Source organism: Caretta caretta, chromosome 2, assembly GCF_965140235.1.
Source record: "Caretta caretta isolate rCarCar2 chromosome 2, rCarCar1.hap1, whole genome shotgun sequence".
Classification (NCBI taxonomy): Eukaryota; Metazoa; Chordata; order Testudines; family Cheloniidae; genus Caretta; species Caretta caretta.
The window spans coordinates 179,670,164-179,742,252 of NC_134207.1; the positions used below are offsets into that span (position 1 = coordinate 179,670,164).

Here is a 72,089-nt window from a genome sequence, read left to right on the forward strand (position 1 = left end):
AGTAAAGGAGCTAAAATTTCCTGAGGTTCCCTGGTGTTCTGTCATTGCTGTGGGACAAAGTAAGTCTGGGGACTGTCGGGCTGTGCAGACAGGGGGTCTAGCTGGTTGTTTACAGAGCTATTAGGCCGGCGTGGACACTCGTTTTTCCAATGTCCGGGTTGTTTACAGTAATTACAAACACCCCCAAAACCCGAAAATCCAGTTCCACAGCCCCTCCCGTGATCACGTCCCCCTCCCTGGTACTGTTTACCTTGCCCTGAATAATGCTGTATTTGCAGGGCCATTAACTTTTGGGAAGATTGTTCCTCCTTTCCCTTTAGAGTGTGATGGCAGTATTCTGACACTGATTGCAATTTATCCATGGTTTCAGTTTCCCACCCAATACTTATTCGCTTTAGCATACTGCCAATAGCACGTAGGAGGCCATTAATAAACGCATGAGCCAGGGCGCCCTTCCCATTTTCACCCGGTTGCTGTATACCAGAATGTTGCAGAAAAACATCAGTCAGTCGGATGCGATAGTCACCCGGACTTTCTCCCTGACGCTGTTTACAGCAATGTATGGCTGTCCAGTTTGTTTTTGGAGTCCATACTCGAGGAATGGCCTCATGTAGGCTTTTAGCTCGGTCTTTACACTTTTTCTGGTATTCAGCATCAGGACCGGTGTCTGGTAAAGTTGAATGGCGCTCACTGATGGGCCAACTGACTGCTGTGACCCATTTTTCATGCTCGCTAGGGGTTACAAGTAGCTTGCACAGCTGCAGGAGGTCTGCCTCACAGGGTTCATCGGTGTTGCACACTAACAAAAATTCCTCTGCAAATGTGGTAGGATTTTCCAGGGGCTTTGGAAAGCCTTTTACAATTGAAAGGAGCTCTCTACGAGTCCAGGGTTTATAGCTCTAAGTGGGACCCTCTTGTTGGCCCCCAGTATGCAGGATTCGGAGGGGAGCCTGGATAGGTTTAGAGCCAGAGTGTAAGTGTTGGGCCCAATCAGTGTCCAGGCTATCTTCGTATGTATGGGGAAAAACAGAGGAGTCAGGCAGACTGGAGGGTTTCGGGGGAATGGGGGGTTTTTCTTTATGGGTCTGAGTGGTACTGGCGGAATGGACCTGGGCGGTATTGGACGATCCGGACTGGTCTGAACTGGAGACCCCTGGGAGCTCTTGTGACCGCCTATTGATCCGATGCAAGGATGCCAGACCAATTAATGCGTCTTCCTCATCATCATCCCCAGAATTTAACAAGGGGTTTTCTTCGTCCTATGAGATGGGAGTATGAAGGGGGATGGGATCGATCCTGGTTTTCTCGGAGAACGGGATAAAGGGGAGCGCTCGGTCTAGCAGTGGGAGAGGAGGCTTCTAATAAAGCTTTTAACTTATCATTTGAATCTTTGAGAGAGGCAAGTTTTGATTCTGTCCACCTATGATTTGCCTCTTCCCACCACTGCATGAAACAATCAACCTCTCCTTTTGCCAATTTAGTTTTAGGTTGGCTGAGTTTGTCTTTTAAGACATCTACTCAGTCTTTGTCCCAAGATCCTAACAGTGGCCACTGAATTTTGGGATTCTCCTGAGTTAGCCTAGACCATTTTTCCAGAAATTTACAGGAGTCCGGACCCTTCCTAAAATACATAAAATGAGCCGGTGTTCCTTTAGGGAACTGTCCCGACTTAGACATCTGGTTACCCATACAGGAGGACTTTACACACCAATCACACAAGAAGGAAAGTTGGGTTCATCAGAGCGATGCCCGGTGCAACACACAAAAGGAGCCCACAGACTACTGCCTCAATCGCCCTTGCTTTCACACCAAGGGTTTTACCCAAGGCGCGGTGCGGTTGCGATTGTGCAGATTTCACTCACTCAGACCGTGGGGACAGGAACCCTTTGGTCAGCTGATCCCTGGACGGAGATGGCGCCCAGACTCAAACACACCACAGGGAGGACGGGTAGACACAGAGACAAGACAGTCCTCAGTCCGGACAAAACACAGAAATAATTACCTGACCAGATTCCTGATGTCAGATCCCGGGATCCCTACCAGAACAGAGTGGGAACCAATAGGTTTGATGGTGTAGACTTCACTGTGGTCATGCACCCTTCCGTTCTGGTGGAGGACTGCTCGGGCCAAATGCCCAGGTGCCAGCTTGCCACGGCCGTCCTAAGAACGGTCAGGAGTCACACGGCCCCAGTGAAGACGGTTGCCATCTCGGTGGAACCTCCAAATTGTCAAAGTCAGATTCAAGACTCACTGAATTTGTCCGACCACTCTGTTTATTAGCAAAGCACTTTGCCAATGCACCCAGATATGTGAGCCTCCTGCAAAAGCTCAAGCTAACTTATTTAAACAGATAAGGGAAAGCCAATTTAACATGAGAGACAAAAGTACACAGAAACTGACAAATATACATACATATCTTATTTGCATACTAACATTTACCAATCTCCTAGCTCAGTAGGAGCTCTAAGTTAATTAGTTTGAGCACCCATTGTCTCACACTCCTTAATGTTTCTCTTCCTGACAACTATATTTCAACAAACCCTTCAAGCAGCATTTCTTTAATGAATTATAATTTCAATATAATTCATTCTACTTTCACAGGTGCAATGTCACAATTCCCTTTTAAATGATTCCTCCACTGGGACCATGCCCAGCAGGGGTGAGGGGGTGTGGCCTCTTGGGCCCAAAGCAGCTCTTTAACCTTTGCCTTACCAGTGCAGGGTTGTACACCCTGTCACAATGCCATAGAAGCAAAGAAGTGACAACATGTTACTTTAAAATCTTGTACTAAATTGCAAGTCACTTTTTAAACTACTAAACATTCAAATGAGTACAAAATACTTTTAATTAGTAATTACTATAGGGAAGTATTATTATCATTATTTGTATTATTGTAGCACCTGGGGGCCTGAATCATGGACTAGCACCCCATTGTACAGGGTACAAACACAGAACAAAAAGTCCCTGCCCCGAAGAGCTTACAAACTAAGTATAAGATAAGAGACAACAGAAAGGATACAGACAAAGAGACAGATGGGGGAGTGCAAGGAAACAATGAGCTAATGTTGGTCAGCATAACAGGCAATGGTCTCAGCGCACCAGCAGCCTAACTGTTGTCAAGTTTTTGTAGACATCACGGCAAACAGGAATTTTAAAGTGGGCTTTGAAGGAGGATAATGAGGTAGCTCCGTGGGTGTTTATTGTGCGCTCTTCCAAAGTGTGAGGAGGCAACATGGGAAAAAATCATACAATTATAGAATATCAGGGTTGGAAGGGACCTCAGGAGGTCATCTAGTCCAACCCCCTGCTCAAAGCAGGTCCAATCCCCAACTAAATCATCCCAGCCAGGGCTTTGTCAAGACTGACCTTAAAAACCTCAAAGGAAGGAGATTCCACCATCTCCCTAGGTAACGCATTCCAGTGCTTCACTACCCTCCTAGTGAAACAGTTTTTCCTAACATCCAACCTAAACCTCCCCCACTGCAACTTGAGATCATTACTCCTTGTTCTGTCATCTACTACCACTGAGAACAGTTTAGATCCAACCTCTTTGGAACCCCCTTTCAGGTAGTTGAAAGCAGCTATCCAATCCCCCCTCATTCTTCTCTTCTGCAGACAAAATAATCCCAGTTCCCTCAGCCTGTCCTCATAAGTCATGTGCTCCAGCCCCCTAATCATTTTTGTTGCCCTCCACTGGACTCTTTCTACTTTTTCCACATCCTTCTTGTAATGTGGGGTCCAAAAGCATCCTGTATCTTTCTAGAGATAGAAGAATCGGATTCTCCACTGCCTTACCCCTTGTTTTATCAGAGGTACCTGAGTAAATTGAGTACAAAGTGGATTTCATCCTGATTTGGTAGAGCTTTTCAGCTTTACACTCTTGCATAGATGTAAATGACTGCACCAAATGCAAGACAAGAGAATGAGGCCCACATTGTTTAAACTGTAGTATTGACCTGTCTATAGTTCCATGTTCAATTAGCTGTAAACTTTCATATTGAAACACTAGGGGGGAAAAAATTCATGTCAATTGAAAAATGTATGTGTCACCTTTGTCTACCGAGCCACAGAAACTGGGAAGAAGAAAACGAAATAACATCTTCTGGTGATAATGAGGTGGGGGTCTGGAAAAGTGTTACATAACATGCAGAAAGATTCAATTAGTTCAAGTTTTTAGTGAAGCTAGTTTGTCACCTCCCTTGTTAAGATCTTTATTTGTTTTTATGTAGTCTGTTTTGTGGTGTTACAGTTTAGCTGTGTGTTCCAAGCCCCATGCACCTCAGTAGCGGGGTACACGCCACTTTACAAATACAAGAACATTTTTTACTGCATTATTTTATTTCTGAATATGAGTTTTCCTGATGGGAAAGTTCTAGTTTTGCTCCAAAAATACTGAAATATTTGAAAGGGCTTGAAGTTGCTCAGGTGCCATTTTAAATAAATTTCTTAGACCAATTTTTTACTCCAATATGCAGAGTTTATGGAGAGGTCTGGAGAAGCAGATTTTCTTTCCAAGGTCTTTTTCTTACCTGCATACAAATCTAGGCTTTCTGTGAGACTTAATTTATTTAGTACCTATGGGAAAGGAGTAATTTTAAATATAATGGCTAACTTGCACTAAATTATAAGTCAAATACTTGATGCCATTTTACCACAAATTGAAAAAGTACAAGAATCAGTAAAACAAATTGAAAGAATCAGATTTACAGGGAACAAGTCCCTTTAGAAACTAGGATCGTACGTATTAAAATTGATCTACCAAGCTCTAGGACCCTATTCAAAACAGCAATTCAAAATAATCAGGCTATGCATCAGGGGCAGTGGCGTAGATAGGTGGGGCGAACAGGGGCAGTGGACACAAAAAAAGGTGCCACCCGCTTGTACTCACCGGGCGGCGCTCCGGGTCCTTGGCAGCACTGAAGGCCCCCACCCCCAAAGTGCCGCCGAGGAGCCGGAGCGTGTGAAGGCCCCTGCCACCGAAGACCCGGAGTGCCACCGGGTTAGTAAAAATTTAAAAGGGCACCTATAAATTAAAACGGCACCACTTGTGCTCAGAGGGGGAGCAGCCACTCCCTCCGCTCCCCCCCTGGCTACGCTACTGATCAGAGGTTGTAAACACTGGAAATTAAATTCAGGGCTTCCATCCTTCATATATTAGTTTTAAAAGAGGGTGTAGAAAGGTAATCCTCTTCTGGTTTTCTTCCTGTTTTACTAGACAGGATTTTAAATGTGAAATTCAAACCTTTGGTAAACATTGAAAAAGTTTTTCGCCTATGAACATTTAGAAATTCATTGAGGGTATGTCTACACTACGGAATTAGGTCGAATTTATAGAAGTCGGTTTTTTAGAAATCGGTTTTATATATTCGAGTGTGTGTGACCCCACAGAAAATGCTCTAAGTGAATTAAGTGCATTAACTCGGCGGAGTGCTTCCACAGTACCGAGGCTAGAGTTGACTTCCGGAGTGTTGCACTGTGGGTAGCTATCCTACAGTTCCTGCAGTCTCCGCTGCCCATTGGAATTCTGGGTTGAGATCCCAATGCCTGATGGGGCTAAAACATTGCCGCGGGTGGTTCTGGGTACATATCGTCAGGCCCCTGTTCCCTCCCTCCCTCCGTGAAAGCAAGGGCAGACAATCGTTTCATGCCTTTTTTCCTGAGTTATCTGTGCAGATGCCATACCACGGCAAGCATGGAGCCCGCTCAGGTAACTGTCACCGTATGTCTCCTGGGTGCTGGCAGACGCGGTACTGCATTGCTACACAGTAGCAGCAACCCATTGCCTTGTGGCAGCAGACGGTGCAATACGACTGGTAGCCGTCATTGTCATGTCCGAGGTGCTCCTGGCCACGTCGGCTGGGAGCTCCTGGACAGACATGGGCGCAGGGACTAAATTTGGAGTGACTTGACCAGGTCATTCTCTTTAGTCCTGCAGTCAGTCCTATTGAACCGTCTTATGGTGAGTAGGCAGGGATATGGATTGCTAGCAGTCATACTGTACTATCTTCTGCCAGGCAGGCAAGAGATGAGGATGGCCAGCAGTCGTATTGCATCATCTTCTCCCAGGCAGCCATGAGATGTGGATGGCATGCAGTCCTTCTGCACTGTCTGCTGCCAGCCAAAGATGTAAAAGATAGATGGAGTGGATCAAAACAAGAAATAGACTAGATTTGTTTTGTACTCATTTGCTTCCCCCCTTCCCCTGTCTAGGGGACTCATTCCTCTAGGTCACACTGTAGTCACTCACAGGGAAGGTGCAGCGAGGTAAATCTAGCCACGTATCAATCAGAGGCCAGACTAACCTCCTTGTTCCAATAAGAACAATAACTTAGGTGCACCATTTCTTATTGGAACCCTCCGTGAAGTCCTGCCTGAAATACTCCTTGATGTAAAGCCACCCCCTTTGTTGATTTTAGCTCCCTGAAGCCAACCCTGTAAGCTGTGTCGTCAGTTGCCCCTCCCTGCGTCAGAGCAACGGCAAACAATCGTGCATCTGAGTTGAGAGTGCTGTTCAGAGCAGTCACAATGGAGCACTCTGGGATAGCTCCCGGAGGCCAATATCGTCGAATTGTGTCCACAGTACCCCAAATTCGATCCGGCAAGGCCGATTTAAGCGCTAATCCACTTGTCAGGGGTGGAGTAAGGAAATCGATTTTAAGAGCCCTTTAAGTCAAAATAAAGGGCTTCATCGTGTGGACGGGTGCAGGTTTACATCGATTTAACACTGCTAAATTCAACCTAAAGTCCTAGTGTAGACCAGGGCTGAGGCAAATGGGATCAGAGTGGACTCTCCTTACTTTGTTTTATTTAATTGAGCATCCTCATGATGTAATCTGAAATACCCAAATGCTGTTGTTTCCTGACAGCTCATGGAATGACAATTTAGAAGAAAAATCACAGTTCATATTTCCTATTATGCTGTTGTCCTCCCTCCCCATCGTTGTTGGTCATCCTCACATTTCACCATGTTTCAAATTACATTGTAAGATCTTTGGATTACTTATTATTTGTGTTAGAGTAGTGCCTGGAGGCTCCGGTCAGGATCAGGGTGCTAGTGTGCTAGGTGCTCTGCGGATATTTGAGTAAGAGACAGTCTTTTTCCTGAAGAATTTACCGTCTAATTTAAGGTAGCACAACAAGTGGTGTAATGAAGAATTGGAAGGAATAGGGGAAGGGAGGGTGAGGGTAACTTTGATCTAAACACGTGGTTAGATTGACCACCAACAATACATACAGTTAAACGATATGGAGTCAGTTATTTTTTTTAAAATGTATAAAATATAATTAATTAAATCAAAAGGTATAATCCCTACTTGCCATCTGTCCAGTCACCATGATTAAGGCTAAGATTTAGTCATGGGTATTTTTGGTAAAAGTCATGGAATAGGTCACAGGCAATAAATAAAAATTCATGGCCCGTGACCTGTCCATGACTTTTATCAAAAATACCCATGACTAAATCTCTACTTCTGGGAACCCACTCCTCTGGGGAGGCCCCTGATGGGGGGGAGCTGCTCCAGTGCTGGGGGTTGACTGTCCCTCCCCCCCAGCCGCTGCTCCCAGGGACCGCTCTCTGGACGGCCTCTGGGAGCCCCTGAGGCCACTGCTCCAGTCGCCCTGGGACCGCTGCTGCTTGGATGGTCCCCAGGGCACCCCCAGGACCGCTGCTCAGACGCTCCCCAGAGCTGCTCCCAGGACCACTGCTTGGGCAGCCCCCAGGACTAGCTGCAATGGCTGCTGCTCACACGGTCTCCAAGGTAACTTCCAAGAGCCACCTGATTAGCAGCTGGTATGGCTGGCTCTGGGGCGGTCCCCAGGATTGCTGCTCTGGCACTTCCCGGGGCCGCCCCCAGGACTGCTGTTCGGGCAGTCCGCGGGACCAGCCACACCAGCCACTGCTTGGGCAGTCCCTGGAGCCTGCTTCCCAGGGTTGCTTCAGCAGTGGCCGCTGCAGCTGGCCGTGCGGTGCCCAAGCAGCTGCTCAGACAGCCCTGAAATCAGCCGCACCAGCTGCTGCAGAAGTCATGGAAAGTCACGGAAAGTCATGGAATCTGTGACTTCCTTGACCTCAGTGAAAGAATCGCAGCTTTAACTATGATGTATGGTTCTTGTGTTTTATGTTTCTGTAAACCACCTAGCCCACCGTCAGACACTGTAATAAGGTGACTATGTTTAAAAATAGCAACTTCTTTCTCAATAGTGTATTTAGACACTTCACTGTGGACTTAAGTTTAAGAATTGGATTTTTAGTCCTGCTATCCCTGCAGAGTCAACACACCTAAGAGTGACAGAACTGAATTCTGTTCTTCTTTTTGCATCAGATGCCATATTGTTTGTAAAATTCCAAAGCTAGTTGAAGACACTCATGTTACATAGTGACTGGGGACATAATCTGAAGACAGTGTTGTGTGGATGTAATTGTTGAAGGCATAACTTAATTTAGCCCTGCAGGACCATTATTACCAGTGTGACGGGGTGGACCAGCCCCGCACTGGGACTGAGAGGGTTAATCCTTCCCTCCTAGCAGAGGAAGCCATGTCCCTGAGGCTCTGCTGGGCATGCTCCGCCCGGAAGTCAGGTATAAAAGCCTGTAGAGCTGTTCAGTCAGGGCTGGCAGCTGAGGAGGAAGGATGCTCAGCAGAGGCTCCAGCCCAGGAGCCGTTACAGCCCTTACCGGGGAGAGCTGAAGAGCCAGGAACCTGGACCAGAGGCCCACAGCTATCGGAACCCCAGGAAGCATCTGGTGCTGAGAGCCCTGGAGACCCTGATGCCACAGGGACTATGGCGACTGGTAGGAAGAGACCCAGGGAAGGTAAGGAAGGGAGTGGTACCTCCCACCACTATGAGGTCAGCGTGTTTCGGTCGGATTCCCCGCTGACCCAGTAGTGGATCTCTCCGCCCCTGACAGGGCCCTGGATCAGAGCCTGGTGAAGGCGGGTGGGCCTGGGCTCCCCTACTGGGGGTCACTACCCCTCCCCTTTTTTTCTTGAGATGACATAATTCTCTGACCCCTTGCTTGCCTCAGAGGATTTAGAGAGACTCTGGCCATTGGGTCATACTGCTCTAGGAGCACACTATATGGACTCCGGCTGCTGGGCTGCGCTATCCCACTAGGGGGAAAGAGTTTAGGGGGACTCTGACCATTGAGACACACTGTACGGACTATTGGAGGGGTAGTAGAACAGATGTAGGTGCAGAAGGGTGGGGTTACCCCTCCTCTCCCCCCCCCCGCAGATCAAAGGGGTGGATGAAGTACAAAACCTGCCACAACAAGTAATAAAGTAATCTGCTTTGCAGTACAGCTCTCATCTTGGGACAATATGGCCCTACTTCTGGTTGTTAGACTAATATTTAATATTTCTCCAAATTCTTCCACCTCTTGTTTAGAAAAGTCCCAAGGGGTCTCCTGAGGATGTAATGCTTCATTGTACAGAGTTTGTTGCTCCATGACTAAAGGTGAATTTCTCATCACTTGTTGCTGGAATGGTTTTTTGTATGGTCCATAATTTTTTTTTTAGTTTTCACTCCTTCCCACTTGCTGTTCGATCTTTTATCTTCTTCACTTTATTGGAACCACTTAAAATCTTTGGAGAAACATAGGATCAATTTCAGCAGTGGTTTACACCATCGTAAGGTCTCTGGTGGTAAAACTTCTTCGCAGGGGCAGTGAGTTATGGCAATGCAAAGTGGCTGTAGTCCATTTTCAGACGGTTGTATGTTTATGGGAGTGGAGGGAGAGGGGTTCACTGTGACCCACCAAAGTGGGTGATGCTGTCTGAAAATTAACATGCTTGGACTGTGGGAGATTCTCTGCCTCTGTGAGGAAGGATCTGCCTACAGTTTTCCAGTGGAATTGAAAATCTCCTTCCTTCCAGCAGAACACTTGCGGAGGGAAAAAAGCAATGGTAACAGTGCCAGCCCTCCACTGATATAAATCTCTCCTACAATGGCTAGGTCTTTACTTCATTGCATCTAGCTTGGTGCTTATATATATAGTTACTTGCAAATATAGTATCTGGAACATTTAGTTACGCAAGTATTAATTGACAAAATTCCCTGTTCTTGACATACTTTGAAATCTGCTACACAAACCTGTGGTGCTTGCTACTTTTGTCAGCTCAGGGGTTTTCCAGGAATAGCAAAAATACCCTTTGACATTAAAAGAAATGAAACTTATTGGTCCTGATAAAGATTTTTGTTTGAGTTGCACTTAATCACTAACTGCATTGGTTTCACATACTTCTTTGCTCCTACATATCTTTATAAGTGGTGGTTATGGTGATGCATTTTGCATACATTGTATTTCCATTCACCTCCCAGTTGCCACTTTTATCAACACACCCATCATGTATTTAAATGTGACCGCTGCTATCCTGATTAGATTTGGAATGTGGAGATTACACATTTTCTCACACATTTACTTTTTCACACACAAAGATGTGTACTTCACAGCTTGGTTTTGCTTGTGATCTCTCTTACAGAGTTCACTTCCGAATTTCACCTCTCAGATTTTTCATTTGCTGTTATAATTGCTGCTGCCTCACATATATCAATTCCATAGAATTAAAATTTTGCTCATGTAACTTTCTAGCCTCATCGTGTGTAATTCTCCCTCCCCACCACTGCTGTTGTGTTACAAACAGTGCCCTCCCAGAAAGCACATACAAATCTTCAGCCATTCAGATGGCTTACCTGACTGAACATTAGTGCCCTTCACCAAAAGAGGTGTCGTGTTGGGGAGCGTAATGTTTAGCAATCCTGTGACAGCAGTGAACAGGCTGAGAATTCCACTCTCAGGTAGCAATGTACCATCATTTTTCCTTACCTCTTTTTGTGACTGTGTGAGTTTCCACATCACTTATTGTTCAGTCAAATTAAAATGCATGACGTGGTGTAATATCCGGTCAGCCACCCTGAACAGAACTATTGCTGGATGTCAGAATGGTGCTACAGCATTTATGCAATTTTTATTTAGTAAAAGATTGAATATTATGAACATACATCGTGGAATTATACAGACTATTACAAACATTTGGGTTACATTAATTAATCCCACTCTATTGAAATGTATTAGTTGGAGTAAAAAATCAGATATACAAAAGCAAATTATTTCTTGTACAGATCTCCTGGTTATTTCAGGATAATATGAACAATATCATTATATATTATACTTTAGAATATAATTATTATGATGGCAGCTCTGGTCGTGACTTTAGCTGAGGTTGTGTTCCAATTTCCATTTAAAGCAGGAATACCTCCCCTCTGCTAAATAATTAAAATATTGTTGTTTTTCACTAAATTAGGGTCAGTTGTTCTCCATAGACTAAATTTTCATAATTATCTTCTTGATTAATTACTTAAGTTTTTTATACATAAACTCTTTAAAAACACACCTGTTTTGAAATTTGGGCTTGGCTGCCAGGCCAAATGATCTAAAAAAATACAAAACATACTGTTCAAATTTGGCCTGGTAACAAGGCTTGCTTACAACACAGGTACATTTCTTCTAACAAGTCAGAATTCCTTTTCAAGTTATTTCCAATAATTGTCATAACTGTTTTTTATTTTGTGATACTGAATGCCAACAAATAACATACCCTGGAAATGAAGAGATTTTGACTCAACTGCACCCCTTTGGGTGAAGCTAAGGAACTGCAACAAAAGGAGAGAAACCAGTAACTACACGGTGTATGGTGTGGGTGTATTCTCAGAAGAATTACTTAAACTACATATGATTTTTCACAGTGTATGAACAGTATATTTACTTCGTGTCAACATTTTATTTAATGTGTTTACTGTATGTAACTCTATCTGTTCTGAGAATAAAATTTTACAAAATTTTAATATAAAGCAATTTTTATTTAATGTGTATTTGTAGGAAAGACTTGAATGAAAATATGTGCTTGTGAGCCAAACCAACAAATTTATTATTGTTATTATAAAACATTTATATAGTGTTGTAAAGGTAAAAGTTGCTCTATAGACCCTATACAAAGTATATTCTGCACACCACAGATGACATAGGAAAAAAATACAAACACAAATTTATTTTCACCTTCTCTCCCTGGTGTTATAGCCTTTGTTGACAGCTCCAAACTCTTGTTGCACATGAGAATTTCTCAGTTCAGGATACTATAACCTGGTCAGACCTACTGAGCAATAAGGAGGGAGTTCTAAGCATGAGGGAAGAAGGCTCAGAGAGGCGAATGGTAGACATCAACACAAGGGATATTAAGGAGAGCAGCAGTACACTTTGTGTATAGACAATAGACAGTGAAGCAAAAGGAAATGAAAGGTGAGATATATGAAAGGGTGAGGTTGTGCAGTCTTGAGGTGAAAATGTGGGCAGAGCCATGAAAAAGAATTAATCAGATAATTTATCCAGCTAATACTACCAATTTGCCAAATGATTCACTTATTATTCAACTGACTCTAGATGGAAAGTTCGAACTTGATGCAGAAGGCAAAAAGAAATGGAAATAGGAATTAACCATCCACTGTTTTGAGCTACAGATATCAATAATATGTGTTATATATTGGGACATGTACAAGACAGTAGATCTGTGTAAGCTGAAGTATCTTCCACAAAGTGATTTTTTTATGTGCTTGATAATGGGTAATTCTAGGTTTTAAAAAATCCCCACTGCTCACCATGCATCTATAACTGTGAAATATAGCTGGCTGCTCAATCACACCACATATGCTAACCTCATCCCATCCCAGCCAGAGTTTCTATCTTTTTCACTTGCTCAGATAACAAAATTCTGTTGGACTAATTTTATCCCAGGGACATTCTGAGAGGCCAGATTATGGCCTTCAAAACTGGGCAAAAGTATCATAGAAAAGGACATTATTGTTACCTTGGAGACTAAAATAAATGACCTGGAGAAACAACACAACTGCTGTCTGAATAATATTCTAAGTTAAATTATCTGTAGCGTTAACTAAATGAGCTCTTGAAAAAATTGGACAATTCTGTGAAGAAAGAGAAAAAACACTGGCTTTTGATTTGAACTGCCAATGCTGAATATAGTGCCCAGTGGTATGTAATTATTTATGGAGACATTTTTACAGCACAGGAAAGAGATAAATCAGACCTTTCCCTCCCACAATAAAGCTATTTTCAAAAGAGTGAGCTCAGGGGAAAAAATTTAAGAAATACATTTACTGCTTGCTTTTTAGGAGTTGTGTCAGTTGAGCATTGAACTAGAAAGCCACATTGCAGCGTAGGCCCAAAATTCCTCAGTGAAGACCTGCAGAACCACCACATTCTATCACAGATTGTTGTTAATAAATAACATATAAACAGTATACATAACATATACAGATCTAGGAACTTCAAAAGTCTATATATTTTATTATATAAGCCACTATCCATTGACTTTGTGTTTTATTTTTTTCTCTCCATATTCTTTACAAATCATCTTGGGCTATTGCTTCTTTTCCCTCTGAGGCATGGGATTGGAACCTTTGACTCCATTGTGACATAGCACAGTTTCCACTAGTCTGCTAGGTTGGCCCTGTGAACACTGGTAAGTATTTCACCCACTCAAAGAACCTATGTTATTTTGCTGGTACTGTGTTTAAGGCATATAAAATAAATAGATACACATAATTTATAATGCTTTTTGACTTGTCTCCATAAATTATTATTTTAAAAAAATACAGACAAAGCCATATGTTTTCCTCCCACTTAAACACTTTAGTGTGGAAGATGGTCTCTAAAAATGAACAAACCTAACAGCATGCAAGTTTGTCTCGAAGAATAATAATCTTTTGCTTAAAGAAACGGCTTCCGCTTATAACAAATGACAGCAAATCAAGAGTGCTGATGGCAGTTATACTCAGACAGATATCATTGTAAAGTTCTAATTGTTTTTCTTTCATGTGCTGTATGTAATAGAGCCTAAAGAGGTGATACGGAAGGAAACAAATTATTATCACAGATATGAACATCAGACTTTTAATCTGGGCCCAGAATTCTTGATGTGACCAGACAGAGCCTGGAAGCTTTTTCACCACCTTTAGAATGATGAAGACTTGCAAGCCCAAGAGGACACATGTGATGGCAGCTACAGTGGCAATTATGACATAGTTCAGTGCTTTCACACTCTCCATCTTGAGTTCTTGTTGGAACGTAAAACATGTGTTATTTCCATAATCCCCAGACATCCCATACCGAGCACTGAACAACGGCAGCACAATCACAAGGGCCACTATCCACACTGTAGCACTAGCAGCCACAGCGTGCAGCTTCCTGTAGAACTCCACCTTGTCCTTCCATTGAAAGAAAATGAGCCACCGGATAACGAGCGTGATTATGTAGAATAGAAGAGTGAGGTACATGTGGATGTGCATCATAGCACTCACTGCCTTACAAAAGGCCAGCCCAAAAATCCACTTCTGACTGATATAATAATAAAGCCGAAACGGCACAGTCAGGAGAACCAGGCAGTGCAACACCACGAGGTTGACGATCACCGCCGTGGTCACTGACAGAGTGTTCATTTTAACCAGCAAAAATGACATTGCGATGGCTCCAATTGTACCTCCAATAAATGCTACTGTATATATAGTAATCAATATGTAACGCGCAATGTCAGAATGAATGGTACCGGCCTGAGGTATACCGACAGATGCATTCAGCAAGGTTGTAGTCTCTCCAGGCATGGTCCTGTAAATCTCTCTTTTGGACTCTATAAAAGAAGACATTAATGTCATTAAAGATTAAAGTGAGATTTAAAACTGAGAGCTACCATCTGAAAAGCAAACTGAGTCTTCAGCCCGGTTCTGGCTCCAGGGCGTATATATATATATATAATCCTAGAAATGCTTGGATTACTTCATTTCTGATATCAGTTACTGTAAATGATTTTCCCCACTACTGAAATGTCCTCTGTTAGGAAAGGCAGTTCAGAGTTCCTACTAGTTAGGAAAGAATGGCTGCAAAAGTTGAATTTAAAGATGGAAAAAACCCAAGCAGATACATAGGTTAGAGGGAGAAGCTGATGAAGTTATGAAAATGTTACCAGCCATGTACTTAAAAACAGTTATTAATAAATATTTCAAAACAAAGGTAGGCAAAAAAGATCTGCTGCCTGGCCAAATTGAGTATGATCCTTATGGGGAATGACTGCCAAGGAAAGAGTACTGCAGAAAGAGATCGGGGGGAGGGGGGTCATATATGAATCAACAGTGTCACACTGTTGCAAAAAGAGCGAACATCATTCTGGGATGTATTAGCAGAAGTGTTGTAAGCAAGACACGAAAAGTAATTCTTCCGCTCTACTGCATGCTGATTAGGCCTCAACTGGAGTATTGTGTCCAGTTCTGGGTGCCACATTTCAGGAAAGATGTGGACAAATTGGAGAAAGTCCAAAGAAGAGCAATAAAAATTATTAAAGGTCTAGAAAACATGACCTGTGAGGGAAAATTGAAAAAACTAGGTTTGTTTAGTCTGGAAAAGAGAAGACTGAGAGGGGACATGATAACAGTTTTCAAGTATATAAAAGGTGGTTATAAGGAGGAGGGAGAAAAATTGTTCTTCTTAACCTCTGAGGATAGGACAAGAAGCAATGGGCTTAAATTGCAGCAAGGGAGGTTTAAATTGGACATTCAGAAAAACTTCCTGTCAGGGTGGTTAAGCACTGGAATAAATTGCCTAGGGAGGTTGTGGAATCTCCATCATTGGAGATTTTTAAGAGCAGGTTAGACAAACATCTGTCAGAGATGGTCTAGATAATACTTAGTCCTGCCATGAGTGCAGGGGACTGGACTAGATGACCTCTCGAGGTCCCTTCCAGTCCTATGATTCTATGATTTTTATCAGTCCTTTGTGTTAACAGCTCAGATCTTTATTATAGAGGATCTACTTGGTGATCAAAAAGAAGACACAAATCATTAGAATCCTGCTATTTATTCATTAGAGTTAAGGATTTTTAATTTATTTCTGATATAAATATTCTATTTAAGAACCAGATTCTACAGTTAATCACATGCTGCTCCATTGAAGTCACAAATATGAAATGTGACTGAGAGCAGAGTTTTGCTCAGGGATCTGTACATAATGAATTATATAAAATGTGTGTTATAGATATTAAATATTTAATATAAATAATATTTCTTCCCAGGTGCTAAAAGAGAGGGTAAGTATCATTCTGATGCTCTAAAAGGCTCACATTTACCACATATATGTTATGTTGTATTTTCACATTGGGCCAAATTCAGAAGTATTTATGTGCCCTTGAAAGGACCAAAAGCAAAGTGAAAATTGTAGTTCTACTGTGTAGATGGGGACATCTTTGCAGTCCTGGAGGACTATTAAGACATGCAGCAGAAGAGAGAGCCATGGCAGGTCTCTGCAGCTCACTGGAAAGATGAGATCTTGACATGTTGGAAGGTGATGTGGGATGGGCAGACCACAGGACTGCATGACCACATACTGTTGGAGCAAGCAGGTAGATTGAATCCAGTGTTCCTTCATATACCCGACAGTAGCTGGATATGTATGTGTGCCCTGAATTGTGTATCGACCTGGGTTCATCCCTGCCAGCTTCCTCCTGGGTTCTTGTGGGTGAAGCACTTTTATTTGAATTTGACTCATGGATTTTACAATGTAAAACCTGACCTGGTTTTCTTTTAACACCAAAGCAGTGTTAGCTTTGCAGTATGATAAGTAGTTCCTCTATCTATTGTATCACTGATCTTTTAGGTGATTTCCATTTTAAATAATACACATTTTGACAGTCAAAAGACTATTTAACAGTTTCCTCATTTGTGGAAAAGAGGAAATGCCTTTGATATTTCTAACAGCAGGTTTCAGTTGCAATGGGACATTAACAATGTGATATTTCTCAGTGACTTCATTTTTTGATAAAGATTTTAGCTATTAACACGTTTTTAGTATGCCTATCATTCTAGTATCTGAGCTCTCTTTATAGGCTGGCCACTATTTGAAAAGTCAACACTTACTTAAACTGTTACCTCAACATATCCAAAATATCAATTATTTCACGATATCTAGTATCAGCAATAACCAGGGGACCTTAGATATTGTATAGGAATTACTGGTAAATATTGACTCCCTAATGGTTGACTCTGTATTTTAGAGGTTAAAATTATATTTGTAGCTCAAAATGAAGTTCTCTCATTATTTTTCCAGTAAATTATAGCAAGCAAAATGTGTTGCAAAAGAGATTTTTTTCTGTAAGGAACTACAATTTACAGTATATTTCGACTATGCTACTGGAAAGGAAAGAGTACAAGTTCCTTCCTATTCTAGCTGTTGCCTCTTCTATAACATTGCATTTTAGCTTTAAAATGTTCATACCAGAAGGGATTAGCAATAGCTGTTTGTATGTCAATTTTTTAAGTTGTCAAACTGTAATTAGAAAACATGTCACTATAATATTGCATTATCAGACAGTCTCAAATTAGAATGTGTATTTACAGTTTTAAAGTACTACTATACTAAAGACAACTGCTGCAAATCTGGATTGCTATGACAGACATATGATTATCTGCATCATTAACAGTAGTTCTGTGGTTGGAGTTGGATGACCCCTGGTGGTTGCTTCTCAAGTTCAAACAATGAAACCTTTTCAGAATTCACATAGAAGAAACCAAGTAGAAACACCACATTTGGAATTTTTCACACACCTCTGCTATTGAGACAGTGAAAAACTTACCTATGTCCCTCAGTGCATGCCAATGCATTGTAATGCAAGTTTCTACAGCATTATGGAGAATCTACACACCATCCCTGCAATAATTCTGCAGGAAGGCTCATCTTCATTGTGTGTACAAAGCGTTCACCAACAGTGATGTTAAAGCACAGAAAATCAGCTTATCTGGCCACTACTGTTACAGCCATCCAGTTGAAACCTATTTATCTTGAGAATACATAACATAGCATGACACAGCGTAATATGCTTCACATAGAAAATTGCTACCTTCTCATAAGATGCAGTTTCCTACTGTGCAGACACCTGAAGAGCCAGAAAACATTGACCAGAATGGCAAGTGCCAGGTCTTACAGACATAACTTTTAGCAGGAGACACATGGAATGAGAACGTGAAGTCTTTCGTATTGAAAGGTAAATGCTTTATTACATTAGACCATGATCTTGGAACCTGCGTGCAGCCCAAGAAATAGACTCTATATGAGGGTCAAAGGGCAGACAAATAACTGCCACAGGCTGAGAACCACAGAGGAAACCACTCTGTGGCCACTAGTGCTGCCTCAGGGTTGCATTAGCTTCTGAGAGAGATGACTCCCATGTAGTTTCCCCACTCAGATTATGTAGTTGCAGATCTGCTGGCTAAGTCCCACCTCCAAAAGACTCCTCCACACTATGGATTCGCTACAGGATTGTGTTTTGTTGCTGCACAGGGTTCCCTCATTCTGGCCTTCACCTCTGTGTTGCAGAATTACATTAGTTTGCTACGCCCATGAAGATGGAAGGGGATTGGATTGACTCTGTAATATATATGTTCAGAGCTCTTCAGGGAGGGGCTTGCGTTTCCTTCCTTTCCTGATTCCCTCCCACCCAGGCTACATCATGGTCAGTGGTATTATGTGAGATCAGAAGCAAATCTCAAATCCTTCTCTACACTAAATGTCTTGTCATTTGGCTAAACTTTTGGGAGACAGGGGTTTTGAAGAACAGTAGCACAAAGGCACACAGCCACCTCATTTGGATCATATAGAAGCCAAAGAAGCATCTATTGATGTTGGGGACCTTCAGGAAATCATCAAAACATCAGTATTTTGTTTCAGCAGAGGAGGTAGCAGATTGTGCTGGGTAGGAGTCCAGAAACTAGAGTCTTTCATAATAGTGATTGACAAAAAGATTTTTGTGATAAATTTGAGTATTGATGTTCCATAAATTCATAGATTACATTATTAATTATTATTATGTATTATTAATATGGCACAGGCCATAGGACTTCCCTGAAGTCATTCCTGTTTGAACTACAACATATGTTTTAGAAAAAACATCCAATCTTGATTTAGAATTTCCAATGACGGAGAATCCAAAGCAGTAACTCCTCACTTAAAGTCGTCCTGGTTAACGTTGTTTCATTGTTACATTGCTGATCAATTAGAGAACATGCTTGTTTAAAGTTGCACAGTGCTCCCTTATAACATCGTTTGGCAGCCGCCTGCTCTGTTCACTGCTTGCAGGAAGAGCAGCCCGGTGGAGCCAGCTGGTGGGGGCTTGGAACCAGGGTGGACCGGCAGCCCACCATCAGCTCCCCATTCCCCTAAGTTCCCTGTGCGGCAGCCGCCCAGCAGGCTATCAATTGCCCGGCAGTTCAGCTGTCCCTCTCCCCACTGCTGTGTGCTGCTCCTGCCCTCTGCCTTGGAGCTGCTCCCGGGAGCCTCCTGCTTGCTGTGCAGGGGGAGGGGAAGGCTAATGTCAGGGTGTCCCCCTGCTCTTGCACCTCGCTTACCCCTTCTCCTTAGAGCAGGGTGGGGACATGACAGGGCTCAGGACAGAGGGAGCTTCCTGGCAGCAGCTTCTGTCTCAACTTGCTGATCTACTTAAAAAAGCTGTGTACTTAGAGTGCGGTCCTCATACTTAAAGGGGCAATGAGCATCTCTCTCTCTCACACACACACGGTGTATGTCTCTGTCTCTATCTGCCATGCTGTCTCCCCTCCCTCCGTGCTGCCTTGTAGAATGTGAGGCTACATTAACAACAATGGGTTAACCTTTGACAGCTCAGCTGTCATCATTTAGCAGTAAGTAGTACTAGTATTTAGTAGTTCATCATTTAGCAGTAAGTCATTCCCTGGGAAATATCCCACCCTCTGATTCCACCACCTCAACCAAGCTTCACAATCATCATTGCTGTGTACAGCATTAAATTGTTTGTTTAAAATTTATACTCTGTGTGTGTGTGTGTGTGTGTATATATATATTTTTTTCAACAGACAAAAGACTATAATATATATATGGTGAAAAAAAATTCCCTGGAACCTAACCCCTCCTATTTACATTAATTCTTATGGGGAAATTGGATTCATTTAACATCATTTTGCTTAAAGTTGCATTTTTCAGGAACATAACCACAAAGTTAAGCAAAGTTAAGTTTACCCTTGGTAAACGGTTCCAATGGTTAATTACCCTCACTGTTAAAAAATTAGCACCTTATTTCGAGTCTGAGTTTGTCTAACTTCAATTTCCAGCCACAGGATCTTATTATACCTTTGTCTACTAGACTGAAGAGCCCATTATTATCAAATTTCTGTTCCTCATGTAGAGACTGCGATCAAGTTGCCCCTTAACCTTCTCCTTGTTATACTCAAGGAGCTCAATCTATTTAGCATATCACTATACGGCATGTTTTCCAACCCTTTAATCATTCTCGTGGCTCTCTGAACATTCTCCAATTTATCAACATCCTTCCTGAAATATGACCACCAGAACTGGACATAATATTTTAGAACCGGTTGCACCAGCGCCAAATACAGAAGCAATATAACTAGGGCTGTCAATTAAATGCAGTTAACTCACACGATTAACTAAAAAAAAAATAATGATTAATCACAGTTTTAATTGCACAATTAAACAATAGGATATCAATTGAAATTTATTAAATATTTTGGATGTTTTTCTACATTTTCAAATATATTGATTTCAGTTACAACAAATACAAAGTGCACAGTGTTCACTTTATATTATTATTTTTATTACAAATATTTGCACTGTAAAAATGATAAAAGAAACAGTATTTTTCAATTCACCTCATACAAGTACTGTAGTGCAATCTCTTTATCGTGAAATTGCAATTTACAAATGTAGATTTTTTTTATTACATAACTGCACTCAAAAACAAAACAGTGTAAAACTTTAGAACCTACAAGGCCACTCAGTCCAACTTCTTGTTCAGGCAATTGCTCACATTGTTTACATTTACAGGAGATAATGCTGCCCACTTCTTGTGGACAATGTCACCTGAAAGTGAGAACAGGCGTTTACATGGCACTGTTCTAGCTGGCATTGCAAGGTATTTATATGCCAGATATGGTAAACATTCGTATGCCCTTTCATGCTTCGGCCACCATTCTAGGGGACATGCTTCCATGCTGATGACGCTCATTTAAAGAGAAATGCATTAATTAAATTTGAGATTGAACTCCCTGTAGGAGAATTGTAGGTCTCCTGCTCTGTGTTTTACCAGCATTCTGCAATACATTTCATGTTATAGCAGTCTCGGATGATGACCTAGCACATGTTGTTCGATTTGAGAACACTTTCACTGCAAATCTGACAAAACACAAAGAAGGTACCAATGTGAGTTTTCTAAATATAATGTGACAGGGTCAGGCCAGATGGCTACAGGAGAGTGATAGAAGGCAGATATATTAGCCCCAGGTTAAGTAAGTCCCTTTTCCCTGGATAAGGTAACAGGGAAGGTTCCAGAACAATCAGGAACTTTCTGGAAACAATTAAGGCAGATGGGCTGATTAGAACACCTGCAGCCAATCAAGAAACTGCCAGAATCAATTAAGACAGGCAGGCTAATCAGGGCACCTGGGTTTGAAAAGGAGCTCACTTCAGTTTGTGGTGTGTGTGCGAGGAGCTGGGAGCAAGAGGCACAAAACCTGAGAGTGAAAAGGCATACTATTGGAAGACTGAGAAGTACAAGCATTATTAGTCATCAGGAGGAAGGTTTTGTGGTGAGAATAAAGAAGGTGTTGGGAGGAGACCATGGGGAAGTAGCCCAGGGAGTTGTAGCTGTCACACAGCTGTTACAGGAGCCACTGTAGACAGCTGCAATCCACAGGGCCCTGGGCTGGAACCCGGAGTAGAGGGCGGGCCCACGTTCCCCCTATCCCTCCATCCCCCCCAACTCCCTACTTGATACCAGAGGAGTTGACCTGGACTGTGGATTCACGAAAATGGCCAAACTGAGGGCTGCCGTGAATCTCCGAGGCGAGCAAATCCACCAATAAGCACAACACCCACCAAGGTAGAAGGGAAACTTTGTCACAATAGCTACAGCACTTGACCCAAGGTTTAAAAATCTGGAGTGCCTTCCAAAATCTGAGAGGGATGAGGTGTGGAGCATGCTTTCAGAAGTCTTAAAAGAGCAACACTCTGATGCGGAAACTACAGAACCCGAACCCCAAAAAAGAAAATGAACCTTCTGCTGGAACATCTGACTCAGATGATGAAAATGAACATGCATCAGTCCACTCTGCTTTAGACAGTTATGGAGCAGAACCTGTCATCAGCATGGAAGCGTGTCCTCTGGAATGGTGTTTGAAGCCTGAAGGGACATATGAATCTTTAGTGCATCTGGCATGTAAATATCTTGCAACGCCAGCTACAACAGTGCCATGAGAACACCTGCTCTCACTTTCAGGTGACATTGTAAAAAAGAAGTGCATTATCTCCTGCAAATGTAAACAAACTTGTTTGTCTGAGGGACTGGCTGAACAAGAAGTAGGACTGAGGGGACTTGTAGGCTCTAAAGTTTTACATTGTTTTATTTTTGAATGCAGGTTTCTTCGTACATAATTCTACATTTGTAAGTTCAACTTTTGTGATAAAGCGATTGCACTACAGTACTTGTATTAGGTGAACTGAAAAATACTATTTCTTTTGTACAGAGCACTGTACACTTTGTATTCTGTGTTATAATTGAAATCAGCATATTTGACAATGTAGAAAATATCCCAAATATTTAAATAAATGGTATTGTATTATTGTTTAACAGCTTGAATAATCGCGATTAATTTTTTTAATTGCTTGACAGCCCTAAATATAACTTCCCTGTTCCAACTTGCTATTCCTTTGTTTATACATCCAAGGAGCACATTAACCCTTTTGGTCATATGACTGCAATGGGAGTTTATGTTCAGCTATTATTTACCATGACTCCTAAGTCCGTTTCAGAGTCACTGCTTCTCAGAATAGAGTCCCCCATCCCGTATGTATTTTTTGGATTCTTTTTCGCTAGATGTATGGCTTTATATCATACCATACACATAATAATACACACATTGTGTGCTTGTGCCCAGATCCAGAATACTCTGTATCAGTGACTAGTCCTTTTCCATATCTTTGTGCTATCTGTAAACTTTATTATTAATAATTTTATATGTTCTCCCAGCTCATTGATAAAAATATTAAATAGCTTAGGACCAAGAACGAATCCCAGTGGGACCCCTCTAGAAACACATGATGATTAATGATGATTCCCCGTGTACAATTACATTTTGAGAAGTATCAGCCAGTTTTTAATCCATGTAAGATATGCCATGCTGATTATGTATTGTTCTAGTTTCGTAATAAAAATGTCATGTGGTACCAAGCCAAGTGTCTTACAGAAGTCTAAATTTATTACATCAATACTATTACCTTTATCAAGCAAATTTGTAATCTCATTTTTAAAAAATCAAGTTTGACAAAATCTCTAAAACGTATTATAATCTGTGCTGACGAATGAATTAAGCGGTCTCTCTCTTTCTCTCTCTCTCTCTCTCTCGCAAGTGTCTTTGCAAAATTTATCCTGTGATAAAGATCTGTATCAGGACTGTCAGAATTGCCCTCCGTAATCATGTAGATTTTCATGTAATCCAAAGGTTGGACTCCGTGGAAGAGGCATTTATATTCTTTGTACAGCTGACTGGGACCTGTTTTCCCCTCTCAAAATTTCAATGAGAACGAAAATTTTCCTTTTGTGTTGAAGTTTTTAGTGGAAATTGTTTTGGTTTTCATAACAGCTGAAAACCCTAAACCAAAATTTTACAAATTATCGACAACCAAAAACCAAAAATTTTCATTTTTTTTTACAAAAACCTGGAAAATTTTAAAAATAATTTTTTTCACAAAGATTTTCATTTAGTCAAAAAGCTATTTTATGTTAAAAAAGTATGACAGTTTTTGACTCACTCTAATTATTTTTGACTAATTCTAATTGAGTATGCTTATAAAATTTGCAGATGACACCACGCTGCGAGGGGTTGCAAAAACATGGGAGACAGGATTAGAATTCAAAACGACCTTGACAAATTGGAGAATTGGGCTGAAATTAACAAAAATGAAATTAAATAAAGACAAGTGCAAAGTGCTTCACCTAGGGAGGAAAAATTGAATGCACAACTCTTAAATGGGGAAATAACTGGCTAGGTGATGGTACTGCTGAAAAGGATCCGAAGGTTATAGCAGATCACAAATTGAATACAAGTCAACAATGTGATGCAGGGGTGAGAAAGACTAATATCATTCTGGAGTGTACTAACAGCAGTGTCATATGTAAGACACAGGAGGTAATTGTCCTGCTCTACTTAACACTGGTGAGGCCTCAGCTAGAGGACTGTGTCTAATTCTGGGCACCACACATTAAGACAGTTGTGCAAAAGAGGAGGGAAGAACCTACAAAAATGATAAAAAGTTTAGAAAACCTGACTGCTGAGGAAAGGTAAAAATAATCTTGAGAAAAGAAGACTGAGGGGGACCTGATAACAGTCTTCAACCATGTTAAGGGCTGTTATAAAGAGGATGGTGATCGATGGTCCTCCATGTCAACTGAACATAGGACAAGAAGTAATGGGCTTAACCTACAGCAAGGGAGGTTTAGTTTAGATATTAGGAAATCTAGCCCTGTTTCTATGATTCTTCATGGTGTAGATTGCAGTGACTGCAATATCCACACTCCAACAAACAAACAGACCCCTATGAAACTTGTAAAATAAATTTCTGCTTAGAGAAAACTGAAGTAATTAAATATATCAGATAGGAGAGTACACATTTACTATACATACCTATGATTTTTCCAAACAATTTTTAGAGATCTCTGTCACTTTTTCTGTAGTTCATTTACTGGATGTGAGCCGGTGGTCCCTCTGTGTGTGCCGCCATCTGACTGAAACTTTGCAGTAGAAATCCAGTCTATTGATGTAGATGTAGACAAAGGACATATAACTTGTCACTGGAATGATGGAAAACAAAGGAGACTTCCAAAAATGCTGTATTCTTAGTTCTGGTTTTTTGAAAATAAATAAATAAAAATGGGGGGGTTACACAATAGAACTTTCCTTACAATCTTCTTTACCCTCCTAGCTGCCATGGGCATGTCATCTGACTTACCAGATGCAGCATCAGAGAAAAAAGAGAGAACAAACCCAAAATTTATGCACAAAAGAGGGAGGAGGAAGGGGAGGAAAAGTGACCTCCGTATACCGGAAACCCAAAAGAGTATGTGTTAGGAAAATAATACCACAAAAAAGCAATGAAGAAATGTTTCTTCCCATACCAGAACAGCATAAATAAGTAACAGTTATGAAAAATGGCTGTACAGAAAAGCTCTTAGATTTATTTAAAATAAGAAAGAAAAAGCCAGTTGGATGCATTTTTTTAATTACAAACTTTGCTTTCAAACCAGTTACAAATTGAATCACAGAACAGATTCTGCTTTTCCAGACACATACACCTTGTTTCTAATCAGGGTTTGTCCTCCACACTTTGAAGCTCATTGATTTGTATCTTCATTTTGTGCAATCTAAAATAATAAAGATCCAGATTCCCAAAGGTATTTAAGTGCTCAGCTCTCACTGAAATCAATGAAAATTAAGTACCTGAATACCTTTGGGGATCTGAGCCTAAATAAATGGTTTTCAATTAAAAAAAATGTCATTATGTTACTTTCTCCTTTGGACCCTGTCGAAAGCGGTGACCCTGATCCTCAACTGCATTAGGGCAGCTTTGTGCCTAAAGCTTTTTTACCTAGTCCCTGGGTTTCCCTTGCATAAGGGGATGCTGAAGTGGTTTAGAGCCTCAGTAACAACTTTTATATCTTTTCTGCCTCCCTGGAGTCAGTTCAGAGGATATGGGCAGGGGAAAGGACACTGGCATGCCCTGATACCTTAGTAATCTCTACCCCAATGACCCTTTGGCAGTACTGGATTTACCATGGCACGACTGGCGCCAGGCCCACGGTCCAAAGGGGCCCCAGCCTGGCCTGCTCTTCTCCATCCCCTGTTCTCTCCTGCGGGGGCAGAAGCTTGGTGCTCCCAGCTCCTGGGGCTCCTGCTGCAGCAGGGCAGGCTCCACCAGCAGCCAAGCTCTTCTCACGCCTCTTCTCCCAGTGTGCCACGTTCCCACCCCTCCCTCTCCCAGCCGGCAAATAGCTGTTTGCCAGCGCAAGGGAGGGGGAGGAGTGGAGCCGCAGTGTGCTCGCCACTCAGGGGAGGAGGCGGAAATGAGGCAGGGGCAGGGCCTTGGGGAAGGGGGTGGAATCGGGGCATGCCCCCTCCAGCCCCCTGCTGTGAGCGGCTCAGGGCAGGAGGCTGGGAGCACCCCCACGACCCCAGCCCACAACCCCACAATGCCAGCCCTTACTCCTGCACCCGCCACACATACCCAGCCCTCCCATGAACCCAGACCTGACTCCTGCATCCCCCACACATACCCAGTCCCCCCACACCCGATGCCCTTACTCCTGCACTCCCAACATCTCCACCCCCACCACCAAACGGGAGCTCCTGCACCCCCCCCCCCCACAATTCCCACCTGCACCTCTCGCACCAAATGGGAGCTGCCCCAGGTAAGTGCTCCACACCCCAACCTCCTGCCCCAACCCTGAGCCCCCTCCCTCACCCTAACTCCTGGCCAGACCCTGCACCCCAACCTGCTCCTGCACCCTAACTCCCTCCCAGACCCTGCACCTCCAGCCCTGTGCCCAGTGCTCAGTGCACTCCCACCCTCAGCTCAGTGCAGAGAGAGATGAAGAGAATGGGCTAAAACCAGGGAGAAGGTAGGTACCTGCTCTATGTGGGCAGGGGCAGGGGGGGGATCCTGTTTACCCCCTCCCCAGCCCTGCTGCGCTTGAAGTTTACCCCCAGCCCCTCCCTTGCTCCAGGGACCAACCCTAGCTCCCGCCCCACTGTGCTTTTGCCCCAGGCCCCTGCCTTGCTCCAGTCAACAGGGACTAATCCTCCCCCCATTCCCTAATGTGCTTATCTTGCCCCTGGCCCCTGCCTCGCTCCAGCTGGGGACCAATCCTTCGCCCCCTCTGTCACGAGTCCCGGGGCGATGCTCTGGAACTGCTCCCTATGAAGCCAGTCAGGACTCTGGGGAAGTCTCCTTTCTGTGAGCAGCCTGTCTTCAGGACACAAAGCTCACACAGCTTCCACCTTCCTGAGTCTGACCTCGGAGCATTCAGCATCCTCTGCCCCTCCGTGCACTTCCCACAGCAAGTCCACTCAGGCGGGGCTCCTGGGGAAGCCAGAGGGTCCTGCACCCCAACTTCGCAGTCAGACGTGACTCTCAGCCAGCCAGTAAAACAGAAGGTTTATTAGACGACAGGAACATGGTCTAAAACAGAGCTTGCAGGTGCAGAGAACGGGACCCCTCAGCTGGGTCCAGTTTGGGGGGCAGTGAGCCAGACAACCACGTCTGCACTTCACTCCATATCCCAGCCAGCCCCAAACTGAAACTCCCTCCAGCCCCTCCTCCTCTGGGCTTTGTCCCTTTCTCGGGCCAGGAGGTCACCTGATTCCTTTGTTCTCCAACCCTTTAGCTCTCACCTTGCAGGGGGGAAGGGCCAGGCCATCAGTTGCCAGGAAACAGGGTTTTGGCCATTCTCTGTGTCCAGACCCCTGCACACACCTGCCCTCTAGGGCTCTGCAACGATCATACACCCTTATCCCACCCCCTACATACTTAAGAACTGCCTAGGGGAAACTGAGGCACCCCCACACTATTCAGAGGAAACATGAAGAACAGGCCTGCTTCGTCACATCCCCCCATACCCTGCTGTCAGGGTGGATACAAATCAATGATTTTTTTAAAAAAATTTAAAAATCGGATTTTTTTAACTTAAATTGGATTTGTGAGGGGGAAAAACCTATCTAAAGATAGTTTTAATTAAGATACATTATATCTTATCATGGAATAGGGATTATAAATTCTAATTCTATAGTATGAGGCAATATATTGATGTAATGTTTAAGAAAAGTTTTGTAAATGAGTTCTAATAGTTCATGGATTAGAGACCCAATTTTATGGGGTTCCACGGGCTTCTGTATAGATTATTTAGGTTAATCTTTCTATCTACCCAATGGGACGCAGTGCTCAGTCTAGAAGACACCATCAGGGATGCTTAATTTTGCAGTTCTCAGACTGTGGGTTTGTGTCTCTAGCGGTAACATGCTTGTTAACAGCAAAACTGTTTTTAAATAAATAAATAAATAATATATAGAGGTGAGAAATAACAGACCTCAACTCTATTGTCCCTCTGCAAATTTGTGTACACAGAGTCAATCCTTTATCTCTCTCTAAAAGTGAAAAGTTTCAAAAAGTTCAATGAATAGAAGATTGTTGGGGGCAGATCTGGACAAGGAGAAGAAGTCTGGAGATAAATGTGAGAAGCAAGGGACATATGCTTTTTTGTTAAAATATTATGTTTGCTGTTGAAGAAAAAAATCCAGAATACTTAACGTTGTTGTATTAGTTAAATAAAACAATTTAAATGTCTGTCTGGTGATGTTCTCCTAATACAGCATGGCAAAAAAATCCTCCAAATATTAATGATTAACCTGTTCAATTGGAGATAGTTCACCTCCCAATGACTTCATAAGTATCTGCTTCAATTATCTTTGGTAAATGCAATAACCAAACAATCATTAATTTTCTGATATAGCTGTAAAACTCATCTGAAAAGTTTTCAAAATAAATCACTGTTTAAAAAAGTATAGTGTGTACCTTCTAAAAATGAACCCTACATCTATCTCTGAGTTTTGAAGAATATGTATTAAGGTTATAACAACCAACAAGAACTCACTTTTATGTAGAAAACCATGATTAAATCGAGTCTTCCTGACTCGTGATTTAACTCATGATTTAAATCAAATCCACCCTGCCCGCTGTGCTCTTGCCCCTGACCCCTTCATTCCCCAGGGGGGCCCACAAATATGTTTGGTGCCGGGCCCACAAAAAGTTAATCCGGCCCTGCCCTTTGGTGTAACGGCATTCAGCACAATTTAGAGTAAACCGCAAGTTCCTTTAAATTATGCTAGAAAACTGAAGGAGAAATCAAACGAGGCTTGAAAACAGCAAGAAAAAATTGCAAGAAGAACCATAATAAAATCTTATAATAAGATTCTTTGTCACTCATTCTCAGTCTAGAAATTTTAGAGATGCTTCCCCTACCCCATTCATCAGTCAGACTTCTGAAGCTTGACCTATTAGTCTTCACTCCCAGGGAGCCTCTTAGCTAACTACAGTACTAACCCCTTCTGTCCATTCCTCAGATGACCCTTGGATTTCATTTCCACTCTAAGCAAAGGATCCAACCTTACTACCCAACTGGCTTTTCTTTTTCCTCTGGAGAACTTTTAAAATCGGCATGCTATGGGTTTCCGTAGCAACTGGTATTCAGTCAGCATAATGTTTTCTATCATATGCCCTTTGTATGCCACAATGGATTCTCAGATTTAAAATCCGAACAATACTCTTTTTCCTTCTGTGGCTCCCAAGACACCTGGTCTTTTATTCTGTGATCTTTATGTCCCAGAATCCTTTGTGATCCATATCCCAGAATCCTTTGTGTTCTATATCTCAGAATCCTTTGTGCTGTTTCAGGGGGAAAAATGCTGTACAAAATAATGTTTTGCTTTAAAGCCATTATGCACATTATGCCAAAAGGACATATTTACTCTGAAGTCAACAGGGTTTCTCATGTGAATGAGGTCTACCCATGTGAGTAGCGGTTTGCATGTTGGAGCCCTCAATCCATATAATTTTGATATAGTTACAATCATCAAAAATATAAAAGTATCATTTATACATTGTTACAGAAAATTCCGTAAATTATACATTCCCCAATGCTGAAGCGATTGAGGCGTATGTGTGTGAGAGATAGAGCAGTGAGAGAAGCCAGCAAACCACAATTAAGGCTGTGATTCTGTCACAGAAGTTGCGGATGTCACAGATTCCATGACTTTCCGCGACCTCCGTGACTTTCGCAGCTGCAATGGCCAGTGCGTCTGATCCCTAGGGCCAGCTTCTCGGGCACCCTGCAGCCAGCCGCACCAAGCGCTGCTGGAGTGGCCCCGGGGCCAGCCGCACCGGCCGCTGCTTAGGTAGTCCCAGGGTGACTGGCTCCAGGGAGCACCTGAGCAGTGGTCCCAGGGGCTGGCCCAGGGCCAGCCACTTGGTCGCTGCTTGGGCAGCTGGCCCAGCGGAAACACCCAAGCAGCAGTCCCAGAGCAGCTGGCCCCAGGATAGTGGTTCCAGGGGCAGCCCTGAGGAGTGCCGAGCAGCCGTCCCAGGGGCTGCCTTGGGGCCAGCTGCCTGAGTACCTGAGCAGCAGTCCCGGGGCAGCCCCAGGGAGCACTTGAGCAGCGGTCCCCGGTGCCTCGGAGCAGGGATGGCTGGGGGCAGTCAGCCCCTGTGGCCAGTGCAGGGGCTAGCTGTTGGCCCTCTGGCCCCCACTGCCTGGTGTCCTAACAGCAGTGCCAGCGGCCCCAGGTGCTGCTAAGTTTTAGTCAGGGGTATTTATATAGTAAAATTCATGGACAGGTCACGGGCCGTGAATTTTTGTTTATTGCCTGTGACTTGTCCATGACTTTTACTAAAAATACCTGTGACAAAATCTTAGCCTTAACCATGCTTCACTGGCTGGGGAAGCTACAGTGAGAAGTGAGATTCTCAACCAGCAATCCACGGATATGTGGCTGGTTGAGGCTGCTTGGACAGTAGTGGACCTTGGAGCTACAGTCCTCTTAGCTTCTTAATTAGCAGCTGCCCACTCTTCATCCTCCTCCAGACAAAGGACTTTGCTGGGGTTAGAGAGAGGAGATCAGAGCTCTGAGATCTACTGCTGCCCAAACAGTTATCGTTGGTGCCCTCTCGATGGATCACGGGCTGACACTCTGAAGAGCCACACCTGGCTTTCCAAACTGAGACTGCCTGAGAGATTATTTCTTGGGATCTGGGAGGGCATTTGTAGGAAGGGCTTTGAGAAGGTTTTCATGAGCTCCGTCTTTTGTGCTGCCTCGCGGCATGGACCTGCATTTATCCCCCACACATCCTTCTCCTCTACCTCCACCTCCATCATTATTAAAGTCATCCCTCCAATTTCTCTTGCGTTGGGTGTCTCACTCCCACATGTATGTCCCGTGTATGTAGCTTCTCCACCCCCTCTGCCTCTCTGGCAACGATGAAGGTTTTTGTCAAACAGAGGCCACCTCAGGGGTGAAGCTCTCAGTTCTGCTCTGTGGGAGTTGACACTCTTCCCTTCTTCCTGTTCTGTCTCTGCTGCTTGATCAGCTGAAAAGAGTGAAGGTAGCTCACACTACCACACAAAGACCTGTAACATGACCTCACTGTGATTAGCCCATGTTGTGTGCAGTTATATGTGCAGTGCCTCAGGCCTGGTCTATGCTAAAAAGTTTTACCAGTAAAACTTGCCTTATTTCTGCACGTCCTTGTGTGAGTCCATACTCAGTTTTGAGTCCTGTCAGTAAAACCCTGACTTTCTGTCAGTCAAGTTAAACCACCTCCTGAATGATTTAATCCCTCTAGCAGCACCATTCCACAGGTACAGTACCTGTGTATCACCTGTACCAGTAAAACTGTGCACCAGCAACAGTTCCCCAATGCCCCATGACAGGGACTGCTCTGGTCACAATGTTGAACTCTGCTGCATAGAGGTCACATTGACCGTAAACCTACCCCCCACCTCCTTTAAAATGCCCAGGATGTTCTGGACATGCCTCTCCTCCTGCTACACCCCCTTTGTGAGGTCACAGGATATGGCATCCTATAAAGCTGCAAGGAGCCTTGTGCTGCTGCCCAGTCCTGGCTTTCCTTGGCTTGGTGAGAAGGAGCAGCCCAGCGTGGAATTCCACAGAAATAAAAACATTTTTGCAGATGTTTCAAAGGAGCTGCCGAAGCTGGGGCAGCAACAAGCAGCAATGTCAGGCCACGGGGAAGGAACTACAACAGTACTATCAAAAAGCAAGGGAGGCCAACAGAAAAGCAAGGCATCCTCCCCTGCCCCATGCCACTATTACGTGGAGCATAGTAAATGTGTCATATCCAGTGCGTGTACAGAAATATGAGGTTTTGCAATAGAGCCTGGGCTATGTCAGTGTGTTATGTGCACCCTCTCGCTGGAGGGTGGAGGTTCAGAGCCTGTCAGTGACAATAGAAAGTGTAATAATGCATGTGTGTTAAGAGGTGTGGCTCAGCTTTGGATTTCCTTACTTATATGGGTTTGTTACGAGTGGGTTTTGCCCGTAAGGAGCCTTTTGCAGGTTTCTAATGCAGTTGTTGTTTGTTAGAATATAGAATACTGGATTTGAAAGCAAGCATGCAAAGCTTTCACCATTTAGATACCATCTTACATTATTACATCCGTTGTTTCACAGTAAGTTAGCACACAGGATGTAATGTAGTTCTGTGGTATTATACAATGAGACACTAAGCAGTGGCATTAAAGGTTTTTTGGATTACATAGTCCTAGTAATTTCGGTAATGGGTAATGACTATAGAGATGTTCAGGTATCAGATAATAGTAATAAAAAAAAATCCCTAGCTCTTTTTCAGCAGTAGATCTCAAAGCACTTTACATGGGAGGTTAGTATCATTATCTCCATTTTAGAGATGGAGAAACTGAGGCACAGGGATGAGAAGTGATTTGCCCGAGGTCACCCCGCAGGCCAATCGTAGAGATGCAAATAGAACCCAAGTCTCTTCAGTCCCAGTTGAGTGCTCTATGCGGTTAGGCCACTCTGCCTTGTCTTCTGCATTGGGTGGCTCTAGAATGTTTGTGTATCCAGGGATCAGAGTATGGATGGGGGAAATAGTCATGGTATTCTCAAGATCAGCACATAAACCCACATAGCTGACTGTTTTTTATGAAAATTATGCAACAACGTTGACATTTTCAATTGTGTTCATTAGGCTTCAGGGTTAATGTGCCACTATGCTTAATGGGAGCAGTCCATACCTTTGAATATCTGCAGACTCAGATAATGCTATATCCACAAGGTTATGGGGAGTAAACTTTGTTTTAAGCGAGTGCATAAATTCTACAGAAAATGGTGAGGGCATAGGAGAAATAGTTTAATTTTTGTTGTTGGAGGTTGCAGTTGATGGTCTGTGATATACAGGAGGACAGACTAGATGAGCTACTGGTCACTTATCTCTAGGATTCTGTGAGAACAGAGACACTCAGCCCAGCCCTTAACAAGCCTATGTAATATTGCTTTGGTTGGTATTAGAGCTGGTGGAAATTTTCTCTGATTTTCAGTAGAAAATGCAACTTCTGCACAATCAAAATTTTCCATGGGAATGTTGCAATTTTGCTAAAAAAATAGATTTTCCATGTACGAAAATAAAAACAAAATGTTTGCTGTTGGACTCAAGCAATGTGAATTAAAACATTTTGGTTTGTTGAACTGAAACGAAACATTTTGTTTCAAACCAGTTAGACACTGAACAGCATCTGGCTAAGGTGCCTCATGGGAACTGGTTGCATCATGCCCCCATCATTCCTTATGGGCTGCGCTCCTTGGCTGGATTACATTACCGTGTTTCAAAATTTCTACACTGAAATTCTTCAGAAATTTCCGTTCTGCTAAAAATTTTGATATTTAACTTTTCATTCGGATTTTGGATTAAAACATATGTTGATACCCTGGAATTTGGTACAGAAAATCTGATTTTTACGAGCCCTAACTGATGTCTAGTTTCAAGCCCTAGGTAGGAAAGGAAGATTTGGGTACACCTCGCTGAAATTCAGTCATGCTCACTCAACTAATGGCCAAGATTTTGCTACAGTATATATCTATATTTTTCTTTGGACATTAAAAAAACCCCAAAGTGTTACATACCACCTTGCACAGAATAGTTTATTGGAGGGAAAGTTTACATTTCCATCAGCAACATACGGAGCAGCAAACAGAATGTGATTATTTTAGCAAAGCTATACTACACAACTCCAGCTGTGTTATAATGCAGGGGTTAGAAAGTTACATTATTTTAAACTTGTGACTAACAGGGAAGTGCCTTAATAAAATGCCAAATAAAACAAATGCAAATAGGTAGTAGGTTACAGAATCACTATTTCTGTTCTTTGGGCATCTGGGTCAGATACTCAGTTGGTATAAATCAGTATTTCTTCATTGACTCCAATAGACTACACTAATTTACACCAGTTGAGGATCCGACCCAGATTACTAAATCTTCATGGCCTGACTTCTCTGTTGCAGTAAGGCCCCTTTCCACTGTTTGAATGGTGTAAAATGAGAAGCAGGCCCTTTATGTTCAAGCATAATACATGCTGTATTGTTAGTGATTACTTCTGTTGGGGACACTGGGGCATGGCCACTGGGTAACTTGAGGGGATGGAAGACCACAAGTGTCGATGAAGCCCCCTCGCACTAGGCCCAAGTGTCCTTGGCCTCCCCTCCCGCCTGGAGGCACTCGCAGCAGCTCTGCGTACTGGGCCCAAGTGTCCTTGGCCCCCCCGCCTGGAGGCACACACAGCAGTTATGCTGAGAATCTGCAACAATATGCTGCAGAGTCAGACTGCCTGAAACTAAGCAAGGCCAAACAAGGCAGATACGGAAGAACAATGCTGAATAAAGCAGCTTTATGTATGGTTTAAGAAACGATACAGAGAACAAGGGCACTAGCTGGAAACTGGATTGGCTGGCTATATGGATACTTAGGGCAGCTTGCTATTGCATAAGTATGCTGGGAAAAAGGATGTATAAAAGCCTGTGTAACTTCCTGCTCTGTGTGCAGGATTTGAGATTTTATTCTCCCTGTACCTTTTTGCAGCTGCAAATAAACTTTTCTGCTTCTCTACCCCGTTGTGATTACTGGGTGTAGCACACCGGGTAACGAACCAACTCCAGCTGTTGGTTAGCCTCTCAGCACTGGGTGCCGGCAACAGCTTTTGGCGTCACTGGGTGGGCTAACGAGGCTGCAATTGAGCCTTTCCCGGACCCCTCCTGGAGGTCGAGGATTGTGGCGAGAACCGACACCCAGTGCGCACCGGTGAGTTCACCGGGGCCTCGGAGGAGATGCGATTTGATCGACCCCGGAGGGCACAATGGTGCAATGCACTCATATAGTGGAGAAGCAGTTGTGGTGGACGACCATGAAGAACCGGTCCCTTGGACATAGGGGAGGAGCAGTTGTGGACGACGGTGAAGAACCGGTCCCTTGGATAAGGTAGGAACCTTTTGAAATCCAGATTGTATGCTCTGTTGGAACCTGGGGACGCCCAGAGTTACCCTGTAGGTATGGGACAGGGACAGAGCTCGGGGGTTAGGGCACGGTGTACGCCCCTAGAATGCATTCTAGCAAACTGGAAGGTATTTGGTGCGGATCCGATGACTAAGAGCCAATTAAAACGATTCTGTACAGTTGACTGGCCTCAATATCAACTAGAGGACCAGGAGTGGTGGCCACCAGGAGGGTCAATTAATTACAACACGATCCTTCAGTTACTCCTGTTCTGTCAGAGAACAAGGAAATGGAATGAACATATGTATGCGCAGTTGTTTCTGACTTTATGTACTCGACCAGATATTTTACAGCACTGTAATCTGACTCCGACGGGTTCGGTAGTAGCTAATGTTAGTCCCCAGACCTCCACCCGCACTGTAATGGCAGAGCCGGTGTCCCCTTTGGCCCCCACACCCCCACCTTATAAGGGTAGGATGCCTCAGGTTACAGAGATTGCCCCCTCGGTGGGACTCTATCCTTTGCTTACCGAGACTGTTGTGGCTTGCCCAGGGGTAGAGGGACGTCAGGCTACCACTATGCAAGTTTACACCCATGTGCCATTCAATCCAATAGTCTTAGCAGCTTTTAAAACACAGGCTGGGGAATTCTCAACAAACCCAAGCAGGTTTATATCAGTCTTTGAGGGGTGCCTCAGTAGTCACAAGCCGGATTGAGACGACTGTAATATTGTCCTAATAACTCTGTTGTCTGAGGTAAAGGAATCAGGTTACAGCTAAGGCAAGGGGAGCGTCAGCGTTCAAGCGAAAAAAAAAAAAAGGAAAGGAAGCTATCTGTCAAGTTCCTACCCCAAGCAATCGTAAGCAGCTCAGGGCATTTCTGGGTATGGCAGGCTTTTGCAGGATATGGATCCCAGAGTTTGGACTGTGGGCTAAACCCCTGTACGACTGTGTAAAAGGAGCAGATTATGACCCCTTCTATTGGACCCCAGAGGCTGACAGGGCATTTAAAATCCTTAAAAGAAAATTGATGGAAGCCCCGGCACTGGGCCTGCCGGATCTCTCTAAGCCGTTTCAGTTGTATGTACATGAACGAAGGGGGGTGGCCCTAGGAATGCTCACACAGCTGTAAGGAGCATGGAGACGTCCCATGGCTTATTTTTCTAAGCAACCGGATCAGGTTGCAAAGGGTTGGTCGGCATGCTTACGGGCGGTCGCAGCTACTGCCCTAGTGCTGGAGGAAGCTGAGAAGCTAACAGTGGGAGGGGTTATGGAAACCTATACTCCCCATATGGTCCGAGCCTTATTGGAAGCAAAGGGAGGGCTTTGGCTCACCCAGGCTCGGATTGCTCGGTACCAGGCTAAACTGTTAGAGAACTCTGAAGTCACCTTACAGCCTAGCCCCTCCCTTAACCCAGCCACCATAGAATCATAGAATCATAGAATCATAGAATATAAGGGTTGGAAGGGACCCCAGAAGGTCATCTAGTCCAACCCCCTGCTCAAAGCAGGACCAATTCCCAGTTAAATCATCCCAGCCAGGGCTTTGTCAAGCCTGACCTTAAAAACCTCTAAGGAAGGAGATTCTACCACCTCCCTAGGTAACGCATTCCAGTGTTTCACCACCCTCATAGTGAAAAAGTTTTTCCTAATATCCAATCTAAACCTCCCCCACTGCAGCTTGAGACCATTACTCCTCGTTCTGTCATCTGATACCATTGAGAACAGTCTAGAGCCATCCTCTTTGGAACCCCCTTTCAGGTAGTTGAAAACAGCTATCAAATCCCCCCTCATTCTTCTCTTCTGCAGGCTAAACAATCCCAGCTCCCTCAGCCTCTCCTCATAACTCATGTGTTCCAGACCCCTAATCATTTTTGTTGCCCTTCGCTGGACTCTCTCCAATTTATCCACATCCTTCTTGAAGTGTGGGGCCCAAAACTGGACACAGTACTCCAGATGAGGCCTCACCAATGTCGAATAGAGGGGAACGATCACGTCCCTCGATCTGCTCGCTATGCCCCTACTTATACATCCCAAAATGCCATTGGCCTTCTTGGCAACAAGGGCACACTGCTGACTCATATCCAGCTTCTCGTCCACTGTCACCCCTAGGTCCTTTTCCGCAGAACTGCTGCCTAGCCATTCGGTCCCTAGTCTGTAGCTGTGCATTGGGTTCTTCCGTCCTAAGTGCAGGACCCTGCACTTATCCTTATTGAACCTCATCAGATTTCTTTTGGCCCAATCCTCCAATTTGTCTAGGTCCTTCTGTATCCTATCCCTCCCCTCCAGCGTATCTACCACTCCTCCCAGTTTAGTATCATCCGCAAATTTGCTGAGAGTGCAATCCACACCATCCTCCAGATCATTTATGAAGATATTGAACAAAACCGGCCCCAGGACCGACCCTTGGGGCACTCCACTTGATACCGGCTGCCAACTAGACATGGAGCCATTGATCACTACCCGTTGAGCCCGACAATCTAGCCAGCTTTCTACCCACCTTGTAGTGCATTCATCCAGCCCATACTTCCTTAACTTGCTGACAAGAATACTGTGGGAGACCGTGTCAAAAGCTTTGCTAAAGTCAAGAAACAATACATCCACTGCTTTCCCTTCATCCACAGAACCAGTAATCTCATCATAGAAGGCGATTAGATTAGTCAGGCATGACCTTCCCTTGGTGAATCCATGCTGGCTGTTCCTGATCACTTTCCTCTCATGCAAGTGCTTCAGGATTGATTCTTTGAGGACCTGCTCCATGATTTTTCCAGGGACTGAAGTGAGGCTGACTGGCCTGTAGTTCCCAGGATCCTCCTTCTTCCCTTTTTTAAAGATTGGCACTACATTAGCCTTTTTCCAGTCATCCGGGACTTCCCCGGTTCGCCACGAGTTTTCAAAGATAATGGCCAATGGCTCTGCAATCACAGCCGCCAGTTCCTTCAGCACTCTCGGATGCAACTCGTCCGGCCCCATGGACTTGTGCACGTCCAGCTTTTCTAAAAAGTCCCTAACCACCTCTATCTCCACAGAGGGCTGGCCATCTCTTCCCCATTTTGTGATGCCCAGCGTAGCAGTCTGGGAGCTGACCTTGTTAGTGAAAACAGAGGCAAAAAAAGCATTGAGTACATTAGCTTTTTCCACATCCTCTGTCACTAGTTTGCCTCCCTCATTCAGTAAGGGGCCCACACATTCCTTGGCTTTCTTCTTGTTGCCAACATACCTGAAGAAACCCTTCTTGTTACTCTTGACATCTCTGGCTAGCTGCAGCTCCAGGTGCGATTTGGCCCTCCTGATAACATTCCTACATGCCCTAGCAATATTTTTATACTCTTCCCTGGTCATATGTCCAACCTTCCACTTCTTGTAAGCTTCTTTTTTATGTTTAAGATCCGCTAAGATTTCACCATTAAGCCAAGCTGGTCGCCTGCCATATTTACTATTCTTTCGACTCATCGGGATGGTTTGTCCCTGTAACCTCAACAGGGATTCCTTGAAATACAGCCAGCTCTCCTGGACTCCTTTCCCCTTCAAGTTAGTCCCCCAGGGGATCCTGGCCATCCGTTCCCTCTTGCCACCCTCTTGCCAGAAACAGAGGAACAAAAACATGACTGTTTAGAGGTCATAGATGTCCACTAGTCCAGCCGTCTGGATTTAAAGGATGTACCCCTCCCAAATGCAGATTATGAGTGGTACACTGATGGTAGCAGTACTGTAATAGATGGGCAAAGGAGGGCGGGTTATGCTGTTGTGACCCTCCATGACATTGTGGAAGCTGAAGGTTTGCCTGCTGGGACCTCTGCCCAGCTTGCCGAACTAATAGCCCTGGCCCGTGCACTTGAACTGTCAAAAGGAAAGCGGGTCAACATTTTTACTGATTCAAAGTATGCTTTTGGTGTGCTGCATGCTCATGCTGGCCTATGGAAGCAAAGGGGAATGCTGACAGCCCAAGGCTCCCCAGTCAAGTATGGGACCCAAATCCTCCGGCTCCTAGAAGCCATACAACTTCCCTCAGAAGTGGCGGTGGTACACTGTAAAGCCCATCAAAGGGAGGATCAAGATGTGGCCAGAAGTAACGCCCAGGCAGATAGAGAGGCTAAGCATGCTGCGACCCTGCCATCCCCTCAGACTGAGAACACCCATAAGCATGCCCTTATCCCATCAGTAGGGGAGCTTCCAACCCCTCAGTACTCTGGGAAGGAGAGACAGCTAACTGACAAACTCGGTCTCTGGGAAAAGGAGGGATGGCTCCATTCCCCAGAAGGGAAGGTCCTCTTACCAAAGGGCCTGATCTGGCCAGTGCTGCAGAAACTACATCAAACCACTCATGCTGGCAGGGAAGCACTTATCCAGCTAATGGGAAAATACTTTATCACTTCCGGACTCTGACCCCTGGCTGCCCAGGTACAAGCGGACTGCTTAGTCTGCCAAAAGAATAACCCCCGACCGGGACATCCTGTGCCACCAGCTGCCCTAGAACCCACTCCGGGCCCCGGACAAGTGTGGCAAATAGACTTTACTGAGTTTCCCTGGACCCAAGGGTTCAAATATCTCCTTGTCATAGTGGATCGGTTCAGCGGATGGCCAGAGCCTTCCCATGCCGTAACTGCACTGCCAGAACAGTGGCCCTCAAGTTTGTTAAGGAGATCATTCCTCGCTTTGGACTTCCCCTGTGGATGGAATCTGACAACGGGACGCATTTCACGTCAAAAATCATTCAAAGCATCTCACATGCCTTACAGATCCCCTGGAAACTCTATACGCCCTGGAGACCGCAAGCCAGTGGTGTAGTGGAGCGTACCAATCAGACCCTTAAACGGCATCTCTCAAAAGTGTGCCAAGAAGCATCACTGCGATGGCCTGATGCTTTGCCCCTCGTCCTACTCCGTATCCGCGTTCTCCCTAAGGGTAGATTAGGGCTTAGTCCCTTTGAAATTATGTTTGGAAGGGCATGGCCTATGAATGGCACCCCGGTTCTGTCAGGGGAATGGGAGTTGGGTAATGTTTTTTTGTCACAGTATATGTGTCCCCTGTCTGCTGTTCTTTTGTCTCTTCACAGGTATACCAAGGATTCCCAGCCTCTCCCCTTGGACTCTCCCGTTCACTCCTTACAGTCCAGTGACTCTGTGCTTGTTCGTACCTGGAAAGACGAGCCTCTCCAGGAAAAGTGGAAAGGATCCTATACTGTCCTGCTGATCTCCCATACAACGGCAAAGATCGAGGGACACAAGAACTGGATCCATCACTCTCGTCTGAAGGCAGTACCCACCCCCTCGTCAGCAGGACAGTGGGCCGTCCAACCTGCTGACTCCTCATCTAGTGACGATCTCGGGCTAAAGCTACTGTTTAAAAGACACAAATAGCGGGCACCTTAATGCTAAAATGGGCCCACCCAGGTACTGGAGACCCTGGGTTAAAAAGACTCTGGTGATAATTAATTGGGTAACATTGGTATTCTCTGTGTTAGTATTTCCAAACTGTGCATATCGGGAGCATAACTCCTTTGTTTCGCTTGCGCACCACGTTGCTATTTTAACAAACCAGACTGATTGCTAGGTATGTGCTCCAACTCCACTGTCCCCCAAAATGGGAATGCCCCTTGACACGCTGCCCCTGACCCTAGCAGAATTAGCCTCCACCAAAGAGCAGGAAAGAGCGGACTCGCCGTTCTGGAATAAGACCTCTTTACAGCAAGCCACCTATCAGGACCAGGAATATTCAGTTGCAATACTCACTGAGGGAATGTTATGTTTTACCCGAAACCAGTCTGATCACTATGGGCTTCCTGTGGGAAAGAGCTCCTGTGTTATTACACAGTGGGCTGATGGGCATTGGATAAAGACCGAAAGGGGAGGCCAACAGTGTGGGTGTAATGGTTCCTCCCCTTTTAGGGAAACTCTTACAAATACTCTTACCACAAAAGAGGGGTTTGGAAATATAACTTGCCATCCAGTTAATATCTCCAATTTAGCAAGCCAATGGTGGGTTTGTAGTGGTCCCTATGGCAAGTGTAATTTGAAAGGCACAATTAGAAACGCCCCCACTTGTACCCAATCAGGAGGATGGGATGCCCCCTTAGGGGCATATGAAATGTTTGGAAAAGCAGCCAAAGCAGCCTTAAGTATCCCAGGAATCCCCTTAAGAAACAGTCCTTACCGGGCCCTATAGGGTCACTATTTTGTATGTGGCCGAAAGGCTTACAAGGTGCTGCCAGCCAACTGGACAGGTAGCTGTTATATAGCTCATGGAGTTCCTCATCTTTCCATAACTGCCACACTGCCCAAAGGAAAGATTAGAAATGCCCGAGACTCTTCTGTTGAGTCACGAGAAAAGACCCTGTGGCGACTGACTACAGCATTGGAGGGCAATGTGAAGAATTCCCTCACAACCGAGAAGCTTGTAGGGTGCTCTGTACTGGGAATAGCTCCACTGTTTACCGGGCCAGCCATGGCATGCATAGGCTGCTATACTGTAAGGCTGCAAATGGTACTTGAGAAAGTTGCCTTAGAGTTAGAGGACTCGGTTAGTGATTTAGGATCAGCAGTAAAAACATTAAATAAAGAGGTACAGCAGCTCAGGACGTTTTCCCTCCAAAACAGGCTGGCTTTGGACTATCTCTTGGCATCCCAAGGAGGGGTTTGTGCCCTCGTCGGGCCCCGATGTTGTGTATATGTAAATGATAGCAGTTATGAAATCTATGAAAAGGTGGTACAGGCTGAGGCCCATGCCCGAGCCAGAGCAGAGGTTGCCTATACTGCCCCAGAGAGCGATTGGTTGCAAACCTTGTTTTCAGGCTGGGGTTTGTCGTTTTGGCTTGGTGGTTTATTTAGCCTGCTATTGAAACTTCTCTTTCCTGTATTGCTTGTATTACTGGTATTATGCTGTGCAGTATCATGTGTTAGGGCCCTTTTGCAGAAGTTAATAAGTCATTCTCTTCAGGGCTATCACAAAGTGCTTATGGAAAGTCCTATTGTAAAGAAATAAGTAGCCCAAGTGAGAAAACTCAGAGCCAAGGATGTTGAGTGTTCTCAAAGGAGGGAGTTGTTGGGGACACTGGGGCATGGCCACTGGGTAACTCGAGGGGATGGAAGACCAGGAGTGTCAAGGAAGCCCCCTCGCACTAGGCCCAAGTGTTCTTGGCCTCCCCTCCCGCCTGGAGGCACTCGCAGCAGCTCTGCGTACTGGGCCCAAGTGTCCTTGGCCCCCCCGCCTGGAGGCACACACAGCAGTTATGCTGAGAATCTGCAACAATAGCTGCAGAGTCAGACTGCCTGAAACTAAGCAAGGCCAAACAGGGCAGATATGGAAGAACAATGCTGAATAAAGCAGCTTTATGTATGGTTTAAGAAATGATACAGAGAACAAGGGCACTAGCTGGGAACTGGATTGGCTGGCTATATGGATACTTGGGGCAGCTTGCTATTGCATAAGTATGCTGGGAAAAAGGATGTATAAAAGCCTGTGTAACTTCCTGCTCTGTGTGCAGGATTTGAGATTTTATTCTCCCTGTACCTTTTTGCAGCTGCAAATAAACTTTTCTGCTTCTCCACCCTGTTGTGATTATTGGGTGTAGCACACCGGGTAGCGAACCAACTCCAGCTGTTGGTTAGCCTCTCGGCACTGGGTGCCGGCAACACTTCTAATTAGGTCTGTCAATTAATCGCAATTAACTCATGCGATTAACTCACAAAAATTAATCGCGATTCATCGCCGTTTCAATTGCATGTTCATTGTTTCTGTTAAACAATAGAATACCAATTGAAATTTTTGGATGTTTTTCTATATTTTCAAACATATCGATTTCAATTAAAACACAGAATACAAAATGCACAGTGCTTACTGTTAGGATATAGATATTCAGGCCTGTCTGTAAAGGCCTACACTCTAAGAATTTAGGTGTATTCTTATCACTTGGCTAGTTAGAGGTATAAAAGAAAGAATAAAAATCACTGTCTTCCAGTGTAAGGTCCTTCTCTTACTGTGACAGTCTGAGGCCCTGTTCTTAGGCTAAGGCCTTTGGCTAAACAGCAGAGGCAGCCATAAGCTGGGAAGCGACCGGTCACATCCTCACATTCCAAACTAGTCACATTGAAATAAGGTGCTATTGGGCTGTTAGGAATACAATCCTGTCCTGATAGTGCCTATTGCCTCCAGAGAAAAGGAAGTGCCTAGAGGATGTAAAAGGAAACTTAGTTTGATAGCATCCTTTCTGGCAAGAACTCACTTATCAATAACTGGGATGTGAAATCCTCATTTCTGTGTTTGTTCTATCATTGTAGTCCCCATTTCCCCATTGTTTGTCTGTATAATCTCTGTCTGGTTCTGTGATTGTTTCTGTCTGCTGTATAATTAATTTTGCTGGGTGTAAACTAATTAAGGTGGTGGGATATAATTGGTTAAATAATCATGTTACAATATGTTAGGATTGGTTAGTTAAATTTCAGGAAAATGATTGGTTAAGGTATAGCAAAGCAGAACTCAAGTTTTACTATATAGTCTGCAGTCAATCAGGAAATGTGTGTGTGTGGGGGGGAAAATGGGAACAGGGAATGGGGGTGGGGAAATTGGAATCGTGTTTAGCTAAAGGGGGAAGTGGGAACAGGGACACAGGTAAGCCTCTGTAGTGTCAGAGCTGGGAAGGGAACACTAAGGAAGGAAACTGGAATCATGCTTGCTGGAAGTTCACCCCAGTAAACATCGAATTGTTTGCACCTTTGGATTTTGGGTATTGTTGCTCTCTGTTCATGTGAGAAGGACCAGGGAAGTAAGTGGGTGAAGGAATAAGCCCCCTAACACTCACTTTATATTATTTTTATTACAAAGATTTGCACTGTAAAAATGATAAACGAAAGAAATTGTATTTTTCAATTTACCTCATACAAATACTGTAGTGCGATCTCTATCATGAAAGTGCAGGTTACCTATGTACATTTTTTTGTTACATAACTGCACTCAAAAACAAAACAATGTAAAACTTTAGACCCTACAAGTCCACTCAGTCCATTTCTTGTTCAGCCAATTGTTCAAACAAGTTTGTTGACATAATGTTGTCCGCTTCTTATTTACATTGCCACCTGAAAGTGAGAACAGGCATTGGCATGGCACTTTTGTAGCTGGCACTGAAAGGGATTTACGTGCCAGCTATGCTAAACATTTGTATGCCCCTTCACGCTTCAGCCACCATTCCAGAGAACATGCTTCTATGCTGATGGCACCCATTAAAAAAATAATACATTAATTACATTTGTGACTGAACTCCCTGGGGGAGAATTATATGTCTCCTGCTCTGTTTTACCCGCATTCTGCCATATATTTCATGTTATAGCAATCTCAGCTGATGACTCAGACATGTTATTCATTTTAAGAACACTTTCTCTGTAGATTTGACAAAACACAAATGTGAGATTTTTAAAGATAGATACAGTATTTGACCCAGGGTTTAAGAATCTGAAGTGTGTTCCAAAATCTGAGAGGGACGAGGTGTGGAACATGCTTTCAGAAGTCTTAAAAGAGCAACACTCCGATGCAGAAACTACAGAATCCAAACCACCTAGGGTCCCCCCCATCAGATTCCCACACTTCAGCCCCATGACCCCTTTTGCTCCTTTCTGCTCCCCCCTCCTCACTGTGGCCCCAAGACAGGAGAATCTCTGTCCCCGTGCCACGGCACCCAGGGGAGTGAGAGCTCCTCCAGTCCAACGGCCGCAGCAGGGGTCCGGGTGCTGGAGCTTCCCCCACCACCCCTCGCGCTTTTGCGGGAGACCAGGGTCAGGGCACTGGGGCATCTCCTGCCCTGTGTGCCCAGCGCTTCTGCCAGAGAGTGGGGTCGGGCGCGGGGGCTTCCCCCACTGCCTGCGGCTTCTTCCGGGGACACGTAGGTGGTGCTGAGGCTACCCCTGCCTAGGAGCTTGTGATGGGGAAGGGGTTGGGGGCCGCTGGAGGGGGCTTCCTCCGTCCTGCGGCTCCTGCCAGGGACAGGTCAGAGGGTGCCAGGGAAGGGTTCCCCCACCCTGCCCGCCCTGCGCTGCTGCTGCAGAGTGGAGTTGGGATGCGGGGGCTTCCCGCGACCCACCCCACTCAGCAGCCAGGGCTCCAGCTGTGGGTTTTTTCCAGAGCCCCCCAGTTGGCTGGAGCCCAGGATACGGGCCCTGTGGGCCCAGTGGCTAATCCGTTTCAGACTGGCCTCTCATTTCATGTTAGACACAGGGCTTGTCTACACAGTGAACTACTGCACAACCATCCGCAATGATACAGTGCTTTTATGGCACTTTCATTGTGTGTTGTAGCACCCAGGTTTACTGCAGTGTAATTCGCCATGTAGACAAACCCACAATAATAACTCATGATCATGATTCTGCTCTCCTCTACCATGGCTTTACACCAGCATACATCTTATCATAGCAAGTGTTCAAATTCTGGCTGATGTCACATATGAACTAAATTTGGTGGTCTCATGCTAGTTCCCTTTTCCTACTTCACAAAACCATGAGACAATTCATCATGATTGGCTGTCTCTGTTCAGGAGGCCCAAGACAGAAATGCCTAGGGTATTGCAGATCAAGAGTGAGGAGAATAGGTAGGATTATTTGGAGAAAGTTTATATGGTAGCCAGCAGCGATACGTCTGGGCCAAACCAGTGTTGGTAATGCCTCACTTACACAAGCACGAAAGTCACTCATAATTTTTTGTTAAAGAATAAAGTACCAAAAACACCCACATAAAGTTTCATGGTAGCTGTTCCCTATACCAGAACTTTCATAAAGGCAATACTGTAGATGGTTACCCACTAAAACACATCACAATCCATTGTGCTTCTCCTTTCCAATGAACAATGACATTTTTTAAATTCACAAATCTATAAAAATAACAGCTCTGACTCTAACAACCACCCTAACGTTTCCTGTCTCTATTGACATTCTCTACTGACATTCTGCTTTGCCCTCAGTCACTTATTACTGAGAGCATTTGAAGCATCCAGAACAATTTACACAAAATGCCAACTCAAACACCAATCTAGATGCTGATATTTTCAGAAAGGCTGTTATTTATTTTTAATAATGGCGCACTTCCAGCAATATATCACCTGCTTAATTTTATCTCTTCCTGCAGGTTTTTGCTGGTTCACATCTGTCACATACCACTAGATTTTCAATAGACGTGCTGTTCATCAAAAATCCAGTATAGCCATTCACTTGTTATCAGAACTTGTTCACAGCAGCATGATAAAAATCCTTGAGGGAAGAGTGATTGACAGGGAAGGACACTTGCTCCCATCTTAAAGATGAGATTAGATTGCAGAGAATAGATTCACTTCTATCTTACAAGCCATTTCAAGAAAATAAAGCACTTGTGTTTTCAGAAAGATGGTATCTACCCTAACATTTGTTACAAATACATGTGGGTTCATCATTACCTGCATGCCACAGCAGGTATCATATTTTGAAGAAGTTTCTTTCAAAAGAGAAAAAGTTCTATCAAAATAGCAAGTCTCACACTATTGTCTATCAAAACTGTTATTGAAACCACTGCTCTCATGCTTATTCCCACATTTTTTTCCTTTGCTGTCTGTTTAGAGAGGTGAATACAATGGCTATAAGATGGGCAGCAAATTTTAATTTTAGAAGTAAACATCTCTTTCATGCTGCAAAAACATAATATATATGAAGCATAATATAATAAAGTCTGCTGTATCAATCCCCCGATCTATCTCCATTACACTCAAGTATCAGTATTAAAAATACCATGGGAATACCCTTGGTGAAATACCATTGGTAAACAGAATAGATACGGAAGATTCTTTCCTACTTCAACATTAATAAATATTAAATACATTATTATATCACTACAGCATTTGGGATAAACAGGGGCATGGATGAAAGGTTTCCTCCCTGTACCTCTTTCAGGGGAGTTACAGCACAGGAATAGCTCTGTGTTGTATTTTAAAAGTACAGTGGTGTGCAGTAGCCTTTCCTAATTAGAGAAGCTAAAGAATGCATAATTAAACAAGGCACTGTAAGTATCTGACTGCTCCATTACAGACAAATTGTTTGGCCTGACCCGGTGTGTGTTGCAGGAAAATGATAAACTCTGAGATTTCTATTCCAGGCTAATGGTAAGTATCTGTGTGTGCATGTTACATTAAGCACCTTAATGTGAGCATTTGCAAAACTGTGAAACTAATTGCATTAACAATAATCTCATTACCAGCCTTTCTTAGAAATCCGTGTGCATTTTTGCGGCAGCAGGAACATTTTAGGAACTGAAGCCTGGATTCTCTACATGTCCTTCCTTTTTTTTCAGCCTTCACCCTGGGGATCTTACAAGTGGACCAGTCCAGGAGGGTGTTAATTCCCCAGCCTCCTCACGCTGAAGCTGGATTGGCAGCATACTGTGTCTGATATGAGAAGCACTACATTTAAGACCTTAGTAGCAGGCACTACATTCATGAAACCCAGCCTAGGGGGTTGCTAAATGAGAGCCTCACTCTCTGCACCACTGTGCTACCTCAGTTCTGGGTACTGCAGCTAACATCCCACCACCGGAGACTACCGCTGCAACTCAGCAGGGTCAGGTGACCAGCAGCAGACTGCTGATTTGATATCATCGGGCATAAAGCTTTATGTTCCTGTCTGAGCACCTAGTTGCTAAGGGTTGTTGCTTATAGGTGACAGCTAGGGAGGGCATGCGGGCTCAAGTACACCTCCAGATATCTGCTTGGCCTGCTGGGAGAGGGAGAGGGACTCTGTCCTTCGCCTGCTGCGCCTGCCCGCCAGCATGCTTGGCCCCTGTCCCTGGCAGGGAGTGGACGGGGTGGGACCAGCCCCATCTCATGCCAGCCGCTCCAGGTCGCTGCTCCGTGCAGTGCTGCAGCTGCCTGCGAGAACCTGGCTGGGAAGGAGGCAGCAGCCCGCCCCCTCCACTCAGGCCTGGCTGCCAGGGACAGAGGCCGAGCGAGCCAGCGCTCCCTCTCACCCTCAGGACGTTTCCGGCTTGCTTGGCCCCTGTCCCTGGCAGCCAGGCCTGGGCGGAGAGCAGAAAGGGTGGGCCACTGCTGCCACCCCGGCTGGGCTCTCTCTCAAGGAGCTGCTGCGCTGCACAGAGACAATGACCCAGAGCAGCCACCTTCAGCCGAGGTGAGATGTGCCTCACTCCCACTCCCCTACTGGGCCCGGCTGCCAGGGAGAGGGACCGAATATGCCAGTGGAGTGGTGCAGCGAGAGAAGGACAAAGCAGGGCCGGTGCAACCACTAGGCAAACTAGGTGGGTGCCTAGGGCACCAAAATTTGGGGGCACCAAAAAGCGGTGCCCTGCCCCCTGGGCTGGTCCCGGCCTCTCTGCCCCTGTCCGGGGTGCCAAGTGGCCCCTGCTGCACCGGGGCATCCCAGGCGGCCAGCCCCACTACCCGGCTCAGCAAGAAAAAGCTGGCTTCCAAAGGCACCAAAAAACCGAAGCCTTGTGCTTGAGGCGGGGGCAAGCCCCAGCCATAAAAAAGCCAGCACGGGGCTCCTGCAGCAAATGCATCGTGGGCCCCGGCCCCTGTGCGCCGCCGGCTCTTCCCTCGCCTCCCTCGGGCTCTGCGGCTCCTGGGCGTGTAAGCCGCCGCCGCTGCCCCTTCCAAAGCAGGCTCGGGGCCTCGCGCCGTGGCTGGGAAATGCTCGGTCTCTAAGGGCAGCCCGCTTCCGCCGCACCTGGCCGCTCGCCATGGGCAAAAACCAAAAGCTAATGCTGGCGGTAAAGGCAAAAAACGTCGGCGTGGTGCAAAAGCTGCTGCAGCGGCCCAAGCCGGGCAAAGCCAGTAAGTAAACTCAGGGTGAGGGGCCACCGGAGTTGGGTGGGGTGGAAAGGGCTCGCAGGGGGGCTGTGCACCCTCCAGGAAAACTCAGGGGGCGGGAAGGTGGAAACCTGGTCTGGGAAGCAGCCCTGGGCATGGCTGACCCCTGGAGTCTATAAAGGCTCGTTAAAATTTGCCCCACAATAAAACAATGTGCGGGGGGCGCAAGGTAAAAGTTTAGTCTAGGTCGTAAAATATCCTTGCACCGGCCCGGGGACAGAGCCCTTCCCCTGCAGGTAACTCTGGTGGGATTGGGAGAGCGTGGCAGCCCCAGGCTGGGCACAGGGTGGGGGCTCGCTAGGGAAGGCACTGGGAGCAGGTTCCCTGGTCTCTGCTCAGCTGGAGGTAGGGGCATTGCCTGCACCTCCCCTTCTGAGGTGTCTGTGAGCTCTGAGGAGGCACTAATGCTGTGAGTCTCCCCAAGCTGGGACTAGCCCCAGCCTAGCCCAGAAGCACATGCTCCTTGGTCCTGTGGCCCCAGCCCCTGAGGGAGCCGGCGAGATTATCTCAAACCCAGATTTTTTTTCTTAATTTGCTTCGGTGCGGCGGGGGGGAGAGATTTCATTGTCTATATTAAACTCAGGGGGCAGGAAGGGGGAAACCTGGTCTGGGAAGCAGCTCTGGGAAGGGCTGACCCCTGGAGTCTATAAAGGCTCATTAAAATTTGCCCCACAATAAAACAATGTGCGGGGGGCGCAAGGTAAAAGTTTTGTCTAGGGCGTAAAATATCTTTGCACCGGCCCTGCCTACATCGTTCCTTATCCAGCACTTAACATGATGGGAAATCATTTCCATCTTGAATTCATGTTTGAACTGTGGGAGCTCTACTGGGTGTTAAACAACTTGATGAAATCATGTTATTTGCATCCGGTGACAGTGTCAACTGTTACGCCCTTTCAGGAACTTTCACATTATTTTGTAGGTAAGATTGCTCTGATTCAGACTTAGCTGTCTGCATCTGTCGTTGCAAAGTTGTGTCTGAGGCAGGGCTGGCTCCAGGCACCAGCATTCCAAGCAGGTGCTTGGGGCGGCACTGTGAAAGGGGCAGCAGTCCGTGTGCCATCAGGGCGGTGTCTCGTCTTTCCGTGGCAGCGGCAATTCGGCGGCAGCTTCTTTCCTCAGGCTGCCGCGGTGGCAATTCAGCGGCAGCTTTACTCTGCAGGCTGCCACGGCGGCAATTCGGCAGCAGCTTCTGTCTGCCTGGGGCAGTAAAAACGGTAGAGCCGGCCCTGGTCTGAGGCTAGGGGTGGAGCACTGGAACATCTTCTCTGCTTCATCTTCAGCTAGTAGCACTGACAGAATGAGATGTTCATGCTTCCGCATGAGTTAAATCCCTGCTGTTCATGGCAGTTGATGGCTAGCAGAGAGAATACAATACTTCCCTACAGAAGGGCATAATGCCAGCTTTTCTTAAAGAAGTGATTTTTCAGATCCATGCTCAAGAAACCATCTCTTGACAATGTCAGTCTCTTCATTCCCTCCCAATTAATTCCCTGTCTCAGATATTCCTTATGAAGAATGACGATTGCAACACTGACACCCCTCCTACAGCCCCAAAATAGTCTTAGCTGCTGAGCTAAAATCCAACAATGGATTGATTTTTTTTTTTTTGTTTTCCCCAAGGAAGACTTGTTTCCAGCAAGGTCCTCATTCTTAATTAATATTTTCTTTTATTCTATATGACTTTATTGATGGCAAATGAAAGAACAAGAAGTTTCCCAGACTGAGTAACCGATGTCTCTTTAGAATTCCAAGTATTTCATCTGTTTAAATTTTTCTTTCTGACAAGAGGCACTTTTATGAGAGTCTCTGACAATTTATTTTAAAATATAGTAATTCAGTTGTGACCCTAAGAATGCCTCAATGCCAGCTGGCAAAAGGCCTGTTCAGTAACAGCAACTTCTACCAGACCTGACAAATTCACTACACGTAACACATTGCTGTGATAGTATTTATGTATAAAGAATTTCATGTGAGATCTTAAATGAAAGCCAGGATTATGATGGTCATTTACACTGTTGTGAAATGTATGTACTGATTATATTTTAAAAGTTATGTCTATATGCTGAAAATATGTCCTTATAGTTTGTATCAAGGTGTTATTCCCCAGCAGAGGTGAAAATCTGGTTTTGACAGACAAAGGATTGTATATTCATACATCTGCCTAGGTTCATATGTAGATTAAATATTTTAAGCCAGACACAACTGGAGCTACATTTTCATTTCAAGTCAACATGTGGATATGAAGACATCTTGGAAGAGCACACCAGGAAGGGAAACACAGGACGTCATGCTGTCACTGGGGTCAAAGCAATGAGTTTGGGGAAATATAAAGAGGAACAAAAGTCCATTTTGATATCCATTTACTGAGGAAACACCCTTGAAGGGCATAGGGTATTCACGAAAACTTGGATCCTGGTCTGACTGGAAACCAGCATCTCTGGCAAAGACTGAATCCTTGGGAGAAAATCTGCTTTATTAAATAGGAAAGGTAGCCATTAATAAGTGTGGACCTAGGATTGTGGTTTAGGTTTTGTTTTGTGTGTAACCATTCTGTTTCCAATATGTTTACTCAATACTTATCTGAATCTTTGAATCTCTGTTCTTTGTTAATAAACTTATCTTTGTTTTTATTATAAATGCATCTCAATGCTATGGTATTGAGCCAAGTATGAATCCTCAGTTGAACCAAATAAGCTGATGTGTATACTGTTCCCTTTGGGGACAGTGAAGCTGGTTATTTCTGTGTGTCCAGTGACGGGGGCTGGACCCTGCAAGGGACACTGCCAGAGGGACTTTGGGATGGGGTATACCTTGTGCTCCCTTCCAGGCAAAGGAAGGGCTGGCAGAGTTCTGCGGAGAATGCTTGAGCCGCAGTGAGGCTGATTGTCGTAGGATGCTGCCTCACAGCAACCACAAGAAAGTCCCCTTCATGCTGGTAGGCAGGGGGTAACAAGGTGACTCACAGTACTAAGTACTCCAAGAAAGCATCACGTCAGTATAACAAAATAAACAGCCCCCCTGCAGCACATGATCATACTAAATAACTGTGCAGCAAGACAAAGCAAAATAAACAGCCACTTCCCTACACGTTCCCACTTCTCTACACGTTAATCGTGAACAACATGTGCATCTTCAGCAGCCCTCTTAAAAAGATGTGCCTTGGAGCATGCCCTGAACATCAGCAGATCCGGGCTATTTTGCACCAAGGGGCAGCTGTGTATTTCAAAGGAAAGGAGCCCTCATTGAGAATATCCTCTTTGTTCCCTGGCTTTTTATGAGGGCGCTCTGGCTCAAGTGCCTCTGCAGATCTTAATTGTGGCAAAATATCCCAGGGAAAGAGACAGTCTCTCAGGTAGAAAGGTGTTGAGCCATTTGGGGCTTTAAATTTCAGAACCAACACCTTTAAACTATCCACAAACTACTGGCAGCCAGTACAGAACATTGAGCACTGCTTAAATATGCTTGTGGCAAGAATCGTCTCTTAGCAAGGAGACTGGCATATTCTTCACTAGCTTTAAGGGGTAGTCCTAAATACAAAAGTCTGGTTTTGAGGTGACAAAGGCCTGAATTATACTGGTGAGGTTCACAACAGAAAGAAAGCTACAACCTTCTACCTTGAAATGAAATGAAAACAAGCCAGCTTGGCTACTGTTGAAAGACAGTCATACAATAATATTTGAGAATCTAGCTAGACTCCTTAGTTTCAGAAACATAAGTAATTTATCAGCAAAGACATGACTACAGTCAGTGGCGGGGGAATAGTGGGGGCAATATAGGCAGTTTGCCCCGGGCCCCCTGTTTGAGAGTTCCCCTAAACTAAGTGACAGTATGATGTGGCATATGGGGTGACAGTGGCACTCAGGTTTTGGGTAGTTGGATATTTGCTCTTCATCCATCGTTAGGATGAGACCAGTTACCAGCTCCACTCATAATGTTAATGTTTCTGTTTTGCATTCTCTTTCCAGAAATGTGTATTAAATGCTAGAAAGGATTTCTCAGGTGTAGATGTGACGCTCCCCCGGGGTACCTAGGGTTGTGAGTCATCTCACCACTATCTGCCCTTAGCATGAAGGAGTATTATCTGTGCTTGCTGTGGGTCAGCTCCCTGAAACCAACAGTCTCTGGCAAAACAAGCACTGTCTCCCAGGCCTCTGCAGGCCTCACGCATTCTATGTAGGTAGCGAGAGGCACACATCAACCCCTGAATACTCTGAGCCTTCCATGCAAATCCAGCCCCCTATCTACTGAACACTCCCAGAATTACCAGGTCTGCTATTCCCAAGGGAACAGCACACACCAGATTGCAAGATTCAATTTAGGACTAGCACTTTGCTTAACTCTACAGCACTCAGATATATTTATGGTGAAAACAAGAACATATTTATGATCAGAGATTCAAGGAACCGTGAGAAAGAATATTGGAAACAAATGGCTACATGTAAAACAAAATAAGAACACACAACACTCTATTCGACATTGGTGAGGCCTCATCTGGAGTACTGTGTCCAGTTTTGGGCCCCACACTTCAAGAAGGATGTGGATAAATTGGAGAGAGTCCAGCGAAGGGCAACAAAAATGGTTAGGGGACTGGAACACATGAGTTATGAGGAGAGGCTGAGGGAGCTGGGATTGTTTAGCCTGCAGAAGAGAAGAATGAGGGGGGATTTGATAGCTGCTTTCAACTACCTGAAAGGGGGTTCCAAAGAGGATGGCTCTAGACTGTTCTCAATGGTAGCAGATGACAGAACGAGGAGTAATGGTCTCAAGTTGCAGTGGGTGAGGTTTAGATTGGATATTAGGAAAAACTTTTTCACTAAGAGGGTGGTGAAACACTGGAATGCGTTACCTAGGGAGGTGGTAGAATCTCCTTCATTAGAGGTTTTTAAGGTCAGGCTTGACAGAGCCCTGGCTGGGATGATTTAACTGGGAATTAGTCCTGCTTTGAGCAGGGGGTTGGACTAGATGACCTTCTGGGGTCCCTTCCAACCCTGATATTCTATGATTCTATGATTCTATGATTCTAGAGACTAAACTAATGTTAACCTCATGTCTAAAGAAGTTTTCTGTCACCTAAAGTTCTCTTCAGCATTTTCAGCCAAGACAGAATGAGACCCCCACCTTCATGAATGCAAAAGCCCTTGTTTTCTTCCTTGGCGAAGGGCGCCTGGGTGTCTTCCTTGCCTTCTAGAAATAACCCCAAAGCGCCCATTGTCTTTACTCATAAACAGGATAACCCCCCATGGTTTGCTTTTTCCTGTGTGTTCTTTTCATGTTGATTTCACATCTCTTCATTAACATTTGACTTCATATGTAAATAAACATCCATTGTGTTAGCTTACAATGCTTAATTTACATCCTGACAGAGAGAAAAACATTTTTTGTCTAAGAGAAAACCTGTTTTTTACCTTTGCTGGTGCCTAATACCTTGATACAGACTCTAAGGACATGTTTTCCATACATATACATAGCTCCTTACATAGTGTCTGTACATACATTTCACATTGGTATGGATGACTAGTGTGACACCAGCTTTTAATTTAAGACCTTGCATGATATTCTTTGTTGAACCGGAATGTATACATCGGAATCAGGATATTCCTGTAACCGCCTTGCCAATTGGCATTAAGAGGTTTTGGTGGTCACAGCACAGGTGCTGGAACCAGGGGTGCTGGGAGTACAGCAGCAGCCTGTGGCGTGAAGCGGTTTCCATCATATACAGGGTTTACAGTTTGGTTCAATGGCTCTGAGCACCCCTACCATACACATTGTTCCAGCACCCTTTGGGTCACAGTAGACGCTATGATACAAGCAGGTCAGCGTTCCTGTACATGCATCCCTGACCACTAAGTAAACACTTTTAACATTATTGTACTTATCTTACATAAACTTCACAGAGCACAATATTCACCTCAGTTACTGCAGCCTAAGTAAAAATGTGACTCTTTCTAAGCTTTATCCTAAAGATTTTCCTGATAGCTTTTTTTTTTTACATTTTTATCTCCTGGCAGGATCTAGTAAATTCAGTTCAAAGCTGAAGTGTTCTCTTTTGAGTCTAAGAGGTCAGCTCAGTTGCTCTGTGTTCTTGTTCCTGAGAACGAGATCCTAACTTCAGTATCACTGTTAAATACAATTAAAAGTGCTTACCTCACATTCATTATGAAGAAGAATGCAGATATTTATCAGGATAATCACAGAGTTTATTGGGAATTCAGCACTGTACAAACAGCTACTACTGAAGAACTGAGACCAAATGTTTATGGTTCCTGAAACGTCACGAACAACCACTAAACCACAAACGGATGTCTGACAAACTCACTCTGTGCCTGATCCAGCGATCTGATGTAAAATTTCTAAGTGTCTTATTATATTTTAACATACATTAAATATTTCCAATTATTATAAAAGACAACTGTTTGAAAACAGTTGCACCTGCATAAAAAGGAATTCAAAGTAATTGAAAGGGGAAAAAATTGTGTATGAAAGTATGCATGTGAGAGAGTGAACAAGTTCTGATCTGTCGCTTGGGGTGCAAGCCAGCATTCAAAATTTGATTCAGTGCTTGAGTGAGATCTGAGCTTAGTGTATCTCTTGTGGCTGTTCTTCATTCTGTGGTCCTGGTTAAACAGCCCATCAGGACTCCTGTTGGTCTTTGGTTTTTGTCAGAGTCAATATGCGTAAAGCGGTGTAAAGTTGAATTTGCTTTTTTTTATCATCTGTGTCTGATTTGAATGGGACTGCTGCCATAAGTAAATTAAGGGGGATTTGAAGTCAGTGGAATTTAAATTCTGTGTTATTACTCATATGAGTATGGTAAGGAGAATTTGGGGATTTGGCTCATTCTGTTGCTTCAGGCTCGTACAAGTAAAACTTATCAAAGGAATCCTTTTGTAAAATATTTTCAATTGCCACACATAGTCTCATATACATAAGATTATATAGAAAGAAAACATTTTTGTAATTAGAATTAGAGTCCACACATCCCAGAGGTTGTGCGGTTACCAATAAGCATGGTGTATACAAGTCACTCGGGGATCTAACTGACCTGTGCAAGGTCTTTTGCAAAACTTAAACCCTGCAGTGCCTTTTCTCTGGTGAGTGCCTCTCTCTCTTTGAGTCCTCATGTGTGCCTCCCTCTCTTCTACTGGAGAATCCACCAGAACCCTGAGTGCCAGTATATAAATGTAGCTAGGCCTTGAATGTTTAGACATAGTTAATAAACACAGTTATTTGGAACCCATCTATGTCCATGCAGTTTCCTCTTATTCTTATTGTTGTATAGAGACGCAACAGAATGCCTTCACATCCCTGTGTATTGCAGAGTGCTAAAGGAGCCTCTGTCATGATGGGGACTTCTGGGGGTGAGCTAGAGAGTTGTTATAATTCTCCAAGAACTCTCCAATATTTGTATAAAATGTGCTTTTTCTGTGAATCCTCCTGCCAGTAAACCCATTTGCTAGAATAGCCACAGGAAGTGCCCACAGGAAGGGCATGAACACAGTCAAGTTTGTCCAGTTCTTACGGTGAGCACATGTTAGTCTAACAGCCTTTTTGTATAGTTTAGGGTTAGCTATTGTAATCTGGCAAGAAATATAGAAATATTACTCCACTTCCTCTGCTTGTTTAAAGTATGTTGCTTCACTGCACATGGTAACATTTGAAATATATAATTTTACATTATGGCTATCATTATTTCACTTATGTTAACTGCCCCATAGGTCAGTTCAGCAGATGCAACCATGTGATTATTCTTAAATATTTTAACTCTTCGGACTATATTATCCATATTATATTCTTTAGTATAGTGTTTAATTTAATATACAGACAGACATGTTCTTATTACAGCTCATTATCCAGTTACTAAACAGAGCAAAAGAGCAACACTTGAATTATCCCTGTTTCTATGGTATCTTATGGCAGTTTATTTTATAATATTAGACCAGGTTGAAGAAGTTGAATCCTTCACATTTTCTTTAACCAGTTTACAAGGAAGAGAGAGAAGGAGTAGCATTAAGAGTGAATGCCATAGAATGGTTTCAGATGACTTGTTCTGTTCCCTACTATACCACAAAAGACTGTATCACTATGGGACGATCACTTAGCTTTTCCCTTATTTTACACATATGTAGAATAGGTAAAATACCTATCTGTTGTAAAGTACTTTTAGAGTTGCAGATAAGTGCTATCTATACCCAAAAGTAGTAAGTAATATGAATAATAAAAGGTGATGATATTTTCAAAGGCATATGCAAAACAAGAATATTCATTTTCCACAAAATTATGAGGATATATATTTTTTAAAACTAGAGAAACCAGAAAGGTCACTTAATTCTTTGTTCTAGTCCAGTGTAAAGATCATATAAGATAAAGAGCAATAATGACAAAAATTATGAATGCTCCTATGATGGCTAGACAGTTGGTTTTTTTTTAAATTTAATAAGAAAATTATTCCTCCAATTACTGGTAGGTTTTGGTTCTAAAACCTTTTCTATAAAATTGTAATCATCCTGGATTTAAAACTTACAATCACTTTAATCCTCAAATGGCACAATCATACTCTCCAAACGATAACAATAATACTTTATTATTTTGCTTACATCTCCTGATATCCATCTGAGGAGCTAAAGTTCTTTGAAAGCACAGATGAATTCCTCTTATTAACTCTGTGATGTACTATTATCCCCATTTTACAGATAAGGAAACTCAGACACAGTGCATTTAGAGGATTTGTTCAGCGTTACACAGCAAATGTGGAAAAAAAGCCAGGATTAGAACTCTGGTCGCCTGATTCCCATTCTTTTGCCATAACCAGTCACAATATTAAACTTCTCATCTGAACTTGTGAAAGCTAATGACCTCACTAAATATTTACTTAAAGTTGAAAATACATAAACTGTCTCTGAATGTATATTGAATATTAAACACTTTGGCTGCTTGGAGAAGTAAAGGAAGGAGAGCTGAGAGAGAGGGGCCTTGGAATCAGACTTCTCTGACTTGGAACTGTTTGCAATATTCTTGACTGTGATGTCAGCAATGTTCTACATTACTTTTATGGCAAATTCTGAATGTTTGCTCTCACTAGAAGCAGAAGTATCTGCACACTGGTTAAAATGTCACATGTTATAATAGATTGCAACCTGTGTATCATCAGTTAAAGTTAAGAGCCACAGAACTATTTAAAGAGCACAGCCCCAACCACAACATTTGTATCAAAAGCTATCTTTAAAACAGAATTGTTTACCAGTATACCCTTCAGCTATCATGTTCTTGTTCTGTATTTCCTGTCCTGTCTGTGTGAAACTACAGGAGAGCAGGACAATGAAGATGAACTGATAAGTGTGTGTGCAAAAGTTTTAGTTTCCTTATTTTTTTTTAAAAAGAAAAGTTTTTTTCTACTGTAAGCAGGGTCTGAATGAGCTCTCCCCTGACATCTAGGAATGCATGGAGGGGAAAAGACTACAGAAGCAGATTATGTTTCCTTAGATATGTCTACTTTGCCTGAGTGATCAGCATGATGGAGCTGCTTTGCCAAAATGATCAATGTTGGCTGGTTTGAATTACAAATCACTCCAGTATGTCAATGCAGGGGTAATGAAATGTTGTTATCCTTATTGTATGAGTGAAAGGTGTTAACGCCCCTGTAGTCTGAAGACAAAAAGAGGGTTAGTTGGCAACAACAATCTTTAACCCACTAACCTCCCTTTTTGACCATGGGAGTGTTTACTGGTCGTGCCTTGAATACATGTCCCTTTAGAATATGTGCTGACTACTTGGACTGAACTATCTGTTCCGTCTTGTAGTTAGCAGTGAAACACTGAGGACCTGTCCCAGGCCTGAGGAAGAGCTCTGGGTAGCTTGCAAGCTTGTCTCTCTCCCCAACAAAAGTTGGCCCAACAAAAGAGATTATCTCACCCACGTTGTTCCTCTTATTTTGTTGTACACAGACTCAGTACTTGCGAGAGGGGAAGTATTGCTTCTTAGGCCTTGTCTACACTACCAAGTTTTGTCACCAAAAACTGCCTTTTGGCGACAAACCAGCAAGAGCGTACACCCTACAATGGGACTTTTGTCGCGAAAAACGCCCAGTTTTGGCGACAAAAAACTTCCACCCCACGAGAGACTTTTGTCTTTTCCCCTCTCTTTATTGTCGACAAAGAGCCAATGTAGACACTGTTGATTGTTTTGTCGATGAAGTGAGCTGTAACTCACGAAAGCTCATGCTCAAATAAATTGGTTAGTCTCTAAGGTGCCACAAGTACTCCTTTTCTTTTTGCGAATACAAACTAACACGGCTGTTACTCTGAAACCTGTCTTCCACCAGTATCCCACAATGCCCTGCCCTGATTGCTCTGCTGAGTGTTTTGATCTCTGCTGCCCTGCAGGCATGTGCCCCTCCCCTTTCAAAGCAGGAAGTATCTGTGTGCTGCTCCATTTGGGGAACAAACAAAGAGCAAATCATTGGCATGCTCCTGTTCTGCCCAGCACTAGGAACACAGCAGCTGCTGCAGGGGGAGGGGGCCAAACTGCTGCGCTGTTTTGCCATTCCTCAGCACGGAGAGCTCACAGAGTTACTCATAATGCTGCTCTCAGCAGCTGAGGGGGCTGTGGGAGAACTCGGAGAGAATCCCAAGATGCACAGCGATCAGCTCTTCCTTCCCACAACACTGCACTGTGGGATACATACCCACGGTGCATTGCTCACCCTGTTGATGATGGTGTCCCCAATGTGGACATGATTTCTTGACAGAGAGAGCAAGTGTGAACAACCCTTGGCGATGTTTATTTTGTCGACTTTTGGGTGTCGACGTAAGTTTTGTCAACAAAACGTGGTAGTGAGAGACAAGCCCATAGAGGCTCCCAGGGGTGGTGTTTAGTTTTCTCAGATTACTGGTTGGTGGCTCAAGACGATTCTGTTTTCTGTTGTTAAGAGGAACCCCTAAAATAGATATTGAACCCGGCCTTTGTTGCTGCTGACTCTACCTGGCAAAAGGGTTATACTTCTATTGTTTTTTTAAAATTAGAAATAGAATCTGATGCTTTCTTTTTTGACTCCAAAACCCTGGCAACCTTTGGAGGACCAAAAACATACCATCACAGGACGCTGAAACATTAGTGGCATCTCTTCCAGACACCAACTGCTTAGAAAGGGATTGTTGTTCCTATACGGTGCACCATCCAGATTTTTACTTGTGGATCTCTCTGTATGGAACACACGCTAGTCTCTTAAGTAAATATGGGTAAGAGTGATTTTTTAACTCACGCATTTCAGATAAACTCTATCCTATGTTTCTATCCTAAACGCTATCCTGTTTTTCCGGTTTATAAATTTGAGTGTAGCTTTTAACTCACACCTATCATTCCGTAGGTATATTGATTCAGTTGACAAAGATACTTATTAAAAATAAAATTCAGCCACTTTGACTGAGAACACTTTCTCTCTTGTTCTCATGTGTTTCATCTTGGTGTTTGTTAGTTGCAGTGTCCTGTAGGAGCACAGCAGTCTTTGTGGATTGCAGATGGAGATTCAATTGCAGATGTAGCTAGGTCCTGAATTGTTGGTGGCTTTGATGCTCACTACTGAGGCCTCTAACCAGCGGTAGGAATCAATGGAGGAATCTGAGAACTGTGGCATTGTGTTCATAGTAGTCTGTCCTATTGAGGATACAGGTACCCTCATTCTGCACAAGTAAGAGCTTCTGCATTGCTTTCATCTTTAGTAATAGCTAGTTACAGTAATCCAGTTGAGGAGGTGAATGCATGAATCACTTTGGGTAGATCATCCAAGAAAAAAAAGAGTGAAGTTTCCTATCTACCTGACAGCAGAAGGTGGCTTTTTTGCTATCCATACTACTTGATAACCTGTGCTTAGTGCTAAGTTGAACAGAACCTAGAGGTTTCTCAACCCTTTGTTAAAATGGGGCAGAGTTCTTCAATGGAAAGGGAGGTTGGCGTCTTGCTAGTTTTTCAAAGCAGCCCTTCCAACCAGCATCACTTTGGTCTTGCATGGGTTGAGTTTGAGCCAGCTGGTTTTCCTCTAGGTGCTGCTCTCCTGTAGGCATTGTGACATCCTTGTGGTGGCCATGACTGCATCTGTTGAAAATGATACACAAATGAATGTCCTTGGCATGTTGTTGGCAGCAGAGTTCATGGCATCTCCCCACAAACTCGAAATAGTTTGATGTATATTGAAGAGAAAGGAGGAATGTCATAATTCTTCAGGAGATTCCATTATTGGGGGCTCCCTGAGGTGAGCAGAAATTGTCCACTGTCACTGTGTTCTGTTAGAGGAGAAGTTGGAGCCTCTGCAGTACTGTACCATTCCAGGTATGCTGTGCAGGTGGGTCAACAGCACTCTGTGGTCCAACTCCTCAAAGGCAACAGAGATGTTGAGTAGTATAAGCATTAAGATATGGCCTCTGTTGCCATGGGGAGGTCATTCGTTAGTGCTAGTAGGTCTGTGTCTCTGTGCTGTCTCCTGGTCTGAGACATTCAGTAAGTTGGTACGTATCCCATGTTCTTAGAGCTTAGTTTTCACTAAAAAACATTTTCCAGTTGTTTTAAAAGAATCATAGAAATGTAGGGCTAGGAGGGAGATTATCTAGTCCAGCCCCCTGTGCTAAGGCAGCTTTGAGCATGCCTAGACCATCCCTGACAGATGTTTGTCTAACCTGTTCTTAAAAACCTCCAATGATGGAGATTCCACAACCTCTGTTGGAAGCCTATTTCAGTATTTAACTATCTGTACAGTGAGAAAGTTTTTCCTAATATCTAGCCTAGGTCTCCCTTGCTGCAGATTAAGCCCATGACTTCTTATCCTGCTTTCAGTGGATATGGCAAACAATTGATCACCCTCCTCTTTATAACCTATAACCTTTTACCTAATTAAAAACTGTTATCATGTACCCCTTTAGTCTTTTCTCTAGACTAAAGATGCCCAGTTCTTTCAGCCTTTCCTCATAGGTCACGTTTTCTAAACGTTATATCATTTTTGTTGTTCTCCTCTGGACTCTCTCCAATTTGTTCACATCTTTCTTAAAGTGCGGGGCCTAAAACTGGATATAGGACTCCAGCTGAGGCCCCCTCATTGCTGAGTAGAGCAGAACTACCTCCTGTGTCTTACATATGACAGTCCCATTGCTACATCAGAATGACATTTGCCTTTTCCCTAGCAGTATCACACTGTTGACTCATATTCAGTTTGTGATCTGCTATAACCCCCAGATCCCTTTCTCCAGTACTGCTGCCTAGCCAATTATTCCCCACTGTGTATTTGTGTGATTTCTAAAAAGAAAAGGAGTACTTGTGGCACCTTAGAGACTAACCAATTTATTTGAGCATAAGCTCACAAAATTGATTAGTCTCTAAGGTGCCACAAGCACTCCTCTTCTTTTTGCGAATAGACTAACACGGCTGCTACTCTGAAACCTGTGTGATTTCTGTGATTTTTCCTTCTGAAGGACAATACTTGCAGTTGTCTTTATTGAATTTCACTGTATTGATTTCAGACCACTCCAGGAATTCTGCTAGGAATGGCAGATGAGAGACAGGGTGATAATTTAGAGAATGTTTATGCATCAAATGTTTACACATCAAACCAGATAATTGGGGGCAAGTGGTGGTGTTGTTTTTTGAAAAGGCTGCAGGTTTACTTTTCCGAGGATGTTGTTGATCATTTCCATTAGCAGATGACACAGTTGCTCTTTGGTAGCCTACACCAGCCAGAAGGAACACTGAATTTTCTACTGCATCCATCTGAGGAAATGAGCTGTAGCTCACGAAAGCTTATGCTCAAATACATTTGTTAGTCTTTAAGGTGCCACAAGTACTCCTTTTCTTTTTGCGGATACAGACTAACACGGCTGCTACTCTGAAACCTGAAGGAACAAATGTTTCTCAAGTCTCCACTGTGCATGAGTGTGCTAAACACCATTGCAATGGTGGAGCAGAGAGCAGTTACAGGCACCCAGTCTGGTTCTGAGTATTCTGCCTCACTGAGTTTCTCGTGCAGCTGTTTGATCTTTTCTGCAGAATATAATGAGAGTTCCTCGCAGCAGCTGATGCTTGGGTCTAATGTTTGAATAATGCAGCTAGTTGACTTTGTGGTGTGGTTTTGTAGCCGCACTGGCAGTGTCCAGTCTTCATGCTGGAGGCTAGATTTGAGCAGATGTTGTACCACCTACATTCTATTTTCTGCCTGAGTGGGTCTTCTGACGTTGTTCATTGGTGAACCATGCTGATATTGTTGGTCAGTGTGGGAAGGTGGGGCAGCTTAGAGTCAACTGTGAGCATCAGAGGATTAGACTATTTTAGTAACTCTTCAGCTCTAACTTTGGGTGGCATACTTTTGTAAGGTAAGCTGGAAACATAACTGATTCAAGTTTGCTTGATTCAAAAGTTTTCCACAGTTGAACCAACTTTGTTGGTTCATTCCCCTGTAAATTGCTCGGCAGTTAGCAGAAGGTGACTTCTCCCTCAGCACCCGTTAGCCCTAAGCAAACAGTCAATATCCTCAGGTGTTAGGGCTCAGATGAAAAGATTTATCCAAGGCTGACATAAAAATATCCTTATTCAGACTGCTCAGATTCAGGCAAGTGCTTGTCATGGTTGCTGAGTTTAGCTTAAAACAAGGAATAATAAATTAATTCAAATAATGAGCAGGACAACAGAATAGAACTTTTAAAATAAACAATATCTACTAAAACCAAGATTCAGGCATTGGCTAGCTGTATGAGCAAGTAACAGAAATAGAAAACTTAAGTAATGTTATAGTCTGATAAACTATAAACCAGTCTGATAAACAATCAAACTGCAAGTTCAAAATCTCCTCCAAATTAATGAAAGGCACAGAGCAGTGCTGAAATCGGTGAGCTGCTTCTCATAAGCAGCACAAACTCTTTTGGTAACCTGAAGAGATCATACATTTTAGCTATTCTAATGCTATGTTCAGATGACAGGTGTACCATATAACACTCAAGCATTACTGCATACATTGTTTAGATGACCCACCCAGGCCATGGAGTATATCAACTCCACCAGCTCTACCAGCAGGTTGAGGGCAATGTGAGAAGGAATAACTGTTCTATTCCCCATGTTTATTCCCCCCTCCCCACTGTTCCTCACAAGTTCTTGTCAACTGCTGGAAATGGCCCACCTTGATTATCACTACAAAAGGTTTTTTTTCTCTTCTGCTGGTAATAGCTCACCTTACCTGATCACTCTCGTTACAGTGTGTATGGTAACACCCATTGTTTCATGTTCTCTGTGTATATAAAATCTCCCCACTGTATTTTCCACTGCATGCATCCGATGAAGTGAGCTGTAGTTCACAAAAGCTTATGCTCAAATAAATTTGTTAGTCTCTAAAGTGCCACAAGTACTCCTTTTCTTTTTGTTCTATAAGCATACTGCAGGTGTGCAAAAAAAAATGTATGCACTCAGTCAATTTTCTTTCATTGCAAGGAGTCCAATACATTGTGGAGAGTTATAGACTATATCTGATATCCCAAAGAAAGATGGTAGAAAAAGGTTTATGTGTGTAGCAAGGAGAGGAAGGGGATAAGCTGAACAAGAATTAGACAAGTTAAGCATAATTTAAAGGCATAGGGTGTATGGCAGTGCAACACTGAGGTAGCAGAGTTAAGCACTCAAAAAATCACGAAATTGAAAGTTTAGGTTAAATATATAACATTAATTCTGCCTCCTCAAGTTCATTTCAAAGCTGGACACCTGAATGAAGTTCTCTAACTTGCTAAGTAGTAGCTTATATGAGTTTGTCAATTGATATGTACCAGGCTTGTTATCCCAAACCTGTAAAATGCCTTCTGCTAAATAGCAAGCCTGATTTTTTTTTAATGCCCCTGGGTAACAGTCTAGGCTGGGAAGTGAGACAACACCCATATGTATGTGCTATGTCCTTCCTATTCCCACCCCTCTCTCTCCGTGGAGGCTTAGACAGCAACAGGGTTTGCCGCCACTTCCACTGTTTGCCACCCAGATGTAGTTCTGATGGTTGGTTCTATTTTGATGCATTATAGACATCTTAAAACTACTTTGGGATAAAAAAAATGTTCTTCTTTCCCAAGCTACACATTTTTATCTGTCCCTGCATCAGTAAAAGCTTCTCTGCTTTGTAGAATTTTGGGTTTTGCTAAATGTGTTATTTATCCATTCAGTGTTGGCTTAATTTAGCAAAAGGGATGGTCACGTAACAAGGAGGTAGTACATGGTGAGCCAACACAATTTTGCTCTTTGCTGCACTGGCCTTTGGACTTTTATGGATTTTCCAGGGCTCTAAACTTCATCTTTTAGATAAGCACAAATAATAAAGTCACAATAAAATAAAATAGTAGCATGTATTCATTATTGGAGCTTGTAATTTTGTAGATTTCTGATTTGCTTTCAAATAAATCCCCAATCCAGGAAAGCATTTAAGCAAAAAATCCCAGACAAGTCAATGTGATTATTCACGTGCTTACATGTTTTGCTGACCTGGGACCTGGAAGTGCAACAGCCCCTATCCATCTCATGAAATTAATTTCTTTTGCAAAACTTAGATGCTTTGCTAACAAAATAACTGAAATACAGATAAATTCCATACATCATTGTGACACTCTGTGCCCCAAAGTGACACTCCGCACCTCATATTCACCATAGTGATATGATTATGATGCATCTTGTACAAAATATGTCATGTGAGGTGTCAATGGAAAAGTTATTGTTTGCTGAATATGATTATCCTATTTGTATGCATGTATCATTTTTGTATCTGGAGTTATGAATATGGACTGTGCATCTGTATTTCAAATGTGTGCTTGCTTCTGGGTAACTTCCCACAAGTTAATTTACATCCAGTCTAGCCAGTACATTGTGAAGGGACTATTCAAGGTAATGGCCCATCAGCGATCACAATGGGCCATGGGAAAAGCTTATCCTCACCTGATGGGCTTTTCTGTGGATGCTTCAGTCAGTATATGAGTAATGACTGCTATGACTCATCGAAGCATGCAAGGGCATGTGACTAGATCATGTGATACTGGACTCCATCTTGTGCCTGTACTTTTCTACAAACTGTGCTGGGGACTTTGCTTGGAACAAAGAAGTTCCCTCCACATGGAAGAAGCTATAAAAGGGGGAAGTGACATCACCACTGGGCCTCACTCCCCCTACAACACAACACATGGAAACACCTTAAGAACAAAGACTGAACTGGGGAAGGTGGTCCCAGGCAGGAAAGAAGGAATCCTAGCCTGTGTATGGAAGATTAGTGAACTGTGTGTAATATCTAACAGGGTGAGACACTGCTTGACTTAAATCCAAGTTTATAAAATTTTGTTTTGTTTCTTAGGTAATCTACTTTGATCTGCACACTTATCACTTATAATTACTTAAAATCTATCTTTCTGTAGTTAATAAATCTGTTTTATATTTTTTTTACCTAAAACAGTGTGTTCAGCTTGAAGTGCTTAGGGAATCTGCTCAAGAACAAAAACTGGTGCATTGTCCTCTCCACATTGAGGGAGGGGTGGACTGGATAATAAACTTACACTGGTCAGAGTTTTGACCAGGGCAAGACCAATACAGTTCTGGGGTCGTAGGCTGGGGGCTGAAGGCTCTCTATTGTTGAGAGACTGGCAAAGGCATTCGTGTAACTGTAGCTGGTGTGTCCCTGCCTGTGTAAATATTTGTGTGAGTGCCGGACCAGCAGAGGTCTGCAGCTTGTCACAGTATCACAGTGAGTAAGGGAGCCCATGGTGGTCAGATAGAGGGCTCAGCAGTACCCCAGTTCCAGGTCGCACCCCAGGGAAGTCTGTCACAGTCATTCACATTGATAAGCAGAAATAGAATTAAAACTACTGCAGCCATGACTATTGCCTTCAAGCACATCTGTTTGGACTGAAAGATTCAAATGAAATTGAAAATAAAACACAGAGAACCAAACAAAATAAATGAGCTTTACACCTTGCTCTGGAGCCTGGTAGATTCAGCTTCTGGTGACCCACCAAAGGCAAGTTCCTGCTCCTGAGGCTTTGTCTACACTATGGACCTTAGAGCGGCACAGCTGTACCCCTGCAGCTGTGCCGCTGTAAGGTCTCCCACGTAGCAACTTTATGCCGGTGGGAGAAAGCTGTCCCGCAGGCTAATTAAACCATACTCAATGAGCAGCGGTAGCTATGTTGGCAAGAGAGCATCTCCTACCGACACAGCGCTGTCCACACTGGTGCATTTGTTGGTGAAACTTATGTCGGTCAGGGGGGTGTTTTTTTCACTCCCCGGACCAACAAAAGTTTTACTGACAAAAGTGCTAGTGTAAACAAAGCCTGAAAGAACCAAGTCTGATCCACTGCGCTTATTTCAACCTTCCTTGTAGAAGGATAATGTGAGAACTGGCCTCTCAGATAGCTGGTTGCCAGACTATTCAAAAGTGTTAAAGATAATCACTCACATCTACAACCAAAAGGAAACAGGAAATCAGTGCAGATATTGTGGGTTCCCAGTTATGCACCCTTCTCAGGCAACTGCTAGCTGCATTCTGCATTATCTTTAGTTTTTGGGATTCTCAAAGGGAGGATGTCTTAAGTAGGCAGGTAATCTAGCCTGGAGACAACAAAGGTATGAATGAACAATGCAAGAGCCACAGTAGAGAGGGATAGTTGCATCCTCCTTCCTAGCCGGCCCTAGTTAGTGAAGGGTGATACCAGTGAGTCCGTCTGCAGCATTGGATCCAAAAGAACCCCAGACCTCTGTTCCCCTGAGAAGCAGGCTTACACCCTCACTACAGAGCAGCATCTGGTTATTGCTCTGTCCCCATATATTGATTGTAGAGTGGGCTGCTGACTGCAATGGTGGTGGACCTCTCTGTGATTACTGTTGAGAGCACTGTTTGAGCATCGCCCAAAAAAAGCTAAAGCTTGTCTTCGCTGCTCTTTTCCCACTGAAGTCAGCAGGAAAGTATTGTCTTCAGTGGGAGCAAGGCTGAGCCTTAAAGTAGGAAGATTAAGGCAAAATATGAGCTATCCCCTGCTTACTGATCTTAGTTAAGAAATTATGATCTCATGTCACCTCACAAACAAGGCCAGTGGACCAGGAGCTAAGGAAATGGCATCTGTGGTAGATGTAACCTAACTATAGCCTTGTGTAGAAAGGATCTCGTGACTTTTGCTCTTCTGTGTGTGGGGGAGTGCACTGCTGTTGGTAAATTTCTCTTACCACACTGATTCCTCCCTTATTATCTTACTGTTTTCCCTTTTGCTTGGTGCCGGGGTGAGGCTGGAGCACATGTCTGTGAATGATCCTTAGAGGCGTGATGGTGTGGAGGATGCACATATTATTTATTTATTGATATATGATCATAAACAGGAAAGCAGACAAACACATCTGATAGCCTCCCATGTACCAATACATAAGAGACAATTCTGAGAATAACTGTTGTGAAGTCTTTTCCCAACTCCCCATGGTGGGGTACCAAAACTGGTTTGGCTAAGTTCAGGAGACACAAGGGCAGATATAGGAACTTTAAAGAGGTTAAAAAGAGCAACCCTTGAAGAGGAGGGATGAGAGAGGGAAGCACAGGCTATAGGGGTACAGACTGTCTCTCACAGACCCAGAAGTGGGGTGTCTACATAAGCTGGGCCTACTAAGTTTTGGGTGAGGCACTTATGCATGTCCTTATGCATGTTTACTGTATTAATACCTCTTTGATCTTGTTATGCTGTGTTCCTTCTGTTGATATTTTGTTTGGAAAAAGATAATTTATGTTGCAGTTCAGACTGGTCATCACTCCCAAAGGGAAGACTTGCAGGGCAGACCAATCCAGTGGGGGCTACTGAGCAGTCATGGTTGGTACGCAGGGGACTGTAGCCTAGTACCTTGGTCTGAGAGTGGGAAAATAATGAGGTTGCACCCTAGGGGGGCTGAAGGCTACAGGCCTGGAGAGGGAGCACTCAGAGATACATGCAGAGTGGGGCTAGAGATGCAGCTATTTGACAGCTGTTTTTGTCTCAGTACTATAGAATAACTGCAGCCCTCAAGCTACATGCAGAGGGAGGCTAGAGATGCAGCTAGCCTTGTATTTGACAGCTGTTTTTGTCTCAGAGCTACAGAATAACCAGAGACCTCAAGTTACACGCAGTCACAGCCTTATTTCACTTAATACATATGTCAAGCAATACCCACGGACTCTGAGCAGCTTTACAATTCCCTTCTTCATATGATTTTTCCCTCAGCCATTCTTTGTACTCTGAGTATATCATGAGTCCACATGCTTTTAATTTTATAGCCCACTATGGTAAGGTATGGTACAAAAAAGAGCTTAAGGAATGAGTAACATTTTTTAAATCTGATTTTGTAACTTTGAGTGAAAATCACTGTCCATTTCAAATTTGTGTCACAAGCAGTGATCTTAATGTCTTTTTAAAATAGATTTCATTATTAGTAAAGCCTGATAATTAACTGTAAGTTTAATATTAATTCTATGGAGAGAGGAGTGGGTATGTTTTCCCTTTGTTTATTTGAATTGTGTAACCTAGTGTCAACCAACCACCAGCCCAGCCCAAGATATCCACCCTTTAGGTATAGTTAGCTTGGTCAGGCAGAAGTGGAGTTCAGAAGGTCAATTGGTCACCTTACTCATCCTTTTCATCAGTTCATATCTGACAGTACTTGCAATGAATATTGGAGGTTGAGACCACACATTTTTGTAGCTCATACGGGTTTTAAAAATGCCCCTAGGAAACCACTCCAAGTTCTCCCTGAATACAGATTCTTTTGTCCTGGAAAGCTTGTCCAAGTTCAGAGCAGTAGGGAAGAATCAAGAAAGACCCCAAGAAGTACTAGTGAGGCTCAGTTGAGCAAGGTCCTCTATGAACAGTAGGTGATAACTTAAGTACCACAGCTCCTTCTAGATAGCCATAAACCACTGAAAAGATGGATATTCTTGGGTTAGGCAGAGGACTGGGACTCAGGAGTTCTAGGTTCTGTTTCTGGCTCTGTCATGGACTTCCTGTGTGACTGTATCAAGTCACTCAGACCTTTCTGTGCCTTAGTGCCCCATCTGGAAAATGAGGATAATAATATTTCATTAGGGAAGATTAAATCAATTCATTAATGTGTGAGACGTCCCTCAGAGATTATGGTACTAAAGGTAAAAATAAATTATTTGTGATAATTTAAAAGAAAACAACAAAAGGACTTTGTGCAAACATGTTTCTGTCATTGTCATGACATTTAATGTGCTACATCTTTGCTAGAACTTGATATGTGGAGTGGTTTTCCCAAGGTCAAGAAGGAGCTGCTCCTAGGCACAAAAGAAAGTGCCCATTGTGAGGACTGTCGGGCATGAAGAGCTTTCAAATGGCAGTTATATGTTTCATCCAAATGTCTCGTTCCAACTCTCTAGGAGACAGCTCATGACCTAGCGTTTAGTTTAGATCAGCAGATTGTGACATGCAAATGTTTTTGTAGGAGCACAATGATTTCAGACCTGATACTAGCCACTGAGAGGCTAAAAACTGAGAAGAAGTACCTCAGTAAAATGGTTACCAAACTTGTTGAAGAAAACCAGAAGCTCTTGGGTGAAAACAGGCATTTCCGAGAAAAGATCACAAGGTAAAAGCAGTGTAGATAGGTTTTCTCATTGTTATTTCTAATATAGCTCCCACTTCATGCATTTACCTGTGAGAACTGGCTTGGTTTTAATCTGACGAGTGTAAACACTCTCAAAGATATCATGTATAACAACTTTGTGGGGTGGGGAATGAGTGATGTTAATGAACTGCACCTAAAAAGTTTAGGTTTCAGAGTAACAGCCGTGTTAGTCTGTATTCACAAAAAGAAAAGGAGTACTTGTGGCACCTTAGACACTAACCAATTTATTTGAGCATAAGCTTTCATGAGCTACAGCTCACTTCATCCGATGAAGTGAGCTGTAGCTCACGAAAGCTTATGCTCAAATAAATTCTTCATCTGATGAAGTGAGCTGTAGCTCACAAAAGCTTATGCTCAAATAAATTGGTTAGTCTCTAAGGTGCCGCAAGTACTCCTTTTCTTTTTTAAAAAGTTTAGATGCTTCTCATACTACTTCAGACTCCTGAGTTGGGAAATAATGCAGCAGTTTCTACCTTGAGATTACAAATACTTCCTGGTTGTGGCTGGCCTAGAAATAATGTGGGGAAAGGCTAGTCATGTTGTATTATGCTATGCCTAATTCTTGGTCCAAGTCAGAATATAGAAAAGTGCAGAAATGGGCAACTATGAAAAAAAAATTTCCGAAAGTTAACCACAGTTTCTCAAATTTTATTTTTGGAGGTTAAGTCCTTATTTCAGTTTTTAATTTATATTAATTTTATCTAACCAGCTTTATAAATGACTTTTGGAAGTGGGGAGAGGAAACTCTAGTGTGAAATATGATCTTACATAGTCAAACATTTTTTCAAATCCTCTTTCTCTTGCCCTAACATTTTTCCTGAAACAAGGACACAATCTCCCAACTGCAGCTGGTCGTGTACTCTTAGCTGTGTCATTGTGTCTTGCAGTTTTCAGAGCTCTCCAGTGCCTAGGAAAAGAGTGGTGGGAGAGATTGATGAGGTGAAGTCAACCTTTACCAAGGTCAAGAAGTTGCAAGATTTAGAGCGGCAGAAGGTGGAAGAGGTTGGAGAATGAAGTCTGAATAGAGTTACTATATTGGGCAAGGGAAACACTGATGTGTAGCTACTCCCTCAATGCTGCAGTGAGAAAAGTTAGCATAAGGAAAAGCAAAGTTATGTCCAGAGGGTGTAGCCTGAGTCTTCCCTCACTTACACTGTTTTAACTCTAGTGTAATTCCACTGACATCAATATCTGTATCTGGTGTCAAGGAATAGGGGCTGTTTTCCAGTCTCTGCCACTGATTCATTGTGTAACTAGGGAAGAGTAATTTAAATTCTCTTCTTTAAATCCTGGATGCATTGAAATCAGTGGGAGTTTTCCCCATTAATGGGGACAGGATTTCACTCTCTGATTGTTTGTCCATGGGAAAAAAGGTTTTACTAATATTTACCGACAGTAT

The 72,089-nt window shown here is 43.7% G+C and overlaps 1 protein-coding gene and 1 long non-coding RNA gene across 3 annotated transcripts; one reads left to right on the forward strand and one right to left on the reverse strand.

The window, feature by feature from the left end:
- Window positions 1–10,979: 10,979 nt before the first annotated feature.
- Window positions 10,980–55,276, reverse strand: LOC125631850 (putative G-protein coupled receptor 141). Of its 2 annotated transcripts, XM_048839199.2 has the most exons (3): window positions 55,196–55,276; window positions 24,781–24,907; window positions 10,980–14,696 (listed from the first exon to the last, which is right to left on the reverse strand). In XM_048839199.2, exon 3 carries the CDS (start codon window positions 14,668–14,670, stop codon window positions 13,738–13,740), a length of 933 nt encoding a protein of 310 aa, XP_048695156.1. In that variant the 5' UTR covers window positions 14,671–14,696; window positions 24,781–24,907; window positions 55,196–55,276; the 3' UTR covers window positions 10,980–13,737. The 2 variants fall into 2 exon arrangements, 1 of the variants encoding a protein (XP_048695156.1); XR_012667150.1 differs by lacking the exons at window positions 10,980–14,696; window positions 55,196–55,276 and adding an exon at window positions 20,758–22,280 and having other exon boundaries at window positions 24,781–25,092.
- Window positions 34,451–42,766, forward strand: LOC142071147 (uncharacterized). Its single transcript, XR_012667149.1, has 2 exons — window positions 34,451–35,206; window positions 40,277–42,766. It is a non-coding gene; the product is annotated as an uncharacterized LOC142071147 (long non-coding RNA).
- Window positions 55,277–72,089: the final 16,813 nt, after the last annotated feature.

Coding starts and splice junctions, on each gene's coding strand:
- LOC125631850 (XM_048839199.2), bottom strand. CDS start 14,670: ATGCCTGGAGAGACTACAACCTTGCTGAATGCATCTGTCGGTATACCT.